This window comes from Bos javanicus, chromosome 3 (genome assembly GCF_032452875.1).
Source record: "Bos javanicus breed banteng chromosome 3, ARS-OSU_banteng_1.0, whole genome shotgun sequence".
Taxonomy (NCBI): domain Eukaryota; kingdom Metazoa; phylum Chordata; class Mammalia; order Artiodactyla; family Bovidae; genus Bos; species Bos javanicus.
The window spans coordinates 23,774,831-23,836,955 of NC_083870.1; the positions used below are offsets into that span (position 1 = coordinate 23,774,831).

The window sequence follows — 62,125 nt, forward strand, 5'->3', positions numbered from 1 at the left end:
AGTGAGGTAGTAATCCTGTCTGCTGATGACTGGGTTTGTATTTTTGTTTTGTTTGCTGTTTAGATGAGGCATCCTGCACAGGGAGCTATTGGTGATTGGGTGATGCCAGGTCTTATATTCCAGGGGTTTCCTTTGTGGAAACCTATCAAAGAACTCTTCCCATCAAAAAGTCCTCACTATTCAATACCTCCTAGTGTTATTTCTCTGGTAGGCTAGGGTCTTGGAGTCAGTGCTTCTACTCCAAAGGTTCAGGGCTTGATCTCTGGTCAGGAAAGAAGATTCCATCGAATTTTGCATGGGTCTAGAGAAGGGAATGGTAAACCACTTCAGTATTCTTGCCTTGAGAACCCCATAAACAGTATGAAAAGGCAAAATGATAGGATACTGAAAGAGAAACTCCCCAGGTCAGTAGATGCCCGATATGCTACTGGAGATCAGTGGAGAAATAACTCCAGACAGAATGAAGGGATGGAGCCAAAGCAAAAAGAATACCCAGCTGTGGATGTGACTGGTGATAGAAGCAAGGTCCGATGCTATAAAGAGCAATATTGCATAGGAACCTGGAATGTCAGGTCCGTGAATCAAGGCAAATTGGAAGTGGTCAAACAAGAGAGAGCAAGAGTGAATGTTGACATTCTAGGAATCAGGGAACTAAAATGGACTGGAATGGGTGAATTTAACTCAGATGACCATTATATATACTACTGCGGACAGGAATGCCTCCGAAGAAATGGAGTGGCCATCATGGTCAACAAAAGAGTCTGAAATGCAGTATTTGGATGCAATCTCAAAAATGACAGAATGGTCTCTGTTCATTTCCAAGGCAAACCATTCATATCACAGTAATCCAAGTCTATGCCCCAACCAGTAACGTTGAAGAAGCTGAGGTTGAATGGTTCTATGGAGACCTACAAGACCTTTTAGAACTAACACCCCAAAAAGATGTCCTTTTCATTATAGGGGACTGGAATGCAAAAGTAGGAAGTCAAGAAACACCTGAAGTAACAGGCAAATTTGGCCTTGGAATACGGAATGAAGCAGGGCAAAGACTAACAGAGTTTTGCCAAGAAAACGCACTGGTCATAGCAAACACCTTCTTCCAACAACACAAGAGAAGACTCTACACATGCACATCACCAGATGGTCAACACCGAAATCAGATGGATTATATTCTTTGCAGGCCAAAGATGGAGAAGCTCTATACAGTCAACAAACACAAGACTGGGAGCTGACTGTGGCTCAGACAATGAACTCCTTATTACCAAATTCAGACTGAAATTGAAGAAAGTAGGGAAAAACACTAGACCATTCAGGTATGACCTAAATCAAATCCCTTATGATTATACAGTGGAAGTGAGAAATAGATTTAAGGGCCTAGATCTGATAGATAGAGTACCTGATGAACTATGGAATGAGGTTCGTGACATTGTACAAGAGACAGGGATCAAGACCATCCCCATGGAAAAGAAATGCAAAAAAGCAAAATGGCTATCTGGGGAGGCCTTACAAATAGCTGTGAAAAGAAGAGAAGGGAAAAGCAAAGGAGAAAAGGAAAGATATAAGCATCTGAATGCAGAGTTCCAAAGAATAGCAAGAAGAGATAAGAAAGCCTTCTTCAGCGATCAATGCAAAGAAATAGAGGAAAAAAACAGAATGGGAAAGACTAGGGATCTCTTCAAGAAAATTAGAGATACCAAGGGAACATTTCATGCAAAGATGGGCTTGATAAAGGACAGAAATGGTATGGACCTAACAGAAGCAGAAGATATTAAGAAGAGGCGGCAAGAATACACAGAAGAACTGTACAAAAAAGATCTTCATGACCCAGATAATTACGATGATGTGATCACTGACCTAGAGCCAGATATCCTGGAATGTGAAGTCAAGTGGGCCTTAGAAAGCATCACTATGAACAAAGCTAGAGGAGGTGATGGCATTCCAGTTGAGCTATTTCAAATCCTGAAAGATGATGCTGTGAAAGTGATGCACTCAATATGCCAGCAAATTTGGAAAACTCAGCAGTGGCCACAGGACTGGAAAAAGTCAGTTTTCATTCCAATCCCAAACAAAGGCAATGCCAAAGAATGCTCAAACTTCCTCACAATTGCACTCATCTCACATGCTAGTAAGGTAATGCTCAAAATTCTCCACGCCAGGCTTCAGCAATACGTGAACTGTGAACTTCCAGATGTTCAAGCTGGTTTCAGAAAAGGCAGAGGAACCAGAGATCAAATTGCCAACATCTGCTGGATCATGGGAAAAGCAAAAGAGTTCCATAAAAAGATCTATTTCTGCTTTATTGACTATGCCAAAGCCTTTGACTGTGTGGATCACAATAAACTGTGGAAAATTCTAAAAGAGATGGGAATACCAGACCATCTGACCTGCCTCTTGACAAACCTGTATGCAGGTCAGGAAGCAACAGTTAGCACTGGACATGGAACAACATACTGGTTCCAAATAGGAAAAGGAGTATGTCAAGGCTGTATATTGTCACCCTGCTTATTTAACTTCTATGCAGAGTACATCATGAGAAACACTGGACTGGAAGAAGCACAAGCTGGAATCAAGATTGCCGGGAGAAATATCAATAACCTCAGATATGCAAATGACACCACCCTTATGGCAGAAAGTGAAGAGGAACTCAAAAGCCTCTTGATGAAAGTCAAAGAGAAGAGTGAAAAAGTTGGCTTAAAGCTCAACATTCAAAAAACGAAGATCATGGTATCTGGTCCCATCACTTCATGGGAAATAGATGGGGAAACAGTGGAAACAGTGTCAGACTTTGTTTTTTTTTGGGGCTCCAAAATCACTACAGATGGTGACTGCAGCCATGAAATTAAAAGACGCTTACTCCTTGGAAGGAAACTTATGACCAACCTGGATAGCATATTCAAAAGCAGAGACATTACTTTGCCAACAAAGGTCCGTCTAGTCAAGGCTATGGTTTTTCCTGTGGTCATGTATGGATGTGAGAGTTGGACTGTGAAGAAGGCTGAGTGTTGAAGAATTGATGCTTTTGAACTGTGGTGTTGGAGAAGACTCTTGAGAGTCCCTTGGACTGCAAGGAGATCCAACCAGTCCATTCTGAAAGAGATCAGCCCTGGGATTTCTTTGGAAGTAATGATGCTAAAGCTGAAACTCCAGTACTTTGGCCACCTCATGTGAAGAGTTGACTCATTGGAAAAAACTTTGATGCTGGGAGGGATTGGGGGCAGGAGGAGAAGGGGACAACAGAGGATGAGATGGCTGGATGGCATCACTGACTCGATGGACCTGAGTCTGAGTGAACTCCGGGAGTTGGTGATGGACAGGGAGGCCTGGCGTGCTGCGATTCATGGGGTCGCAAAGAGTCGGACATGACTGAGTGACTGAACTGAACTGATATATTCTTTTCTTCTGGTCAGGCACTCCTGTCTGCTCTCATCTTTTGTTTTGCAAGCACTTCTGTGTCTGAAGGTGTATTCCTGATGTATCCATGGAGAGAGATATACTCCACTCAAAACCTAAGGGATTCAGCAAAAGCAGTCCTAAGAGGGAAGTTTATAGCAATATAATCCTACCTCAAGAAACATGAAAAACATCAAATAGACAGCTAACTTTACACCTAAAACAACTGGAAAAAGTAGAATAAAAAAAAATCAAAATTAGTAGAAGGCAAGAAATCATAAAGATCCAAGCAGAAATAAATGAAAAAGAAATGAAAGAAACAATAGTAAAGATTAATAAAACTAAAAGCTGGTTCTTTGAGAAGATAATCAAAATTGACAAACCTTTAGCCAGACTCATCAAGAAAAAAAGAGAAGAATCAAATGAACAAAATTAGAAATGAGAAAGGAGAGGTTACAACAGACAATGCAGAAATACAAAGGATTATAAGAGCCCATTATGAACAACTATATGGCAATAAAATGGATAACCTGGAAGAAATGGACAGATTCTTAGAAAAGTTTAATCTTCCAAGACTGAACTAGGAAGAAATAGAAATTATGAACAACCCAATTACAAGCACTGAAATTGAAGCTGTGATCAAAAATCTCCCCAAAAACAAAAGCCCAGGACCAGATGGCTTCACAGGATAATTCTATCAAGCATTTAGAGAAGAGCTACTGTCTATCCTTCTAAAACTCTTTCCAAAAATTACAGAGGAAGGAACACTTCAAAACTCATTCTACAAGGCCACAATCACCGTGATACCAAAACCAGACAAAGGCAACACAAAAAAGGAAAACTACAGGCCAATATCACTGATGAACATAGATGCAAAAATCCTCAACAAAATTTTAGCAAACAGAATTCAGCAACACATCAAAAAGCTCACACACCATGATCAAGTTGGATTTATTCCAGGAATGCAAGGATTCTTCAATCAGTGTGATATACCACATTAATGAATTGAAAGATAAAAGCCATATGATGATCTCAATAGATGCAGAAAAAGCCTTTGATCAAATTCAGCACCTATTTATAATTAAAACTCTTCAAAAAATGGGCATAGAAGGAACCTACCTCAACATTGTAAAAGCCATATATGATAAGCCTGCTAAGTCACTTTAGTCATGTCCGACTCTGTGCGACCCCATAGATGGCAGCCCACCATGCTTCCCTGTCCCTGGGATTCTCCAGGCAAGAACATTGGAGTGGGTTGCCATTTCCTTCTCCAATGCATGAAAGTGAAAAATGAAAGTGAAGTAGCTCAGTTGTGTCTGACTCTTAGTGACCCCATGGACTGCAGCCCACGAGGCTCCTCCATCCATGGGATTTTCCAGGCAAGAGTACTGGAGTGGGTTGCCATTGCCTTCTCCAATGATAAGCCTACAGCAAACATTATTCTCAATGGTGAAAAACTGAAAGCATTCCCCTTAACATCAGGAACAAGACAAGGGTGTCCATTTTCTATCATTATTATTATAATAATATTAAACTATTATTCAACATAGTTTCTAGAAGTCCTAGCTACAGCAATCATAGAATAAAAAGAAATAAAAGGAATCCATATCAGAAAAGAAGAAATAAAGCCCTCACTGTTTGCAGATGACATGATACTGTACATAGAAAACGCTAAAGATAGTATCAGAAAATTACTAGAGCTTATCAGTGAATTTAGCAAAGTTGCAGGATACAAAATTAACACACAGAAATCACTTGCATTTCTATATACTAACAATGAAAAATCAGAAAGAGAAATTAAGGAATCAATCCCATTCACCATTGCAACAAGAAGAATTTAATATCTAGGAATACACTTACCTAAGGAGACAAAAGAACTGTACACAGAAAGTTAAAAGACACTAATGAAAGAAATCAAAGATGACATAAACCAATAGAGAGATATTCCATGTTCCTGGGTAAGAAGAATCAATGTTGTGAAAATGACTATACTACCAAACACAATCTACAGATTCAATGCAATCCTTATCAAATTACCAATGGCATTTTTCACAGAACTAGAACAAAAAATTTCACAATTCATATGGAAACACAAAAGACCCCGAATAGCCAAGCAGTCTTGAAAAAGAAGAATGGAGCTGGAGGAATCAACCTTCTTGACTTCAGATTATACTACAAAGCTACAGTCATCAAGACAGTGTGGTACTGGCACAAAAACAGAAATATAGACCAATGGAACAAGATAGAAAGCTCAGAAATAAACCCATGCACTATGGGTACCTTATTTTTGATAAAGGAGGCAAGAATATACAATGGGGCAAAGACAGCCTCTTCAATAAATGGTGCTGGGAAAACTGAACAGCTACATGTAAAAGAATGAAATTAGAACACTTCCTAACACCATACACAAAGATAAACTCAAAATGGATTAAAGACCTAAATATAAGACCAAGAACTATAAAACTCTTAGAGGAAAATATAGGCAGAACACTCAATGACATAAATCAAAGCAAGATCCTCTATGACCCACCGCCTAGAGTAATGGAAATAAAAACAAAAGTAAACAAGTGGGACCTGATTAAACTTAAAAGCTTTTGCATGGCAAAGGAAACTATAAGCAAGGTGAAAAGGCAACCCTCGGAATGGAAGAAAATAATAGCAAATGAAACAAATGACACAGGATTAATTTCCAAAATATACAAGTGGCTCATATAGCTCAATGCCAGAAAAACAAACCACCCAATCAAAAAGTGGGAAAAAGACCTAAACAGACATTTCTCCAAAGACATACAGATGGCTAACAAACACATGAAAAGATGCTCAACATTGGTCATTATTAGAGAAATGCAAATCAAAACCACAATAAGATATCACCTCACACCAATAAAAATGGCCCTCATCAAAAACTCTACAAACAATAAATGCTGGAGAGGATGTGGAGAAAAGGGAACACTCTTGCACTGTTGGTGGGAATGTAAATTGATACAGCCACTATGGAAGATGGCATGGACATTCCTTAAAAAACTAGGAATAAAACCACCATATGACCCAGCAATCCCATTCCTAGGCATATACCCTGAGGAAACCAGGGTTGAAAAAAAACACATGTATCCCGTTGTTCATTGCAGCACTACGTACAATAGCTAGAACCCGGAAACAACCTAGATATCCATCGACAGATGAATAGATTAAGAAGTTGTGGTATGTATACACAATGGAATATTACAGCCGTAAAACAGAATGCATTTGAGTTAGTTCTGATGAGGTGGATGAACCTAGAACCTATTATACAGAGTGAAGTGAGTCAGAAAGAGAAAGGTAAATATCATATTCTAATGGACACATACAGAATCTGGAAAAATGGTACTGAATAATTTATTTACAGGGAAGCAATGGAGAAACAGATACAGAAAATAGACTTACGGACATGGGGAGAGGGGAGGAGAGGGTGAGATGTATGGAAAGAGTACTATGGAAACTTACATTACCATATGTAAAATAGATAGCCAATGGGAATTTTTTGTATGGCTCAGGAAACTCAAACAGGGGCTCTGTATCAAGGTAGAGGAGTGGGATGGGGAGGGAGATGGGAGGGAGGTTCAAAAGGGAGGGGATATATGTATATCTATGGCTGGTTCATGTTGAGATTTGACAGAAAACAACAAAATTCTATAAAACAATTATTCTTCAATAAAAAGCTAAATTAAAAAAAGAATTATATTAAATCTACACTGCCTCTCCATTATAAATGAAACCTCAAAGCCTGGATGGCAGGTACAACAAGGTTTACTGAACATTTTAAGCACACTGTTGAAAACTATTGCTCAGAGAAAAAGATTCCTTTCAAAATATTACTGCTTATTGACAAAGCATCTGTTCACCCAAGAATATTGATGGCTATGTACAATGAAATAAATGATGTTTTCATGCCTACTAACACAAAATCCATTCTGTAGCCCATTGATCAAGAAGTGATTTTAACATTTAAGTCTTATTACTTAAGAAATACATTTTGTAAGCCTATAGCTGCCATCAATAGTGATTCCTCTGATGGATTTGGGCAGAGTAAATTGAAAGTCTTCTGAAAAGGATTAACAATTCTAGATGCCATTAAGAACATTTGTGATTCATTGGAAGAGGTCAAAATATCAATATTAATGAAAGTTTGAAAGAAGTTGATTCCAATCTTTATGGATGAATTTGAGAGGTTCAAGACTTCAGTGAAGGAAGTAGCTGCATATGTGGTGGAAATAGCAGAAGAACTAGAACTGGAGACTGAAGATGTGACTGAATTGCTGTAATTTCATGATAAAATGGATGAGAAGTTGCTTCTTATGGATGAGCAAAGAAAGTAGTTTCTTGAGATAGAATCTACTCTTCAAGATGATGCTATGAAGCTTGCTGAAATGACAGCAAAGAATTCAGATGCAACATAAACTTAGTTGATAAAACATTGGCAGGGTTCAAGATGATTGATTCTGATTTTGAAAGAAGTTTTACTGTGGGTGAAGTACCATCAAGCACTCTCTGACATACATCACAGCAGGATCCTCTATGACCCACCTCCCAGAATACTGGAAATAAAAGCAAAAATAAATAAATGGGACCTAATTAAACTTAAAAGCCTCTGCACAACAAAGGAAACTATAAGCAAGGTGAAAAGACAGCCTTCAGAATGGGAGAAAATAATAGCAAATGAAGCAACTGACAAACAACTAATCTCAAAAATATACAAGCAACTCCTACAGCTCAATTCCAGAAAAATAAACGACCCAATCAAAAAATGGGCCAAAGAACTAAATAGACATTTCTCCAAAGAAGACATACAGATGGCTAACAAACACATGAAAAGATGCTCAACATCACTCATTATCAGAGAAATGCAAATCAAAACCATTATGAGGTACCATGTCACGCCAGTCAGAATGGCTGCGATCCAAAAGTCTACAAGCAATAAATGCTGGAGAGGGTGTGGACAAAAGGGAACCCTCTTATACACTGTTGGTGGGAATGCAAACTAGTACAGCCACTATGGAGAACAGTGTGGAGATTCCTTAAAAAACTGGAAATAGAACTGCCTTATGATCCAGCAATCCCACTGCTGGGCATACACACTGAGGAAACCAGAATTGAAAGAGACACATGTACCCCAATAGTCATGGCAGCACTGTTTATAATAGCCAGGACATGGAAGCAACCTAGATGTCCATCAGCAGATGAATGGATAAGAAAGCTGTGGTACATATACACAATGGAGTATTACTCAGCCATTAAAAAGAATACATTTGAATCAGTTCTAATGAGGAGGATGAAACTGGAGCCTATTATACAGAGTGAAGTAAGCCAGAAAGAAAAATACCAATACAGTATATTAACGCATATATATGGAATTTAGAAAGATGGCAACAATAACCCTGTATACTACTACTACTAAGTCACTTCAGTCGTGTCCGACTCTGTGCGACCCCATAGACGGCAGCCCACCAGGCTCCCCGTCCCTGGGATTCTCCAGGCAAGAACACTGGAGTGGGGTGCCATTGCCTTCTCCCTGTATATGAGACAGCAAAAGAGACACTGATGTATAGAACAGTCTTTTGGACTCTGTGGGAGAGGGAGAGGGTGGGATGATTTGGGAGAATGGCATTGAAATATGTATAATATCATATATGAAACGAGTTGCCAGTCCAGGTTCGATGCACGATACTGGATGCTTGGGGCTAGTGCACTGAGACGACCCAGAGGGATGGTATGGGGAGGGAGGAGGGAGGAGGGTTCAGGATGGGGAACACATGTATACCTGTGGCAGATTCATTTTGATATATGGCAAAACCAAGGCAACGGCACCCCACTCCAGTACTCTCGCCTGGAAAATCCCATGGATGGAGGAGCCTGGTGGGCTGCAGTCCATGGGGTCGCACAGAGTCGGACATGACCGAGCGACTTCACTTTGACTTTTCCTTTCATGCATTGGAGAAGGAAATGGCAACCCACTCCAGTGTTCTTGCCTGGAGAATCCCAGGGATGGGGGACCCTGGTGGGCTGCCATCTCTGGGGTCGCACAGAGTCGGACACGACTGAATCGACTTAGCAGCAGCAGCAAAACCAATACAATATTGTAAAGTTAAATAAAATAAAATAAAATACTATCAAGCAACACTGCATGCTACAGAGAAATGATTGATGAAAGACAGAGTCAATCAATGTGGCAAACGTCATTCTTTCTTATTTTAGGAAATTACTCCAGAAGCCCCAGTCTTCAGCAACCATTATCCAGATCAGTCTACTGTCCTCAATATTGAGGCAAGACCCTCCACCTGCAAAAAGATTATCACTCTCTGAATGTCCAGATGCTGTTTAGCGTTTTATAGCAATAAAGTATTTTTACCTAGGTTTGTACATTGTTCTCTAGACATAATATTATTGTACACTTAATAGACTGCAGTGTAGTGTAAATACAGCTTTTACATACACTGGAAAACAAAAGAATTCATGTGACTTACTTTACTGTGATATTTGCTTTTATTGTGGTGGACTGGAACCGAACCCACAACATCTCCAAGGTATGCCTATATATGTTTTATGCTTCCACCCTACTAATAAAAATCCTAAGGGTCTTAATTATCGTCCCCATTTTCTTATCAAGGTAATGTCTATTTTTAATATTGTTCATTTGCTCTGGTTACAGGGAGCAGGGGCTACTCTCTAGTGGTGTGCAGGCTTCTCGCTGTGGTGGCTTCCCTTATTGTGGGGCTCAGGCTCTCTAGTGTGCAGGCTTCGGTAGCTGCTGCACATGGGTTCAGCAGTTGTGGTTCCTGGGCTCTAGAGCAGACATTCAATAGTTGCGGCACACAGGCTTCATTGCTCTGCAGCATCCAGGATCTTCCAAGACCAGGGATCGAACCCATGTCTCCTGCGTTGGCAGGCAGATTCATCACCATTGACCACCGGGGAAGCCCCAAGTTTGTATGTTTGAAGACGACTCCCCCTCCTCAAAAATGAATTATCTTTTCACTCAGCCGCAACCAACTCTTTGCGACCCCACGAACTGTAGCCTGCCAGGCTCTTCTGTCCATGGAGTTCTCCAGGCATGAATACTGGGATGGGTTGCCATCTCCTTTCCCAGGGGATCTTCCCAACCCAGGGGTGAAAACCTGGGTCTTCTGCATTGCAGGTGGACTCTATAATGTCTGAGCCACCTCAGGGTGCCTGCTATTATTATAATCTTTTCACATCTCTATGTATGCATACATTATTCAGAAAATATAGAAAGTGGAAATTAATGTATATTGTGTACCTTTTATGTGCCAAGAATCTTGGAGACTTTAATATACTGAGTTTGGTCCAGCAAACACATTTTGAACACCACCCAAGTGCCAGACACACAGATAGAGATCAAGTCACATTCTTGTTCTTGAGAGTGGCATCCGTGCCCACAGATAAATAATTTCCATACAATAAGGGAAATCTTATTACAAAAGAGGGGCTGATTTAGGGTAGGGTTCACAGAGGAAATAAAGCCTGGATTGAGCACACTGAAGGATGAAGAAGAGAGCTAAGGATGTATAGACTTTTCAGTTTACAATTCGGTGGCATAACGTCCATCATGTTTCTTGGGCAAATCAACTGATGCTTTGTAGCTGGCAAAGCTTGTCACAAGTATAGGCAACATTTTGCCCAGGAAATGTGGAGAAGAGGAGACTGCACTATACCACCTGTCCACTACAGCGGGGGCTGAGTGGGTGGCCATAAACTCTATGCCGTCAAGACTAGAGTTTCTCCAGACTGGCTGTAAAAGTTAATGAACATCTCCTTGGTGACTCATTTCCTGTCTCCTACTGATACCATTTGTTTCAACATGATGGGATATTACAGGGCTTTCTTGCAGCAGTACTCAGGGTCAACATCTCTGTCAAATATAATAGGACAAAGTCCAAGGTTGTAAAAATTTGCTCCTTAGGGGGAAAGGAGGAATTCTGATAGTTTCTTAAAATAATGAGTGGTTTATGCTGTTTTCTTAGGAGGTAGGATTGGAAAGCATTTCAAGACTCACCTTCTTATTATGTGTTAGTCCCTTCAGATTTTCCCAAATTCCTCTATCAGACTTGACTTTTCACATTCTCCTAAAGGACCTTAAAAAAAATCATCTCTTTCTCTGATCTCTGATCATTCCATTAGGTGTTCCCCACTCCACTGCCCCTGCCTGACTGAGGTTCTTTTTTCATACCAGTCTACTAGTACTGAAATGTTTAGCTGTCAAAAAGTAATTGACCTTTTCCAAAAAAATCTTCCACCAATAGTAAAGTATGAAACTGCTCATTAGTTAAAATGGGTATTAAGTGAGTTGCTGTCACACTAAAGCTGAAGACAATTTCTGCTTGACCTCAAATGATGAAGAAACGAAAAGCTTTACTATCGAACTCAAAACAGAGTTCACTGGTCATTTGAAGAAGAAGGCAAAGGGATCACTGCCATTCATGTTTCAAACAGGGAAACTGGAGTCAAAAAACATCCTATAGATATGATGAAGAATTCTTACTAAAGTGAAACCTAAGTGTCAGCTTGGCAATCTAATTAAATTTGACTCATTGGAAAAGACCCTGCTGCTGGGAAAGATTGAGGTCAGGAGAAGGGGGCAACAGAGAATGAGATGGTTGGATGGCATCACAACCCAATGCACATGAATTTGAGCAAATTCTGGGAGATAGCGAAGGGCAGGGAAGCCTGGTGTGCTGTAGTCCGTGGGTTTGCAAAGAGCTGGATATGACTTAGTGATTGAATAACACCAATAGCTTTCCTCCAAAATTTCTCACAATTCCTTCACATTCATCAGGACTTACTTCTATGAAGTTGCTCTCTGTTTCTAAGCTTCCTCAAAAATAAGAGCAAATTCTTTTCTGCTTCATATCAACCTCCTTCGATAAGAAATCCACCCCCATCTTCTTGGTCTTTCCTGTCCGGTGTGGTAGCCACTAACCAAATGTTTAAATTTAATTGACAAAAATTAAATAAAATTAAAAATTCAACTCCTCATTCTCACTAGCCTTATTTCAAGTCCTATATGGCTGTATGTGGGTAGTGGCTAAAGCATTGACAGCCCAGATTAGGACATATCCATTATCATAGAAAAATCCTATTGGGTATTTGTACCAGTGTGTCATGACTCGATGAGAATTTACTGGATATTATATTTGTGGCTATATGTCAAGAGGTCATATTTCTACTTTCCATCAGAAAATTTGTTTTGATGTAAGTGTTTTTAACCACCCTCCTGTTTTCGGAAATGTATCATCTATCTGGGACTTCCCGGTGGCTCAGCAGTAAAGAATCTGCTAGCAGTGCTGGAGCCACAGGAGGCTCGAGTTCAGTCTCTGGGTTAGGAAGATCCCCTGGAGGAGGGCATGGCAACCCACTCCAGTATTCTTGCCTGGAGAATCTCCATGGACAGAGAAACCTGGTGAGTTACAGTCCGTAGGGTCCCAAAGTGTCAAACACAACTGAGGCAACTGAGCACACACACACTCACCATCCCTCTGGGCTTTCCAGGTGGCGCTAGTGGTAAAGAACCCACCTGCCAATGTAGGAGACAAAAGAAATGCAATTCCCGTCCAACTGCTTAAAGGGAAAGGGGCTTGTGTTTAACTAGTAATGTAAAAACTAAAATTCATCTGGTAATATCCTACCACATACCATTAGGAAACTGAGGCTCAAAGAGGTTCAGGAGTATGCCTAATGTTACACTGTGAGTAGGAAACAGAATTAGGATTTGAACCAAGATTCTTCAGAAACCAAGCCTTGTGCTCTTCCCCACCAGGGCATCATCAGAGTGGCAGAGGTCCTCTAAGGTACACTTTGTAACCACAGAACCATTAGTTTTTCCTGTCTTACCATGAATTTATACACAGGCTGGAAAAAAAAATCCAATAACAAAGGCTGAGTAGCCTCATATAAAAATACTGAACTGGGAGTAAGAAAGCCTGGTTTCTGATATCAGCTTCAGTCCAGCTAGCTGTGAATTGAGCCAGGCAGAGTACTCCTCTGGGCCTCAGGTTCCTCATCAGTAGAGTAAAAGAGTAAGAGTTGATAAGCACCATTATTCTCTCCAGCCTTAAAGTTATAGTCTGTCGAGGCTGTAGTCTAATTAAGGTTGAATATTCTCTGAAACCTACAGCATAGTTTAATCCTTTGCTATCTATTAGAGGAGAGGAGAGCTTGTGACCCTTTCCAAATAGGCTTTAAAAAAAAAAAAAAAAAAGCCTATGATTCAACAAACAGCTAAACTGGGAGTCAGAAGGCTTAGAATCAATGTTCAACTCTACCACTGACTGTGACTTTGAACCTGGATTCAGGTTCAAAGGAATCTGGAACCAGGCTTCCTAATCTCTCCTTACATCGAGTTTCCGGGGTGTGAAATAGAGTAATGTCCTACATCACTCCCAGAGATTCCGTTAGGATCTCACTTGATGACTTAAGTGAAACACTTTATTGTAAAACATTTTACCACTGCAAGTTATTCTGACATGGCTGCTCTGTGTTAGAACAAAATTTCAGTGACTTGTTCCTCAGGAACAAGGAGGAGCTCCAGGAGGTACTGGGGGAACCAGGGACATGCTGAGGGTGATTTGTACTTTAGAGTAAAGTGCTCCTTAAGCAGAGCACAGGGTACATAACCTATGTCCAGCCCTGTTGACAAATCCTTCTAGCAATGATAGAAACATCATGATTCCCCAGAGTGGAAGCAAGCCATCTTTATAGAAAAAAGGAAAACTAAAAGAAATCAACAATACAGAGACAAAAAGAGAGATAAGAAAAGAAAATAAAGGGAAAGGAAGATGGGCTTATAATAGGTATCAATGGAAATAATTGATAAACAATCTATAATAAGAGGTGAAAGAGTTTTATTTGAGCCACAATGAGGGCTATAGCCCAGGAGACAGATTCAGGAAGCACTTGAACTGTCTTCTGTTAGATCACAAATGGGGGGAGGTTTATAAAGGCAAAAATTGCAAAATTACGTAAGTTGTTTGTCAAGAATTATAATAGGAGCTCGCAAGACGTAAGGGTGTTAAGCCAAGATTGTTTGGGGCACTAAATAGTTGAACGGTTACAAGGGGAGATCTTGAGGTCACGAGGTTGCAGTGGCAGCTGCCAGCAGATATTATTTTGAAAGAAACTGGTGGTGTCCTTGATTCTGCTACAGTTCAGAAAATCCAAGTTCTTAGGGATACAGGAACATGTCTGAAACCACATTCACAATGGCACCCCCAGCTCCATTTTGAATGCCTGAACCACAGTTTTTCCATTTTAATTATTAAATGCATTCTTTCCTTTAATGGTTAAGTCAGATGTACATTTGCAGGTTTAATAGGCCACAAACAGCCTGGGTTTTTTTAAGTTTCAGAAAAAAATGTATTAGAGTATAGTTGATTTACAATGTTATGTTAGCTTCAGTTGTAACAGAAAAGTGAATTAGTTATACACATCCATATACCCGCTCTGGGTTGCAAAGATCCGCCAGAGAAGAGAATGACAACCCACTCCAGTATTCCTGCCTAGAGAACTCCAAGGACAGAGGAGCCTGGCAGGCTACAGTCCACAGGGTCACAAAGAGTCAGATACAACTGAGCCACTAACACTTTCACTTTTTCACTCTTTCTTAGATTCTATTCCCATATAGGTCATGACAGAGTATTGAATAGAGTTCCCTGTGTTATACGGTAAGACCTTATTAGTTTATTTCACATATAATAGTGTGTGTGTGTCGATCCCAGTCTCGCATTAATCCCTCCCCTGCTTATCCCCTGGTAACTGTGTTTGTTTTCTACATCCTTAGCTCTATTTCCACAAATAAGCTATTCTAGTTAGCGTAAATTTCAAGTTAAATTATATATAAGCCAAAATTACTTTCCTATCCTTCAATAGTGTAATTTTCTTTCATCACAAATTACAGGATATTGCTAAAATGGATTGTAGAGAAAAGACTCTATTTGCAATTAGGGAGAGGTTCTCTTAAATAATTAAAATACAACTTAGACATGTTCTCAATTCATATCTCATTCAGTTCACTTTGGCTGTAGATAAGACTTTTATGGATGGCTATTATTTGTAAACATTGCTGCTGTGTGATTAAAGCAAACGTCATATAATTCCTGAGGCAAGAAGATATAAGAACTTCAGAAACTTCCTGGGATCTCTAAGGACACTGAAGAAGGCAGGGGTCTTCAGAGCCTTGAATGCCAACCAGGTAATTAATCCTCCATGCTGTTGAGGGCATAGGGCTTTCTTTGAGTATCTGTTTTTCTTTGCCAGCTTTTAACTGGGCCAGAAAGAACAAGTTATAGTTCAAAACATGTTCATCATGTTCTGTTGCTGTTTTTTTAATTTAAATTACTTATTTCTTTTCTTGTCTTATAAAGAGCATTGGCTTTGGTCTCAAATAGTGTTGAGTTAAATCCTGGCTCAGCAATCTAGAAGCTGTGAAACTGTAGGATAGATACTTGATCTCCATAAACTTTAGGGTCTTCATGTGCAAAATAAGCTAATGATATCTGGAATGCAGCCCAGTTATGGGGATTAAATTGGATGACACGGGAGCATTCAATGAATGTCAATTTGTTAGGATTCAGTTATAGGTTACAGTAGTGCCCCTTCCTTATCCTGGCGGCACTCTCCGAAGTATGCTATCTTCAGTCAGCTGGGGTCAGAAAATATTAAATGGTAAACTCCAAAAAAAAAAAGTCATAAATTATAAATTGTGCCACGCTCTGTTCTGAGCAGCCTGATGAAATCTAGCATGATCCTGCTTATTCCCACCCAGGAGGCAGGTCATCCCTTTGTCCAGCGTACTGCTTCCCTCCACCCCGACCCCCACCACCCCGATTAGCATAGGAAAAACAGCATATATAGGGTTCTGTAATATCTGTGGTTTCAGGGGGTCTTAGAATGTATTCCCTGCAGATAAGTGGGGAGGACTATATTTAAAAAGATGCTGAACCTCCCTTCCCCAGATTGTTGACCTGAGAGCGAAGCTTTTACCATTTGTGTCTTGAAGCAGGTACAGGACAGCCAAAATACCTCTATCACTTTTGGAATGGAGGCTCCTCAGCAGAATTAATTGCAGGTTAATACCATAATTAAAAGAGAGAGAGAGAGGTCATCACAGCCACACACTCTTCACTCTTTTGTTTCCCTCCTTATCAACGCTGTGTCAGAGTGTCCATATGGACCTAATCTTTAGATTTTCTGGGAAAGTTTCCATTTCAAACACTCTTTCACCATTTATTTCCCTTAAGCAATCTATTATTTGATAGTTAGAACATGTATGCTGATTTGCGGATCATAAAGTATGCTCAAATTAAAATGCAATGAATTACTCATCTTAGTAATTTGGGGGAAAAACCTTTTTCCCAACCCCATGCTTACACTAAAGTAGTTGCCTAATGGATAAAAAATAGAATAGAGGTAGATATTTTAATCTTATGTGGATGGCAATGGCCAGTTTTTCAAATATAAATTCCAAAAGTTATAAAGGATATGATAACTATGACAATTTTGAAATTTTCAGTAGGCAAAAAAAGTATATTGTAAACAAGAGAAAATACAAACTGGGAAATATTTTTGGTATGATATAAAAGACAACAAATATACAAAGAAAGCCCTCCAGATTCCTGAGGAAAAAGATAAAAAATCCAACAATAAGCTGTGCAAAGCTGTAAACCAAAAATTCATAAAATAAAATTTAAGAGCTAATCATTATATAAAAAGACATCCCACTTTATCAGTATTTTTAAAATGAAGTTTTTCTTTAATATACCAAAATTAGCAAGAAAAAAAAAATTGACAAATCAGGTGTTCATTAAGGGCTGAGGAAAGCACATTCCTGCCCACTAGTGTTAGAATGAACATACACTACAGCCTGTTCAGAGGGCATTTTAAAAATTCTTTTAAATTTATTTTTTAATTGGATTATAATTGCTTTACAATGTTGTCTTGGTTTCTGCTGTACAACAACCTGAATTAGCTATAAGTATACGTATATCCCCTCCTTCTTGAGCCTCCCTCCTACTCCTCGAGGTTCAGAGGGTATTTTAGCCAAGAATATCAATGTGACAATTTGTGTGTTCTGTGAAATTACAACCCTGTGTATGTGAATTCAGACTTACCAGGTGGTGCTAGCGGGAAAGAACCCACCTGCTAATGCAGGAGATGTAAGAGACAAGAGTTCGATTCCTGGGTCCAGCAGATTCCCCTGGAGGAGGGCATGGTAACCCACTCCGGTTTTCTTGCCTAGAGAATCCCATGGACAGAGGATCCTATGGACAGAGTAGCCTAGCAGGCTACGGTCCATAGGGTTGCAAAGAGTCAGACCCAACCGAAGCAACTTAGCAGGCTCTCACGTACGTGAATTTATACTAAAGACAGAAGCAAAACTTCATAAAAGTTATGAGAGTGGAAGAATGTTTATTACAATCAATCTGTTTCTGAGAGATAAAACCATGTTTCAGAATTATATGACTCTATACAAAATTATGTAAACAACACATGCCTAGAAAAATGTTAATAAGCTCTTCACTCAATTGTTTCTCTGGAAGATTGCTTCGTATTCTCTAGTTTTTCAATGATCTTTTAATAATTTGTGTACTATTTAGTCGCAGGAAAAATAAAATTATTTTTTTAAAAGTGTGATATCTCCTAAGTGTAAAGGGAAGAAAGTTAAAGTTAGGAAATCTTGTAGCTGTGTGACAATGAGAAAATGACTTTATACTTCAGGTTTTCTAAATTGTAAAGTGGAGATATTAGATAACATATTCAGTTTTAATTCTAACATTTAAAAACTCACGGTTGGGATTGACTTGATTGACTTAAACTGCTGCTGCTGCTGCTAAGTCGCTTCAGTCGTGTCCAACTCTGTGCGACCCCAGAGACGGCAGCCCACCAGGCTCCCCCGTCCCTGGGATTCTCCAGGCAAGAACACTGGAGTGGGTTGCCATTTCCTTCTCCAGTGTATGAAAGTGAAAATTGAAAGTGAAGTCGCTCAGTCGTGTCCGACTCCTAGCAACCCCATGGACTGCAGCCTACCAGGCTCCTCCGTCCATGGGATTTTCCAGGCAAGAGTACTGGAGTGGGGTGCTATTGCCTTCTCCGGACTTAAACTATTAAAGCTCAAATACCGCCTCATCTGAGAGAAAGCTTGCTTTGGACGCCCTCTGCTGGTTGTGCTTAGAATAGCAAGGGCGGGCTCTTCAGAGTATACCAAATGCTTTCAGACTTGAAACCTTTCAGCCCAGCAGAGTTAGATCTTTGGCATCGGCTTAGAGGCTGACATAAGATAATTTTTCCTAATCTTTATATTTAGCTTGAGATTCCTATTTATCTATTATTGAAGTATGTTGTTGTTCAGTCGCTCAGTCGTGTCCGACTCTTTGCCACCCCATGGACTGAAGCATACCAGGCTGCCCTGTCCATCTCCTGGAGCTTGCTCAAACTCATGTCAGTTGAGTCTGTGATGCCATCCAACCATCTCGTCCTCTGTCGTCCCCTTCTCCTGTCTTCAGTCTTTCCCAGCAGCAGGGTATAATTAATTTATAGTGCTGTTAGTTTCTGGTGTACAACAAAGTGTTTCGGTTATACATGTATACATATGTTCTTTTTAAAACTCTTTTATTACAGAAAAGTGGAGTTATTATTAGTAGTAAAGTGTAGTTCCCTGTGCTATACAGTAGATGCTTGTTGATTATCTATTTTAAAGATACTCTGTATATATCAATCCCAAACTCTCAATTTACCCTTTCCCCATAACTTTCCCTTTTGGTAACCATAAGTTTGTTTCCCAAGTCTGTGAATCTGTTCCTGTTTTGTAAGTTCCTTTGTTTCGTATTTTAGATTCCATGTAAGTGATATCATATGGTATTTATCTTTCTCTTTCTGACTGACTTCACTTAGTATAATAATCTCTAGGTCCATCACACCTTCATTATCCATTCATCTGTTGATGGACATTTAGGTTGCTTCCATATCTTGTCTGGGGGCTTCCCTGGTGGCTCAACTGGTAAAGCATCCACCTGCAATGCAGGAGACCTGAGTTCGATCCCTGGGTTTGGAAAATCTCCTGGAGAAGGGAAAGGCTACCCACTCCAGTATTCTGGCCTGGAGAATTCCATGAACAGTATAGTTCATGGGGTCACAAGGAGTCACTCAGACATGACTGAGTGACTTTCACTTTCTTCATGTCTTGTCTATTGTAAACAGGGCTGAAATGAACATTGGGGTGCATGTATCTTTTCAAATTCCCTTTGTTGTATAATTTGGGTTTAGCCAGAGAAATATTTTTTCCTTCATTTATGATTTGGGCTTCTTAGGTGGCACAGAGGTAAAGAATCTGTCTGCCAATGCAGGCAATGCAGGAGACACATATTTGATCACTGGATTAGGAACATCCCCTGGAGGAGGATACGGCAGTCCAGTTCATTATTCTTACCTGAAAAATCCCGTTGGCAGTGGAGCCTGGCAGGCTACAGTCCATGGAATCACAAAGAATTGGGAATAGCTGAGCGACTGAGAAGCATGCATTTACTAATACGATTTGGCTTTTATAAATTCCTAGGTCCACTTCACTAGTATAAATGTGTTGAAATTTCAGATCTGGGTGAATCCAGGAATATCAAGGAAAAACTGACAAAGACTCTGAGATCTGTGCTTCCTGAAGCACTTCTGTCCCTGGGGGAAGAGGAAGATGGCTCTGAAAAGCATGTGGATGGTTTTTCTGATGAGCTGTGTAATCAGCACTGAAGTCCTGGATGGTGAGTATCAGTCACTAAGCTGGAATTGAGCCCACAGTCAATGTTCTTTGTATGGTTGTAAGCCGTAGTGAAACCATCATCAATCAAATGTAGATTATAATAATTATTTTGCAAATTTATTATGAAGGGTGGAGGTAATGTATTTAAAGTACCTGTACCTGGCAGTCAAGTAATGATAACTATAATTAGAACTACCCAGTGTTTTGTGCATTACTTTTCCTATTTAAACATATTGGGGGATTCTAGTTTGCAAAGAACATACAGACTAGTTGGAGAGATGGCTCCAACACACATATAGGCCCAGCATCAAGTATAAAGTCACATGTCAGGACTTCCCTTGTGGTCTAGTGGCTAAGACTCTGTGCTCCCAATGCAGGTGGCCGGGTTCAATCCCTGGTCAGGGAACTTAGATCCCACATGCTGCAACTAAGACCGGGCACAGACAAATAAAAAAAAAAAAAAAATTTTATAAATAAAATACCAAAGTAACACATCTGTGAGATTGTAAGCAATACCCTAGAATCTACCAGTGGAGAAAGCAGGGGAAGAAAGCTGCATATATGAGCTAAGAATAAGCATCCTGGCTGCTTTGACAGTCTGCAGAGGCCCTGCTGGTGTTGTATGTGGTACAGGGGGTGAAGAAACTCGCCTGAGCAGCACTTCTATTGAGAAGAGGTCTCTTGAGAGGGCGCAGGGCTGTACATGACCCAGCACTTCTCCCTGCGCGGATACCTAGGCCAGGGGAGAGAGTGACTGGAAGGAGATACAAAGAGAAGCAGGGTTCTTGGGGCCTCATGTTCATGGCTGAAGTCTACGGGTCCAGCTACCAGCTCTCTCAACCATCTACGGCCATTCAGGACCTGGGGAACTCAACCACTTTCTCTGGAACGTGCTAGCATGTGAAAGACTGGGAGAGGCTGCCCTCAAGCTCCCCCAGCGGGCCGCGTTTCACAGCCATTTCTAATCAACAGCCTGGGTAGCTAGGGCCTTGCTGCTCTGGTCCTGGCTTCCCTGGGGGGGCTTGAAGTGAGGGAGTTGGGATGGACATGTACACACTGCTCTACTGAAAATGGATTAGCAACAAGGACCTACTGTACTGCACAGGGAACTCTGAGCAACGTTATGCATCGGCCTGGATGAGAGGGGAGTTTGGGGGAGAATGGATACACATATATACATATATACACACACACACATATATATATGGCTGAATTCCTTTACTGTTCACCTGAAACTCTCACAATATTGTTCATCGGCTATACTCCAATAGAAAACAAAAACAAAACAAAAAACATCCTAACTAGTTACTATTTTCAAACCATATTACATGGGTATAATGATAATGTGATTATTTTGATAGCTACAATTTATTAAGTAGTTACTATTTTTTGACAATTACTAGACACTCAGTGCTAATCATTGTACATGCGTTATCCCACTTAATCCTCCCAACAACCCTATGATTCAGTGTATAAACAAGAAAACCAAAACTAAAAGAGTTTAAATAATGTTCCCAAGGCCACATTTCTAGTAAGTGGTGGAGCAAAAAGACTATTAGTAGTCCAGGTGGGATGTTACGAGCCAAAACCTCCTGCCACTGCATGTGTATGGATGAGGAGTCTAGGACCAGGAGTGGTGGAATCAGGGTTCTAGGGCTTCTGGGCACTGGCTCCTCTCCCAGATCCCTCCTCATTCCCCAAGAGTGTCTTCAGTAGGTTACTTCACCCCCGAAGAGGTTTTCTTATCTGTCCAGGGGGGGATATATACATCCTTATTACTTAGGAAAGCTCTGGTAATTAAACAAGGCAATCTAAATGAATGTACTTGGCTCATAGGGGTTTTTTAACAAAAAAATTGAGCCTAATGACTACAATGCTGCAAACTTGGTGGCTCAGACGGTAAAGAATCTGCCTGCAATACGGGAGACTCAGGTTCAATCCCTGGTTTGGGAAGATCGCCTGGAGAAAGGAATGGCAACCCACTGCAGCATTCTTGCCTGGAGAATTCCACGGACAGAGGAGCCTGGTGGGCTACAGTCCATGGGGTTGCAAAGGGTTGGACACGACTGAGGGACTGACCCTTTCACTTTCAATGACTATAATGACTGAGAGCTTCTGTTTAGAGTCAGACCATCTTGGGTGGTCAAATCCTGTCTCTGCCACTTATTTGCTGTAGGACTCCAGGACCTGACAACTCTCTGCCTTTGTTTTCTCCTCTGGAACTGAGGTTAGTGACAATCTACTTGCCAGGGTTATTGTGAGGGTGACTGGAATGCCTGGAACAGCTCCTGGGACATAGTAAATGCTCCATGAGGTGTGAGGTGGTGGGAGGTAGAGCGGCAGCCCCAGCAGAGCAGCGCAGTCTGCCCCTCCAGGAGCTCACGCATCTCCGTCAGGGTGCCGCGGCCTTGGCTGTAGTATCATGAAGTCCATGGTGAGGTGAGGGGGGAGGAAGGAGAGGAGAGAATGAGGCAGAGAGACAAACAGTCATCGACACACAGAGACTCAGGCACAGAGACCAGCAGAAAGTTAGTGGGAGACAGAGACACCAGGGTGAGTGGGGAGACAGCAAGAGACAAAGAGAGAAATACACGGAAAGGGTCAGAAAGACACAGAGAGGCTCAGAGGGAGCCGAACAGAGCGACATGGACAGAAACTGAGAAGGACGCTCAAAACAGACACAGGGGGCAGGGAGAGAGAGAGCGCACTGGTGGTCCGGCCTTAAGCATGACCCAAGGTGTGCTTTGCCCTGACCCCTCTAGGTCCTCCAGTGTGCCACTGGGAGCTCTGCTCTCACTACCTGGATTCAGGAAAAAAGAAAGTGCCTGGTGGTGGAGAATCTGTGCTTACACATCTGCCCACAGGATGCCGAGCAGAGTCACTTCAGAGTTCGAAAGAGAAATCAGGGAGAACTGAACGAGGAGCACCTGGTGTGAAGCAAGGGGCCTTTATCCTCAGACTGGAGTCAGAGACGTGGACTCTTTCCTTCCACCTCTTTCAGAATCTTTTCACCAGTGTTCAATTGAAAAGCATGCTTCATAATCTCTCTCCAGACTGTTCCTTACTGAAATTCAAGCCTTTTCATTTGGAGTGGTAATCGGTGCTCAGCCTTCTCCTTAAGAAGATCAATTTTTACTCTAAGAGTCAAAGATGTCTTTTACTTTCTTTCCCCCTGATAAAATAACCAAGGCATCCCAACCCTCTAATGATTTTCATTGCCATATTTCCAATTTCTTGTTTTTTTTATAAAAGCCAAAGTTGAGAGGTTTGGTGGCAGGAACACAGATTCGTAAGTTAGAGAACTGAATCTGAAAAGTGGCTTTTCCACCTCCCTGTGTGGTCTTAGACGGGTGGCCACCCGGTCTGTTTCCTCGCCTCCCTAAGATACATATGTAGTACAAATAAACCCCTCAGCATAGTGCCTGGCGGCAAGGAAGCACTCTGCACAGGGAAGCTGGTGATAATGCAACAGGAGTAGCAGCAGTGGCATAAAGGTGTTCTTTTTATTTAACATCAAATGCTGATGCTCGTATTCCTGAAGGTAGGAGAAGGTAAGGTATTTAAGCATATGAGCTTCTATGTTGCTTGCTCCTGATTCGTTTGAGGTACCCCTTTGTTAGCCAGTTTGACTGCTTGTTGCTTAGAAAGGAAAGGTGCTTGACTCAGAAAAGCTGGCAGTCTAGGGAGAAGCTGAACTTGTGTCCAGAGGCCAACTCCAAAGATTCTGCTCAGCCTTGACGATTTTTAAAGGGGAGAAAGACAGAAGAGCCTTAATGAATTATTGATGCAGGAAATTGGATTCTGCATCATTCCCCACTGTGTGCAGACTGGTTGAATTTTCCAATGTCATCTTGCCTGCAGGATCTGCCTGCAGGATTGAGAAGAGGACTATTAAGGATAGAGCCTCTTGATGAGTGTGAAAGAGGAGAGTGAAAAACCTGGCTTAAAACTCAACATTGAAAAAACTAAGATCATGGCATCCAGCCCCCTCGCTTCATGACAAATAGATGGGGAAAAAGTGGAAACAGTGGCAGATTTTATTTTCTTGGGCTCCAAAATCACTGCAGACGGTGACTGTAGCCATGAAATTAAAATATTCTTGCTCCTTGGAAGAAAAGCTAAGAAAACCTAGACAGCATATGAAAAAGCAGGGACATCACTTTGTCGACAAAGGTCTATATGGGCTAAGCTATGGTTTTTTCAGTAGTCACATATGGATGTGAGGGTTGGACCATAAAGAAGGATAAGCACTGAAGAACTGATGCTTTCCAACTGTGGTGCTGGAGAAGACTCTAGAGAGTCTCTTGGACTGCAAGGAGATCAAACCAGTTAATCCTAAAGGAAATCAACCCTGAATATTCATTGAAATGACTGATGCTGAAGCTGAAGCTCCAATACTTTTCATCCTCATTTGAAAAGACTCTGATGCTGGGAAAGACTGAAGGCAAGAGGAGAAGGGGACAACAGAGGATGAGATGGTTGGATGGCATCAGCAATTTGATGGACATAGTATAAGCAAGCTCCAGGAGATGGTAAAGGACAGGGATGCCTGGTGTGCTGCAGTCCATGGGGTCACAAAGAGTCAGACATGAGTTAGTGACTGAACAACAACGACATCTTTTAACTGCTGAATTCTTCATTTTTATTTCTTTTTATCTAGAAAAACAATCAGCAGTTTAGACAAGGTGTAGTATGCGTTCAGGAGAGCATAAGTCAGGAGTCAGGTTAAATTGCCTAGTGATTTAATGCCTATAATTAGGCTTTTTCAAGGTTAAACAGAGGGCTTCCTAGGTGGTGCTAGTGGTAAAGAAGCTGCCTGCCAATGCAGGAAACATAAGAGATGTGAGTTCAATCCCTGGGTCAGGAAGATCCCCTGGAGGAAGGCATGGCAATCCACTCCAGTATTCTTGCCTGGAGAATCCCATGGACAGAGGAGCCTGGTGAGCTGCAGTCCATAGAGTCCCAAAGAGAGTCAGACATGACTAAAGTGACTTAGCACACAAGCAAGGTTAAAGGCAAGCAAAATGGGCAAACAGGAAAGGGCAAAAGAGACACTTTCACACTGAAACTTTTCTTGCTGTGCCTCCACTCGGTTAGTCATTGTCCATCATTCACAGGTACAAAGCAGAGCACAAGCAAAGGATCTACGTCAACCATGAGCGTCATGTTCCAAGCTGCAGCTGGGGCCGCTGCACAGGAAGCTGTGTTTCACTAGGGCCATAAGACCAGGCTATGAACACCCTTGAATGCCCAACTGAGTGGAGAGCTTATCTGAAAGCAACAGGAGATTTGTAGGAGAGGAGATATGTAGGCAAGGAATGAAGTAGAACAGGGCTTCCCTGGTGGCTCAGCAGTAAAGAATCTGCCTGCAATGCAGGATACAGGGGTTTGATCCCTGGATTGGGAAGATCCCCTGGATCAGGGAATAGCAACCCACCCCAGTATTCTTGCCTGGAGAATTCCATGGACAGAGGAGGCTGGCAGACCTCAGTCGATGGGGTCTCAAAGAGTTGGACATGACTGAGGGGCTAACACACATAATGACGTAGAACAGAAGCGTAAAGCAGGCAAGTGACAGCCGCGTCATCTGCCCGAGGAGAGAGGAGAGGCTATTTGACCACAGCAGTGCAGGGATATGCGCTGGGGGTGGAAAGACTCCTGCACGCGTCCACAGCATTACCGAGCAGCCACATTGGCACAAAGTCCAGACTTACTAGCTCAGCATCCCCTTCATTACCTGGGTCCTCTGCATTTCCAGCAGTTTCAGTGCCATGGTCCATTCATCAGTCCACTAGCTGAAAGAGTTTGTGCTTCTCTCTGAATCATGGTTTCCCTGGCTTCTGGGCCCTGACTCTCTCCTTCTGTTTTCTTGACAGATAGTGGTTCCTTGACAGATCCTCTACATGTACGGCAAACCTAAGTGCTTGCTCTTCCTGCTGCCATTTCTCTGCTCACCCACCCCCTTAGCCTAAAATGTTCCCCTCCCCTGCCTACTGACTTACAGCCCCTCATTCTCAAGTTTCTGCCAAGTTGCCATCTAACCGGTCGTGCATTCCCCTAGATTAAAAAAAAGAAAAACCCACTTGCTCCCTATAATGCCTAAAACTACCAATTGATGCCCCTCATCCACTCTTGTGATCTCTTGAATTACATCTGTTTGATCTTGTTACCAGCGTGGGGATTCTACCAGTTGCTGAGGATGTTTATTCCAATTACGTATTCCATTATTGAGGAGATTAGCACAGGGATGGGCTTGGAGGACCACTAGGTCCATGGAAAATAGTCCTGAGCTAAAACATCATTGATTGCTCAACCTCCATAAACCCCTACTCGACTGGAAGACCTCAGTGATGTCTGGGGTCTCCTGAAATCGGTGTCAGTTCAGAGCCAGTGTCCGGTATCCTCAAAGATCTGGTGATCTCCTTTTCCCCAGTGCTGAAGTACTCTGGTAAAAGACCACAGCCCCCTCTGGAGATGCTAGGAGAAAGGTGAACAGTATAAAGATGTGGCAGCTGAGAGAGAGCCTTCCTCCAGGGCGCTCAGCTCTCCTCCTTCAAGGTGACCTGGGTCTTAAACTGGCTAAGGTGTTGAACTGCTTTTTCTTTCCTTTGTAACTTGTATTTGCTTTTGTTTGTGCACAGCCACTATAGTGAGACCTAGCTGTGCTACCGGCTGGTTTTACCATGGGCCATATTGCTATGGATACTTCCGGAAGCTGAGAAACTGGTCCGAGGCTGAGGTAAGAAATCTGGCTCATGCTCAGAGAGGTGTCTCTAGAGCAAGGGAACATTCGAAGCTCCAGGTATCATTCAACTCAGAGCCAAGGGTCCTTCCCTGGTGTTCCGAGAAGTCACCTGGCAGGTGAAGTGGAGAGAAGAGGGTTACCTCTTCAATTCCTCTAATGCTGTAAGCATCGATGGAGCACATCGAGGGGCAAAAGGTGGAAGTAGTGACATATTTCCTTTTTGGGGGCTCTGAAATCACTGCAGTGGTGACTGCAGCCATGAAATCAGAAGACATTTGCTTCTTAAGCAGGAAAACTATGACAAACCTAGACAGTGTGTTGGAAAGCAGAGACATTACTCTGCCAATAAAGGTCCATATAATCAAGGCTATGTTCTTCCCAGTGGTCATGTATGGTCCAAGAGTTGGACCATAAAGAAGATGGAGCACCGAAGAATTGATGCCTTCGCACTGTGATGCTGGAGAAGACTCCTGAGAGTCCCCTGGACAGCAAAGAGATCAAACCAGTCAATCTTAAGGGAAATCAACCCTGAATACTCATTGGAAAGACTGATGCTGAAGCTGAAACTCCAGTATTTTGGTCATTTGATGCAAACAGCTGACTCATTGAAAAAGTCCCTGATGCTGGGAAAGATTGAGGGCAGGAGGAGAAGAGGGCATCAGAGGATGAAATGACTGGATGGCATCACTGATGCAGTGGACATGAACTTGGGCAAACTTTGGGAGATGGTGAGGGACAGGGAGGCCTGGCGTGCTGCAGTCCATGGGGTCGCAAAGAGTTGGACACGACTGGGTGACTGAACAACGACAAATCAATGGAGGGCATGCTACAGGCCCAGACCCTGGGGTTGCTGCAAAGGCATGAGAATGAACCAGAGACAGCCTCCCCTCGGAGAGTCCGTTATCAGGGAAAAAGACAGAAGCACATTAAGCCAAAGAGGATGAGATGAGGAACTTACAGAAAGAACAACTTGAATTGCTGTACAAGATTTACCAGCCTCAGAGCCACCTGACAGAGAGTGAAGCATTCCGAACACATGGAAGGCCTTAGTGACCCCACAGCTCAACAAACGCATTGGTTTTATTTCACTGAGGCTTTCCTAAGAGATACACACCAAGCCAGTCAGAGTAAGTTACCTCGGAATGTGAGGAGTCAGGGCTGCTGTGTCTCTGAATTGTGGTTGTTTTACTGGAGTGACCGACTGGGGAGACCAGTGGGGATATGGGGTACAATCTGGGCCCACAATGGCCTCAGACATTTGTACTGCCTGTCCCCAGAGAGCCCAATGCTAATTCTACCAAAACAAAGAGGAAGATATCCGGGGAGCTTTGGAATAATATGTGTGCTCAGTCACTTAAGTCATGTCTGACTCTTTGCGACCCCATGGACTGTAACTGGCAGGCTCATCTGTCCATGGGATTCTCCAGGCAATAACACTAGAGTGGGTTGCCCTGCCTTCTCCAGGGGATCTTCCCAACCCAAGGATTGACCTGCGTCTGCTGTGTCTCCTAAATTGCAGGCAGATTCTTTACCCACTGAGCCACCTGGGAAGTCCAAGTCTATATTGGAATAATATAGGTGTGCGTTTAAATCACGCTTTGCCAGGCATTAGTTAGAGCTATAACTCGCTTTACCACTTTTCTTCTGTAACATGGGGATATTGCTTTCATTCCATGGGGTTGTTGGGGTTGTTGCAAAAAACCTCTGGCACATGGTAGATGCTCAGTTCAGATTTTCAAGGCAAAAACAATCCATAAGATTGCTACCAAGCCTTAGCAGAGTTAACCACTCCTGAACCAGAGTGCAGAGAAGGTGTCAGGAAGGACTGGAGAAATTGACCCCACAGTGCTGTGCTTCTTGATTCCTAGTTGCTATCTTAGTTCACAAAACTCCTGGAGGCAATGGAGCTGGCATGAAAATGACAGGTAAACCCAATCGCAGAAGCAGAGCCCTGGGTTCTAGCCATGTGAACTTACAGGGAAAATATCACTTAAACCAACTGAGCCTGTTTGCTCTTCTGTCCCAGCAATCTTTGTGATTGGTACACTCCCTAAACGTGGACTGGGAATCCAGCATCTACACCTCACAAATTTGAAAGGCAAATGAAATTATGGATGTAAAAACATTTGGGTTTTGTAAAGTGGCTGGCACTTAGTGTGAGGACTGCTAAGTCACTTCAGTCGTGTCCACCTCTTTGCGACCCTATGGACTGTAGCCCACCAGGCTCCTCTGTCCATGGGATTCTCCAGGCAAGAATACTAGAGTGAGTTGCCATGCCCTCCTCCAGGACTAAATTATCATGAAACAGTAACCACATCTAATACTGAGCAAGTTCAAAGGCAAGCATTAGAGTAGCAACCACAGTCAAACCATGCTTTTATTAAATTAAGTTTTATCATGTAGGCAGATCCCGTAACAAAGCCCAGGAGAGCATAAAGTATGTGTCTCTGTCTGTCTGTAAAGTGTGTGTATATAAAATGATTTTTTCAGTTGGGCAGTAAGTTTCTAGTTAGAGAATGGCACATTTTACAATCCGTGGGCTCAGACTTATTGAAGTGTATTACTATAATACATCATTATGACAGTTCCATCCTCGTAACAACTCCCTTGTGTAGCCATAATCATGTCCTCCATTTTACAGACGAGGAAGAGAGGTACAGAGACTTGTCAAGGTCACATACACAAATGAGAGGCGAGTCCAGGACCCCAGGTACTTCTCCTGGCCCTAAAGCTCGTGACCTGGCCTCGAAGAGACCTCACACCTGTGACATTGTGCTTTCTCCCATGATGACAGGAAGTCTTCTGTCCTGAGAGGCGGCGGGGGCTGTGTGTGCATGTTGCATGGTGAGCTAGGGTTCTGAGGTGAAGGCTGTGCTTTTCTTTCTTTTTTTTTTTTTCTAACTTTTCTTGAAATACAGGTGATTTACAGTATCCCAGTAGTTTCAGGTGTACAGCAAAGTGATTCAGGTATACATACACCTCTATCAATATATTCTTTTTTAGATTCTTTTCCCTTATAGGTCTTTACAAGATGTTGAGTGGAGTTCCCTGTGCTATACAGTAGATCCTTGTTGTTTATCTGTTTCACATATTATAGTATGTATATTTTAATCCCAACCTTCGAATTTATCCCTCGCCCTCTGACTCCTTTGGTAACCAGAAGTTTGTTTTTTATGACTATGAGTCTGTTTCTGTTTTGTAAATAAGTTCATTTGCATCATTTTTTAGATTCCACAAAGAAGCGATATCATTTGTCTTTGTCTGACTTACTTCACTTAGTATGATAGTCTCTAGGTCCTTCCATGTTGCCACAAATGTTATTATTTCATTATTCTTTGTGGCCGAGTAATAGACTCTCGGAGAAGGCAATGGCACCCCACTCCAGTACTCTTGCCTGGAAAATCCCATGGATGGAGGAGCCGGTGGGCTGCAGTCCATGGGGTCGCTAAGAGTCAGACATGACTGAGCGACTTCACTGTCACTTTTCACTTTCATGCATTGGAGAAGGAAATGGCAACCTACTCCAATGTTCTTGCCTGGAGAATCCGGGGGATGGGGGAGCCTGGTGGGCTGCCGACTGTGGGGTTGCACAGAGTCGGACACGACTGAAGTGACTTAGCAGCAATAGACTCTGATGCTGGGAGGGATTGGGGGCGGGAGGAGAAGGGGACGACAGAGGATGAGATGGCTGGATGCATCACTGACTCGATGGATGTGAGTTTGGGTGAACTCCGGGAGTTGGTGATGGACAGGGAGGCCTGGCGTGCTGCGATTCATGGGGTCGAAAAGAGTCGGACACAACTGAGTGACTGAACTGAACTGAACTGAATAGTCCATTATTACTCAGCCCATGATGGACTATTACTCAACCATAAAAAAGATATACCATATCTTCTTCATCCATTTGTCTGTAGATGGACATTTAGGTTGTGGGCTATGTTTTTAAACCTCATATCTCCTCCTTGCCCTCAGCTCGAGTGTCAGTCATATGGAAACGGAGCCCATTTGGCATCTGTCCTGAATTTAAAGGAAGCCAGCACCATAGCAAAGTACATAGGTGCCTATCAAAGAAACAAGCCGGTGTGGATTGGCCTGCATGACCCACAGAAGGTAACCTCAGACCTGGCGCACTCATGGCCCCGTGGGAAAAGCAGATAGACAGCTCCTGTCTGGGAAACGGGCCCGGGCCCACTGGCAAGGGCACACACAGCAGGTCTTCAGTCACCTGCCTCCACCTGATAGAGGCCAAGGCGTCCAGGTTAGGGACAAAGCAATGTCCTCCACTTACAGACCCCCATTTAGAGCCCTCTCAAACCTTTTCAAACACAAAAGTACCAGCTCCCCAGAGCCTTTCAAAAGAGGTTTCTGTAAGTATATAGGGGTATATACATATACAAATAAACACAGACACACACACAGAGTCTCATTGTGAGATCCCGCTTAATTAAATTCCAATTAGATCTTGAGTTAAAGGGGAGAGCTTTCAGTTAAGCTTTTCACCAGATGCGGTCATGTGTCTTATGCCCTCCTTAACTTTCTTCACTGGTCTTTCATTTTGCCTCTCTCAGTACCTCTTTGTAAGAAATGACATGTGAGGTTGCTGAAGTCTCTGTGTGGGACCTGCAATTTATAGATTCTTTGTGGAGCTTCTATGTTAACCAAAAAAAGCACAAAGAATACAAGGAGAAAAATCCTAGACTTTGTGTTTCTTAATAAACTTTGCTATAGATGTTACAAATGATTTATACAATTAATTTTATATTGTTAGTATTTACACTGCTATTAACCAGAGCTCTCTCATTCAAAGATAAGATAAATATTTACATCTATTTCTATCTGATTTTTATTTATTTTTTTAATGGAAGGAATTTCTACCAGATTTTTTTAAATTTAATTTTTTACCTTCATGACTGCGGCTAGTAAACTGCCTAATGAATTGTACAATGAATGTATCAAAGAAATACAAATTAGAATAACAATATAATTTGACTTAGATTACTAGATGTTTGCTTTGTCTTAATGAATAGTATTTTTAAGATAAGGAGAAATTTCCCAGTAAATGAGGGTATAAATTCCTACAACGGAACTGTTTTTGAAAAGCAGTTTGGAAATGCACTTGAATATCCTTGAAATATGCATGCCCCTTGGTCATTAATTCTACTTTTGGGATTCTAGTTTAAAAAAATAATTTTAAATGCATAAACAGCTTTACAAATAAAATTGTTCATAGCGGTATTCTTTGCAGTAATTGTAAATTGGAAACAACATGACCATCAATCAATAGGAGAATCAGCAAGGTAAATTGTGGTACATTCTTACCATTAAAAAATGTTTGGAAAGCAAAATACTACAAAATTGAATATATATGTTTTAAAGGCTACCACATTTTTCAGTACTAAAAATATTGTGATAGATAAAAATGGTTACACCACAAGTAAATATGGTAAAATATTAGTAATGTTGTCTTCCTGAAGGTTAAATGGAGTGCTTTTCTATTTTCCCTTCACACATTTCTGTGCTTTCCCAAGTTTTACAGTGAATGCTGTGTTTAAGTGGGCTGTGGTGACCATCTGGGCCGTGAGCAGGTGGGGAGGCTAACGTGTACGTGTCTCCCATCTCCTGTCGTTTGCAGAAGCATCATTGGCAGTGGGTCGATGGAGCCGTGTATATTTACAGATCCTTGTCTGGCAAGTCCGTGGGTGAGAACAAGTACTGTGCTGTGATGAACGCCAAGACCAGTAAGTTCTACCACATCTCTTCCTGAATCCCAGCTCCTTCTCTTTCCTCTTAAGAGCGAAGCTGGACATTGACTCCTCTCTGCACCATTTCACACCCACAACTCTACAGGACAGAGGCCTTGTCCCAGACATTACTCACTGACCATTTGTGACCATTTCACAATCTTTGCCATATCAGTGTACCAGCCGTTCAGTTATCAATATTTTCTTTTACTCCAATCACTTTTTTCTTTTTTAAAAATTTTTCAATAACTCATTTTAACTGAAGTATAGTTGATTAACAATGTTGTGTTAATTACTGCTATACAGCAAATGATTACATACACTTTTTTTTACATTCTCTTTTTTATGTTTTTTTTATCATAGTAAAAGTCACATAATAGAAAACACACTATTTTAACCACGTTTAACTGTATAGCTCAGTGGCACTAAGGACATTCACACTGTTGTGCAACTCTCACCATCCTCCATCTCCCAAATTTTTCACCTCTTTAAGCTGAAACTCTGTCCCGATTAAACACTAAATCCCCCTTCCCTCTCCCCACATCCCTATCCCCACCCCCATCCCTGGCATCTACCAATGACCTTTCTGACTCTGTGAGTTTGACTATTCTAGGTATCTCGTGTAAGTGGAATCAAATAGTGTTGGTCTGCACCCACTGTATATTGGAATGCATTGTTAAGATTAACTTAATAGATGGCCTGTGAGCAGACTGACCCCTCTTTTTTCCCCGTGTGCCATGCAGTAGCTTCTCATTGTTATCTATTTTAAACACAGTAGTGTGTACATGTCAATCCCAGTCTCCCAATCCATCCCCTCCCCTTTTCCCCTCTAGGTGTCCATCTGTTTGTTCTCTACATCTGTGTCTCTGTTTATCTTAAAATTCTGTGCTATACCATGAGGGGGAAATATGTCATATTTGGAGAAACCCAGACTACAGGGAGCAAATATGTGTGACTGCTTTCGGGCTTCTTTATAGTCAGGGTTCCCCATAAGCCCTGGAAACCTTACTTTGCCTGCATTCTTCGCTCATATTCTCTGAGTTTCATCCCAGAACATAGTGCCCAGAACCTCGGCTGCAGGCTGGACACCGTCACTGCAGCCTCTTCAGTTCTCTTGCCTGCCTTCAAGCTTTGCTTTTTATGCTAATATGTTAGGGTTTTCAGCCTTGCTACAAATGCCGTTTGGGGTGGGTAATGATTTGTTGTGGGAGCTGCCCTGTGCATTGTAGGGTGAACATTCCCTAGTCACTAACCAGCAGATACCAGCAGCATACACACACACACACACACACACACAAATAAACACAGGTTGTAACAACCAAAAATGTCTGCAGACTTTGCTAAATGTCCCTTGAAAGTGTTAGTTGCTCAGTCCTGTCCAACTCTTTGCAACCCCATTAACTGTAGCCTGACAGGCTCCTCTGTCCTTGGAATTTGCCAGGCAAGATTACTGGAGTGGGTAGCTGTTCCCTTCTCCAGGGGATCTTCCTGACCCAGGGATCGAACCCACATCTCCTGCATTGGCAGGCAGATTCTTTACCGTCTGAGCCGCGAGGAAAGCCCTAAATATCCCCTGGAGGGAGAAAATCACTCCTATATGAGAACCATGGCTAATAAGTGACATGGAAAGGAAACAGAATGTCAGAGATGTAAAACATGCTTGATCTGAAAGAGAACATCCCAGTGTGTTTAAAAGGCCTTTGTAGTGTCACCAGGATTCCCCCACTAGCCAGGGGGTGAGCCTGGGAAGGGCCAGGACTGAGGACTCAGGTGCTGGGGCTCAGGTGGAAAGGGATGTGGAACAGGTTTACTATTGTCTGAAGAATAAAGGTTATATGCAAAAACTTTCTGACAGCAAAGTGATGAACATGTGGAGACAAACTCTGAGGTGAGCACTAAGCAAACCTTCGGAGATAAGGGGGTCATATCACAGACCAAGGAGGCGCTTCCCACAGTCTCGAAGGGACTACAGCTGCTGTTTAAAGAATAAGTCATCTCTGATGGAAGGAATACACCAAGACCAATATGTAGAAGCTACCAAAATGTAAATTTCTACTCAAGCCAAGGAAAATATTCTCAACAATCAGCATGGTCCAAAAATATAATGAACTACCCTAGAAAGTAGTGAGAAACCAATCAGTAGAGTTAACCAAGCAAAAGTGGACATTGTGGTTGATATTGGGGCTTCCCTGGTGGTTTAATGGTAAAAAACCTGCCTGCCAATGCAGGAGACATGGGTTCGATCCCTGGGTTGGGAAAATCCCCAAGAGGAGGAAATGGCAACCCACTCCAGTATTCTTGCCTGGGAAATCCCACGGACAGAAGGAGCCAGGCGGGCTAAGTCAGACACGACTTAGCAGCTGAGCATACATGCATGGGGTTGTTATTGCAGCTGCAGCATTAAAGAAGAGAAAGGCAAATATTGTGTATTAATGCATATATGTGAAATCTAGAAAGGTGTACTGATGATCCTATATGCAGGGCGGCGAAGGAGACACAGACACAAAGAATAAGCTTTTGGACTCAGTGGGGGAGGGAGAGGATGTGATGATTTGAGAGAATAGCATTGAACCAACCACATGCTTTACCATATGTAAAATAGATAAGCAGTGCAAGTTTGATGCATGAAGCAAGGCTCTCAAAGTCGGTGCTCTGGGACAACCTAGAGGATAGGGTGGGGAGACAGGTGGAAGAAGCGTTCAGGATGGGGGTGCTGCATGTATGCCTATGGCCGATTCATATTCATATATAGCAAAAACCATCACGATATTGTAATCATCCTTCAATTAAAATAAATAATTAAAATTTTTAAAAAAGCATTAAAAGAGGCTTGCAGCACATGAGAGTCAGCTAAGGAATGTTTTAAAATTTTTTAGAATTTCAGGGATCGCTTCAGACTGACAGCATCAGAATCCCTAGGGCTGGATGCCAGACCAAGCTCCAGGGGAGCAGGGGACCATGGCCTCCCAAGGTCCCTCCCGTGATTCTAAGGTCTCAATCAGATGGAGCTCTGAAACAAAATCCTCACACTGTCAGTCTGTGTCCACATCAGCAAAGTTCCCAACAATGAAGTGTCCTGTGTGGGAACCAGAAGCCAGTCGTCCACCTGAGAACACCAGGCCCCAGGACACTTCTCTTCCCGTTCACTCAGCCCAGCTCTCCACTCTCAGGATACAGGCTCTCGGGGCAGAAAAGCTCAAGGAAGGAAGCAAGGATTAGAAACTGGTGAAGGTAGAATTCAAAAGTGTGTTCCCCTCAGCCCTGTCAATGTAACTTTATATTTATATAACAGATTTAGCTTCACCAACTCAGGGGCTATATAGTTTGTTTAAGACTCACAAGGTATAATATTAGTGTCCCCAATTAGAGCCACACACACTCCATGTGTGTGCTTCTCTGTGTGACTGAACTTGTTCCTTTTTTCTGTTTAAAAAGACCAGGACCCTTTGGAAAATTGTATTTCACAGTGCTTCCTGAGTTACCTACTGGTTCACCATGAGATATTGAGTAATGATAACTAGGGTTCTACAACCAAAAAATAAATTTCATATTTAATATAGTTTAGGTCAAGGGCCTGGGTTCTGCATTCTGAATGCCTGGGGTAGGAGTCTAGTTCCTTCACTTAGCTGTGTGACCTTGACCAGATTCCTTACTTCTCTGTGCCTCAGACGCCACTCTGTATAGAGGGAAAAATAATACTAATCATCGTGGTGGTAGTGGTGGTTTCGTCATTAACTCCGGCTCTTTCGATCCCAAGGACTATATCCCACCAGGCTCCTCTGTCCCTGGGATTCTCCAGGCAAGAATGCTGGAGTGGGTTGCCATTTCCTTCTTCAGGGGATCTTCCCTAGCCAGGGATCAAACCCAGGTCTCCTGCATTGCAGGCGGATTCTTTACCAGCTGAGCCACCAGGGAAGCCCCAGTATATGTCAGATGCTTATCACTGTGCAGACTTGGCTTGTGGCTTTCATGGCCTGGAAGGGAGGCGAGTATGGTCTCCTACACCCCTCCCTGAACCTGCCCCTCTTTCATGGAGGAATGAGGGAGAAGAGACACTTTCCTTAGTGCCCACAGGGGAGCTTGCTGCGTTCCCCATGGTCGTTTGAAGCTCGTGCCATGCTCTCTTTGCCCCACACTTTGGCAATGCCCAGAATGTTTGCGTCTCCATCTCATTTACACCCTGTGGCCCAGCTCTGGGCCCTATGGCTGAGGGAGTGGTCAGGACCTATCTCCTCTTCCTCCTGAGAACCAGGCACCTCACCTTGGTTTGCCTGGCTGTACCTCCATGCCCCCCTCCCAGGCTCTTATCCCATCAACTTGACACACCCTGGTGCCAGTGCCAGAGCCAGATCTACAAGTCAAAGCCAGGCAGACAGCCAACTGGGGAGCAACCCATCGCTCAGTGGTAGACACACCAGATTGGCAAGCCATTCTGTGGAGCTTATTTTTTGGAAGAAAAAAAATTGAACCTCTCCTCAAAAATGCTTCAAAGTCCCGTGGACAGAGAAGCCTGATGAGCTACAGTCCATGGGGTTGCAAAAGAGTCGGCCACGACTTAGCGATAAAACAACAACAAAATGTCAAGCCCTGCCTTCCTCAAAAGCAATGCTGGTATGGAGCATCTGAAATTGTGTATGATGTTTAAATTATTTTTCTTTTAGCTTGTCTTGGAGTTCTCCAGAGAAACAAAAGAAAGAGAAGGTAGAGTGAGACAGACAGACAGAGCATGTAGGATAGAGAAATTTATTTTAAGGAATCAGCTCATGGAGTTGTGAAAGTGAAAGTCATTCAGTCATGTCCGACTCTTTGTGACCCCATGGATTATACAGTCCATGGAATTCTCCAGGCCAGAACACTGGAGTGCATAGCTGTTCCCTTCCAGGGGATCTTCTCAACCCAGGGATTGAACCCAGGTCTCTCACATTGCAGGTGGATTCTTTACCAGCTGAGCCACCAGGGAAGCCCTCATGCAATTGTGGGGGCTGGCAAATCTGAGGTTCACAGCACAGGTCAGCAGGCTGGATGTTCCTGCAAGTTGATGTTGTAGACTTGAGGCTGAGAGTAGTCTGAATTCCTTCCTCTGGGGACCTCAGTCTTTTCTCTTAAGGCCTTCATTGATTAGATGATTACCAAGTTTTGGAGGGTAATCTCTATGCAAAGTCTACTGATTTAAATGCAAATGAAAGTGAAAGTTGCTCAGTTATGTCCAACTCTTGCGACCCCATGGACTGTACAGTCCATGGAATTCTCCAGGCCACAATACTGGAGTGGGTGGCCTTTAAATCACATCTAAATAGAAAAATACCTGCACAGCAAAATGTAGACTGGTGTTTGACCTAACAACTGGGCTCTACATCCTAGTCAGTTCAGTTCAGTTCAGTCTCTCAGTTGTATCTGACTCTTTGCGACCCCATGGACTTCAGCACGCCAGGCCTCCCTGTCCATCACCAACTCCCGGAGTTTACTCAAACTCATGTTCATTAAGTCGGTGATGCCATCCAACCATCTCATCCTCTGTTTTCCCCTTCTCCTCCCACCTTCAATCTTTCCCAGCATCAAGGTCATTTCAAATGAGTCAGCTCTTTGCATCAGGTGGCCAAAGTACTGGAGTTTCAGCTTCAGCATCAGTCCTTCCACTGAATATTCAGGACTGATTTACTTTAGGATGGACTGGTTGGATCTCCTTGCAGTCCGAGGGACTCTCAAGAGTCTTCTCTAACACCACAGTTCAAAAGCATCAACTCTTTGGTGCTCAGCTCTCTTTACAGTCCAACTCTCACATCCATACATGACTACAAGAAAAACCATAGCTTTGACTATTGACATCCTAGTCAAGCTGCCACAAACTTTTGTACCCTATCCATGGGTTCAAGCAAACACCCAGATAATGCTGATAAACTCACACAGCAAGTGGGTGGATTTAAATATCTGTTTATTTTCTTGCAGATTTTTTAACTTGGACCAGCAAAGAATGCGATGAGCGCCAACACTTCCTGTGCAAGTACCGACCCTAGAGCAAGAATCCAGATCCTGCCAACCCTGGCTCAAGGCCCTTTCTTCTTCCTTCTCTGCCATGCTGCCTATCTGATCATTGTCTCGAAGAGTAAACATAGCAACTAAGACTGATGAAGCCCTTATTCCACTGACATTTTAAACTCAGAGGCAGGGATGTCAACATTGGTATGACAGTGTCCTCTAGCTCTAAATATTCACCCCACAATCCCTTTCCATAGTACTCTCTTTTCCTCCTCCCCACCTCCACTGTCTTTAGCAGATGAGGGGTGCCTCTCCCACTGATGAAAGAGCCAGGTCTTTGGCCATCAGGGATAAAGGTTTGATGGCAAGAGAAGAAATTCAGGAAAAAGCCTCTTGCCCGCTTCAGCTTCTGCATTCCTCTACCCTCTCTCTATTGCTCTCACCCACCTCCTTAGCCATCTGCCTATTTTTCCATTTGTCATGGGAACATTTCCATTTGTCAGGAAAGTCTCTGCTAGGCAGATATAGACCATAAAATTTCAGGACCATTTTTAAATGAATGGTTGTATGCAGAGAAGTTTGTTCCGTTCCAGTTCAGTAGCGATGAGAGTGAAAAGGTGAAATAAGACTCAGAAAACACACCCAAGTGTTTCTTCATTTCCTTCCTCCTAGTATTTGCTTTCCACCTCCTTAGCATAATTCCTCCCCAGCTGCAGCCGTGGTTAGATAGAGGAGAGATGGAGGTGGCACACTTGGCCAACCTCTAAGCATGAGTGAGTGGGTGGGAGGTTGTTTCAGTGTAAGCCCTGCAGCTTGTGAGGGGAGCTGACAGTCCAAGCAGGTGCAGGGGACTGACCTGGCTGGCCAGGCTGACCTGGTCTTGGGTGCTCTTGTCTTTCTGGGTGCTGACAACTCATGTCTTGCTCAAATCTCGTTGCCTTGTGAGGTTTGGGGTGGTGGCTCCAATGCCGAGGAGGTAATTTTTTCCCTCCCTAGGTCAGGAATCTACTTGGCAATGTGAAAACGAAACAATACAGACTCAACAGTTACATAAAAAGCGACTTTGGTGTGATCCCATGCCTGTTTCTTAGCAACAAACACGATCAGAGAGGAAACAACATGTGGCTTGGCCATGCAGTTAGGCTGTGTGGCCACTTGTTTCATCCACACTGCACTGCTGAGCAGTGAACACAAAATTTTATATCCCAACCTGAGGATGCTCCCTATCACCTAAATAGGCTAAGTCCATCTGCCAAGCATGGACTGAAAGAAGAGAGAGGAAATGAAACAGAGCATTAGCCCAACCCACCTCTCCCTGCTCTCCTTCCTTTCTTCGCCCTTTCTTCCATTGCAACCTTGTCACTATTTTGGTTGTCAAAAGAAAACATCAGAAATGATGTATTGCTCCCCAGAAGCATTAAATAGCTTGTTCACACAAAGGATAAATCTTTTAATACTGAGAGTTCAGACAAGATGACAGGCAGATGGACAAAGGTCATTCTTACAAAGCATATAGTTAGCTTCAGCAAAAAGAAACCACCAACTCCCAAGAGGGTTCTGGGGCAAGTCACTGTCAGGAAATCAAAGTATCAGATTCCATGATGAAGATGGTAAATAAACAGGGATTACCAGACAGATAGGAGTCATGTAAGAACCTTATTAGATGAAGTACCAGAAGTGAAATAATTTTAAATGAAAAGTGGATAACAATCTTCCCAAAAGATAGAGGTTCTTAGTTTTTTTCTGACTGTGGCACATATGAGAGATAAAAGACACCACGGCTCACCTGTGTGTGTTAGTTGCTCAGTTGTGTCAGACTTTTTGTGACCCTATTGACTGTAGCCCACCAGGCTTCTCTGTCCATGCAGTTCTCCAGGCAAGAATACTGCAGTGGGTTACCGTTCCCTTCTCCAGCGGATCTTCCCGACCCAGAGATTGAACCAGGTCTCCTGCATTACAGGCAGATTCTTTACCATCTGAGTCACCAGGGAAGCCCATGGTTTACCTACCTCCTCTAATTCAGTTACACTCTCCAAAGAAAAATAATACATCATGATAGCAAAGAAGAAGACATGAACAAAATAAAAATCCAAAGAGTAAAAACAAGCAGATACAGCAATGAAAGCCAAGTAAAACCTAACAGTCATTCTATAAATATATGAAAAGTATTTAAAATGTATTTAGAAAGAGTTCCAACTGAAAAGCATCACCAACTTAAAACATCTTGGTGAGATAACAATAACTAAGCCCCCTACCTGAAATTGGGCTTCCCTAGTAGCTTAGACAGTAAAGCTTCCGCCTGCAATGCAAGAGACCCAGGTTCAATGCCTGGGTCAGGAAGATCCCCTGGAGAAGGAAATGGCAACCCACTCCAGTATTCTTGCCTGGAGAATTCCATGGGCAGACGAGCCTGGTGGGCTATAGTCTATGGGGTCACAATTAACGAAATAAGTAAAAAACAAATAAGAAAACAATTAACTAAATAAGTAGATAAAGTAGTATGAGAAGGTGACCAAAGTTGTGATCAAAATATAAAGCCAGGAAGGGCCTTTTTTTTCCCTTTAGGATTCACTGGTTTGATCTTCTTGCAGTCCAAGGGACTCTCAAGAGTCTTCTCCAATACTGAAGTTCAAAAGCATCAGTTCATCAGCACATAGCTTTCTTTATGGTCCAACTCTCACATCCATACATGACTACTGGAAAAACCATAGATTTGACTGGATGGACCTTTGTTGGCAAAGTAATATCTCTGCTTTTTAACACACTGTCTAGGTTGGTCATAGCTTTTCTTCCAAGGAGCAAGTGTCTTTTAACTTCGTGGCTGTAGTCACCATCTGTAGTGATTTTGGAGCCAAAGAAAATAGTCTGTCACTGTTTCCATTGTTTCCCCATCTATTTGCCATAAAGTAATGGGACTGGATGCCATGATCTCAGTTTTTTGAATATCGAGTTGCAAACCAGCTTTTTCACTCTCCTCTTTCAATCTCTGGTTGCTCAGCATTTTCTAAATACAACTTGAATGTCTGGAAGTTCTTGGTTCACATACTGTTGAAGGCTCACTTGGAGAATTTTGAGCATTACCTTGCTAGTGTGTGAGATGAGTGCAATTGTGCAGTAGTTTGAATATTCTTTGGCATTGCCTTTCTTTGGGATCAGAATGAAAACTAACCTTTTTTAGTCCTGTGGCCACTGCTAAGTTTTCCAAATTTGCTGGCATATTGAGTGCAGCACTTTCACAGTATCAGCTTTTAAGATTTGAAATAGCTCAGCTGGAATTCCATCACCTCCACTAGCTTTGTTTGTAGTGATGCTTCCTAAGGCCCACTTGACTTCAGACTCAAGGATATCTGGCTCTAGGTGAGTGATCACACCATTGTGATTATCTAGGTCTTTAAGATCTTTTTTGTATAGTTCTTCTCTGTATCCTTGCCACCTTTTCCTAAAATTTTCTGCTTCTGTTAGGTCCATACCATTTCTGTCCTTTATTGTGCCCATCTTTGCATGAAATGTTCCCTTGGTATCTCTAATTTTCTTGAGGATATCTCTAGTCTTTCCTATTCTATTGTTTTCCTCTATTTCTTTGCACTGATCCCTGAGAAAGGCTTTTTTCTCTCTCCTTGCTGTTATTTGGAAGGGTATATCTTTCCTTTTCTCCTTTGCCTTTAGTTAGCTAAGTTTTATCACGTGTAACTTCTCTAAGGCTCAGGAGTTTGGTTAACTTCACCTAAAGGACAAGGCCACTGCTAGCAAATGTGTTGCTTTTATAGAGAATAAACAAGAATTGTGCGCCTCTGGGGAGACAGAGCCCCATGGACCGCTGGAACGAAGCAGCTAGATTTTAATCCCAACTTGCCGCCTTAGCCATGTACTTTTGTGCAGTGCACTAGCTACACAGCCCTGTTGTATGTGGCCCTGGGGACACATGGGCTGAGAAAGGTAAGCTTGTTCTCTGTGCCTGTGTGTGTGCTCAGTGGCTTCAATTGTGTCTGACTCTTTGCAACCCTATGGACTGTAGCCCAGCAGGTTCCTCTGTCCATGGAGTTCTTCTAGGCAAGACTACTGGAGTGAGTTGCCATGCCCTATACCAGGGGATCTTCCCAACCCAGAGATCAAACCTGCATCCCCTGCATTTCCTGCATTGCAGGTGGCTTCTTTACCACTGAACCACTGGGGAAACCCTGGGGATAAACAGCCATTCTTTGGGAAAGTCTTTTCTAAGATCCCATGGCAGGACTTCAGAATCAGATGCCTAAACTTCAACTGGAGATGCATCTGATGTAAGAAAGAGGAAAATCAGGTTGATGTTGTTTCCCAAAATGTGCTCACCTGTATGTTAATAAGACTCTAATCACAATCTATGGCAGTTATTATAGTGGGAAGAGCAAAGGTTTGGAATTAAGCTGCTCTGGATCTGACTAACAAGCCTGGAGTCTCCGGGCCTTAGTTTAAACTTGTAGGTGGGATTTGAGGGTCGAGCTAGTTAAAAAGTGTAAAGAATTTGAGATGGGGCCTGGGAGAAACCTTAACAGATGTAGTTGTCTTTTGTGAAAGCCACATGAACTGTGGTAATTAGCTGCTTGACTACCATGCCACAAACTTACATCCTCTGCTGAAACACAGGAAAACAGCTGTCTAGGAGAAACCCTGGGTCCCAGAAAAGTCTGTGGATGTGTCTTCCTGGTATAAGCATGACCACTATGGCCTTTGGTATCCATGGATTTGACTAAACATAGGTTTAAAATATTCCAGAAAAATCCAGAAAGTTCCCAAAAGCAGAACTTGAGTTTACCATGCACCAGAAACTATTTATATAACATTTATATTGCATTAGGTGTTATAACCCCACTCCAGTACTCTTGCCTGGAGAATCCCAGGGACAGGGGAGCCTGGTGGGCTGCCATCTGTGGGGTCGCACAGAGTTGGACACGACTGAAGCGACTTAGCAGCAGCAGCAGGTGTTATAATGGAGAAGGAAATGGCAACCCACTCCACTATTCTTTCCTGGAAAATCCCATGGATGGAAGAGCCTGGTAGGCTACAGTCCATGGGATCGCAAAGAGTTGGACACGACTGAGCGACTTCACTTTCACTTTTCACTTTCATGCATGGGAGAAGGAAATGGCAACCCACTACAGTGTTCTTGCCTGGAGAATCCCAGGGACAGGGGAGCCTGGTGGGCTGCCATCTCTGGGGTCGCACAGAGTCGGACATGACTGAAGTGACTTAGCAGCAGCAGGTGTTATAAATAATCTAGAGATGATTTAAAGTATACAGGAGGATGTGTATAGGTTATATGCAAATACTGCACTATTTTACATAAAGGACTTGGCGTATCCACAGATTGGTATCTGGGAGTAGGGGGTGGGAATCCTGGAACCAACCCCCGTAGATACTGAAGGACGACTATACAGACACAGGATGGTGGAGAAGTCACATATCAAATATTAACTTTAAAATGCAATACATTTCTATCAGAGTTATGTGAAGTCCGTAGTCACTACATAAATAAAGGAAGAGGAGACCAATCTGAGAGCATGAAGGTTAAGCCAGAAGCCATTTATTATAAGATTGAATATAGGTGAAAATCTCTATGATCTTGGGTGAGATGTCTTAGGACACAAAAAGCAAAAACTATAAAAGAAAAAAATGATAAATTGTATTTCAAATGTTCAAATTTCTGTGCTTAAAAAGTACTGTTAAAAAGCTAAAAACCATGCCACAGAGTTGAATAAAATATTTGTACAACATATATCTGACAAAAGACTTGCAATTGAATAAGACAGGCAACTCAGTTTTTTTAAATGAGCAAATGATGTGAACAGACAATTCACCAAAGAAGATATACAGATGGCTGAAAGCACATAAATAGATTTTCAACACTATTATTCATTCAGTTCAGTTCAGTTCACTCGCTCAGTCATGTCCGACTCTTTTCGACCCCATGAATCCCAGCATGCCAGGCCTCCCTGTCCATCACCAACTCCCAGAGTTCACTCGGACTCACGTCCATCGAGTCAGTGATGCCATCCAGCCATCTCATCCTCTGTCGTCCCCTTCTCCTCCTGCCCCCAATCCCTCCCAGCATCAGAGTCTTTTCCAATGAGTCAACTCTTCCCATGAGGTGGCCAAAGTATTGGAGTTTCAGCTTTAGCATCATTCCTTCCAAAGAAATCCCAGGGCTGATCTCCTTCAGAATGGACTGGATCTCCTTGCAGTCCAAGGGACTCTCAAGAGTCTTCTCCAACACCACAGTTCAAAAGCATCAATTCTTCGGCACTCAGCCTTCTTCACAGTCCAACTCTCACATCCATACATGACCACAGGAAAAACCATAGCCTTGACTAGACGAACCTTTGTTGGCAAAGTAATGCCTCTGCTTTTCAATATGCTATCTAGGTTGGTCATAACTTTTCTTCCAAGGAGTAAGCGTCTTTTAATTTCATGGCTGCAATCACCATCTGCAGTGACTTTGGAGCCCAAAAAAATAAAGTCTGACACTGTTTCCACTGTCTCCCCACCTATTTCCCATGAAGTGATGGGACTGGATGCCACGATCTTTGTTTTCTGAATGTTGAGCTTTAAGCCAACTTTTTCCCTCTCCTCTTTCACTTTCATCAAGAGGTTTTTGAGTTCCTCTTCACTTTCCACCATAAGGGTAGTGTTATCTGCATATCTGAGGTTATTGATAGTTCTCCTAGCAATCTTGATTCCAGCTTGTGTTTCTTCCAGTCCAGCATTTCTCATGATGTACTCTGCATATAAGTTAAATAAACAGGGTAACAACATACAGCCTTGACGAACTCCTTTTCCTATTTGGAACCAGTCTGTTGTTCCATGTCCAGTTCTAATTGTTGCTTCCTGACCTGCATACAGATTTCTCAAGAGGCAGATCAGGTGGTCTGCTATTCCCATCTCTTTCAGAATTTTCCACAGTTTATTGTGATCCACACAGTCAAAGGCTTTGGCATAGTCAATAAAGCAGAAATAGATGCTTTTCTGGAACTCTCTTGCTTTTTCCAGGATCCAGCGGATGTGGGCAATTTGATCTCTGGTTCCTCTGCCTTTTCTAAAACCAGCTTGAACATCAGGAAGTTCATGGTTCACATATTGCTGAAGCCTGGCTTGGAGAATTTTGAGCATTACTTTACTAGCATGTGAGATGAGTGCAATTGTGTGGTAGTTTGAGCATTCTTTGGCATTGCCTTTCTTTGGGATTGGAATGAAAACTGACCTTTTCCAGTCCTGTGGCCACTGCTGAGTTTTCCAAATGTGCTGGCATATTGAGTGCAGCACTTTCACAGCATCATCTTTCAGGATTTGAAATAGCTCAACTGGAATGCCATCACCTCCACTAGCTTTGTTCGTAGTGATGCTATTATTCATTAGAGCATTGAAAATTAAAACCAAATGTGATTATTCCAGGAAAATAAGTGATTCAACAGAAGAAAATCAATGTAATATGTCACTTTGATAGAATGAAGGAAAAAAAAATGATGATCTCAATTGATAAAGGAAAAACATTTGACAAAATCCATTGCTCTTTAATAATAAAAAGAAATCTCAGGAAATAGGACTAAAAATAAATTTATTCAACATGATAAAAGACATTAAGAAAAAACCCTACAACTAATATCATACTCAATGGTGGAAGACTGAACACTTTCCTCAAAAATTAGGTGTGAGGCAAGAATTCCTACTTTCACCACTACTATTCAACATTGTTTGGAGGTTCAAGCTGGACAGGTTAGACAGGAAAAAGAAGTATAAAGCATGCAAACTGGAAAGGAAGAATTAAAACTATCTCTGTTCATGATTCTATATATAGAAAAATATTAGAAAGTTATTAGACCTAATTAGCAAATTCATAAAAGCTTGAGGGAACAAAATCACCACACAAAAATCAGTTGTGTTTTCATACACAATCTAAACAAACAATGAACAATTGAAAAGGGAGATTAAGAAAGCAATTCCATATTAAATAGCATTTTATAAAAGAAAATACTTGGAAATCAGTTCAGTTCAGTTCAGTTCATTCGCTTAGTCTTGTCTGACTCTTTGTGACCCCAGCCAGGGACTGCAGCATGCCAGGCTTCCCTGTCCATAACCAACTCCTGGAATTTACCCAAACTCATGTCCATTGAGTCAGTGATGCCATCCAACCATCTCACCCTCTGTCATCCCCTTCTCCTCCTGCCTTCAATCTTTAGAAAACCATCAGAGTCTTTTCTAATGAGTCAGCTCTTCGCATCAGGTGGCCAAAGTATTGGAGTTTCAGTTTCAACATCAGTCCTTCCAATGAACACCCAGGACTGATGTCCTTTAGGATGGACTGGTCGGATCTCCTTGCAGTTCAAGGGACTCTCAAGAGTCTTCTTCAACACCACAGTTCAAAAGCATCAGTTCTTTGGCACTCAGCTTTCTTTATAGTCCAACTGTCTCATCCATACATGACCACTGGAAAAACCATAGCTTTGATTAGATGGACCTTTTAGGATCATTGAGTAGATTTAATGAAACTGTCAAGGAAGGTAACATGTGTCCCTATACTTCTGTAGCAAATCTTCTAGCTAAAGAAAGAACATTCTTAGATGGCTTTACTCTCCAAATTTAACTGTATATTGCCTCAAGCAGTCATTGTCCATGGTTAAGAATTCAATAGAAAGTTTTGGCATTCAGTTAAAGTTCCTGAGATTCAAGGTGAGCACAGTTGTCACAGGGAAAGAGCTGGGTCATCTGCACGAGCAGGTCTAGAACAGGGGTGACATACTGTTCTCTGAATAATGAGAGGGTGGCCCAGCTTGTGACCGGCTCTGTAAATGCCTGGAAGCAGCTTTTCCAACGTAGTGGTTGTTCTTTGTGCAACACTGGTTGAGTACAAGAGGGGGACCCAAGACAGTGGTGAGCTTAGAGCCCAAGCACTGACCAACACCTGGACCTGAAATGCTTTTCCTGTGGCAGTGGACAAATACATTAACTGAACATGTCTGACCACTCTCTGTCCACTCTCAGAGCACTCAGACAACCAAGAGCTGAAGCAGCAGACCAGTATCTGAGAGCTATCTGCTCCTGTGAAGGATACACTCATTATACACGGGTGGCCTGGATGCGCACAACCACTGCAGATTTTCTGAACAGCAGTGGACTGTGATGAGACTGAGTTTGAATGGGAGCAAATATAAAGTGGCTTGCAAAAGTTTTCATAAGAGTTGTTCAGTCACTCAGTTGGGTCCAACTCTTTGCAACCCCATGGACTGCAGGACTCCAGGCTTCCCTCTCTTTTGCTATCTCCCGCAGCTTGCTCAAACTCACATCCATTGAGTTGATGATGTCATCCAACCATCTCATCCTCTGTCATCCCCTTTTCCTCCTGCCTTCAATCTTTCCCAGCATCAGGGGCTTTTCCAATAAGTCAGCTCTTCGCATCAGGTGGCCAAAGTATTGGAGCTTCAGCTTCAGCATCAGTCCTTCCAATGAATATTCTGGGTTGATTCCTTAGGATTGATTGGTTTGATCTCCTTGCTGTCCAAGGGACTCTCAAGAGTCTTCTGCAATACCACAGCTCAAAAGCATCAATTCTTTAGCATTCAGCCTTCTTTATGGTCCAACTCTCACATCCATACATGACTACTGAAAAAATCATAGCTTTGACTATATGTATTTTTCATTGAAGAAGAGAGAGTAAATACAGCTTTATTGGAATATTAGAATTTTCTGACTTCCAGTCGATAATAGAGCAGGGCAATACCCTTAAAGTTATTTTTTAAGATTCTGAATTTCTCAAAAGACTCTTCTTAGGACACAAGTGAACACAATAGAGCCTGGGTTACAAAAGCATGCCTACTGTCTATGCTGGGGCCAACCAACAGAGATGAGGGCTTACATATGGAGTGGGAAACTCCATTTGGCTGCATTGAAATGTGAGATGCTACAGACATAGATAACAGACTTCTGTGGGATTAACAAATACTAATTATTATGTATAGAGTGGATAAACAACAAAGTCATCCTGTATAGCATAGGGAACTATATTCAATATCCTATGATAAGCTATAATGGAAAAGAATATGAAAAAGAATATATATAAACATATAATTGAATCACTTTGTTGTACAGAAAAAATTAACACAATATTATAAATCAACTATACTTCACTACACTTGATCTTAGCCAAAAGGCTGAGAAGCGATCAACTGTACTTTAATAAAATAAAGAAATGTCTGACTTCCCAGGTGGCTCAGTAATAAAGAATTCACCTGCCAATGCAGGAGCCGTAGGAGATGTGGGTTCAGTCCCTGGGTCAGGAAGATTCCTGGAGGAGGAAATGGCAACCCATTCCACCACTATTGCCTGAAAAATCCCATGGACAGAGAAGCCTTGCGGGCTACAGCTCATGAGGTTGCTAAGAATTGGACACGACTGAATTGTCTGGGCATGCATGCATGCAAAGAAATGTGAGATGCTACAAGAGTCTTCCCCATAACTCCCACTTGCACCCCATCTCCCGAGAAGAAATATTTAAATGTTGACTGGAAACAGTATTAAATTACTAGATAAATCAAGTATCAGAAAGAGGTATCACAGGTATAAAGCAGGTATCACAAGAGGAAGCCAAGCTGCTTCTGCTCCAGGCTGTATGGAAGGTCTTGGAAGCTGGTAAAACAGTGCTTAAAAATAAAGAGAACTGCCAAATTACATTGTTAACATTTCTTGTAACATCTCAGAGAACAGAAGAGAGAGCCTCAGCCTTACAGCAATTTAGAGGATTACCCTAATTTTAAGTGAAGTTGCTGACATACACAGGAAGAAGAAAAGAACTGTAAGTATCATGTTACAACACAAGACTTTTGAAATGAGTCATGGAACAAAGTCCTGCAAGCCTGGACCTGGTCCTGACCTTGGAAAGATCAGGCTTTTCTGGATCGAGTTCTCCAGAAGGAACTCCTAGAGAGACATTATTGGAGAAACTTACATTAACCAGAGAACTGGTAGGCCATTCAAATAGTCACTTCTAGTGAAAACGACTCAGCGGAAACAAGGAAAGATGACGATATTGGCTGTTCTCACATAACGAATCAAAGAGTAAAGTTGGACCGAGGCACTCGAGGTCGAATTTCTGCCAGCAAGATCTTAAGGAATGGGAGAAACATGTCCCAACCCCAGGTCAAAAGTTTATACCAAGAATGCAGTCGTTTTCTATTAACAATTTATCACAAACTTAATGGCTTAAAACATTGCATTTGTTATCGCAGAATGTCCATGGGTCAAGAACCTCTGTATAGCTTAGCTGGGTCCTTTTGCTTTTCCAGAGGCAAGACCCAGAACTTAAAGGGCATCGCAGCTCTCTGCCATCTGGTTCCCACAGAAGGTTCAAACATGGCGCTCTATGTCTTCAAAACTGACTACAGATGGTCTCTCTTAAAATGTACTATAAGCACAGGAGTTACTACCAGAACACTATCCATTCTATTTGATTGGCTAGAAGTCCCAGATTCCATCTACACTCAAAAGAAAGAAATAACACAAGGGATGTGACCTAGAGGTCACCTCAGAGTGTGTCTGCCGTACACTGCTGCTAAGTCGCTTCAGTTGTATCCGACTCTGTGCAACCCCATAGACGGCAGCCCACCAGGCTCCCCCATCCCCGGGGTTCTCCAGGCAAGAACACTAGAGTGGGTTGCCATTTCCTTTTCCAATGCATAAAAGTGAAAAGTGAAAGTGAAGTCGCTCAGTCATGTCCGACCCTTAGCGACCCCATGGACTGCAGCCCACCAGGCTCCTCCGTCCATGGGATTTTCCAGGCAAGAGTACTGGAGTGGGGTGCCATTGCCTTCTCCCTGCAGTACACTAATACCGTACAATTCATTATTGTGTGTGTGTGTACATGTGCACGTGGACAGATGTGTCAGGTACATCATCACCTTGGTCTGTGTTCCTCTGGGTTCAGATGTTGAAATAAGTGTTCACACGGAATTGGGAGATGATCCTAGGAAATCTGCAGGGGACTGAAGAACTGAAATAGTAAAGAGGGGCAGCTAAATAAGGATGTGTGAAGGAATTATGAACTATTGACAACTTCAGCCTTTATCCCTCTAAAGAATTCTGGAAGCTTGCCTGCTTCACATGCCTCAGAGTTATCATACACTGGGGCAAGGGAGCTGAGATATTTATACACCAACAGCAGGCACTGAAAATGGTGAGGCCTGAGAGGATATGGGCAGAGCTAGGCTGCAACTTCACAATCCCAAATATCACAAAGATGATCACTAGACTCCCACCCTTGGTACTTAGCATCTAGCTACCCTGAGAAAAGGAAAACAGAGGAGAAGATGAATAAATATTCTATATATGAACTGTTAAGTTAGTGAAATACCAGGTCTCACTTCAAATCTATCCCTTGGGGAGAGAATTTGTGAATCCTAAACTGTAAGTATTTGCAAGTATTTCTCTCAGGTGAAAATACAGTGGAATGAGAACATTTATTCACAAGAACTTCCAGAAGAACCCTTGAAGACCAGAAGTCCAGACAGGGCTATTCACTGAGAAGGAAACATATAGAGCAAAAAACCAAAAACTATCCCTTCCAGGGAGCTGTCCTGAACAGGGAAGGGCACTTGATTGGAACAGGAACTGAAAAGATCCCTGAGCATGAGGGTTACAGCAGAGATACAGCGGAGAGAGGAGAGAGACAGGACCCTTGGTTGGCCAGGCAGGCAAGGAGGGCCTTTGAGAAGAATAGGAATGTCTAGTAAGATTTCTTTAATTCCTTGATGAGGTATATAATGTACACAAAAAAGCCAGCATATCAAAAGTACACACCTTAGTGAATTTTCACAAACAGAACACACCCATGGAACCAACACCCAGATTAAGAAACAAAGCATGACCATTATCCTAGATGCCACCCTTGCACTCCATTCTAATCGTGACCTCTTCCCCAAAGGTAACCGCCAGCCTGACCTTAAACAATATGATTAGCTTTGCCTGTTTCATGCTTTAAATGGATCACACAATCTCTACTCATTTTTGTCTGACTTCTTCCACTCAGCATTATGTATGTGAGGCCATTTGTGTTGCTACATAATTGTAGATCACTCATTCTCATGCTATATAGTAGTCCATTCTGCAAATATGCCACATTTCATGTGTCCGTTCTACTGATGATGGGCACTAAGGTAGTTTGTTGAAAGGATTTAGTTTGTACTTTCGTGATGTACAAAACAACCTTCTTCTCTGTCTCAACACAAAATCTTTCATCAATAATGTATGATATGAAGGGATTGTTTAAAGTGAATGCAAGGAACTTCCATGTCCAGAGTGTCAGAGACAGTGTGGGGTAGAGCAGGAGGCACATGAGAACCAGTCACATCAGGTTTATTTATTTATTTATTTTTTGATATCTTGAATTACTCATTTAGGATTCATTCAACAAAAGTGCACTCAAGTCACCTACTCACACTGACTAGAACCAGGCAGATCTAGAGAGAGGTCTCTAGAAATCTGTTTTATTTTTCTTCTTTCTTCCCTTCTTGAGAAATTCCTTACTGTCTGGAACCATTGATTATAAAATTCCACTTAAGTATCAAGGAAATGAACATGTGGCCCAATATAACAATTTAAAGTTTATATCTCTGGAATGTGAATCTTGAGAATTAACCTTTGTTTGGAACTGAGTTACCTACACTCTAATAGAAAGTTTGTGAATTCATACTTCTGCAGTTCTCAAAGGGTCCCTGGTTCCTCCCCTTCTCAACATCACACATAGCCCTTCTTTCCAGTCTGTTCAGGGTTCTTTTGTTTGCCACCAAAGAACCTGAACTGTTAAAGCTTCTCTGACCAAAAATCTCTCCCCTATATGCCTACCTAAAATGTTTCATAATTTTCAAGTTAGTAATTCCTTGAGAGTGAAAACAGGTGCAATACTACAGCTGTTATATGAAAGTATTGGGGAGGGAATCTTCAGTAAGCTAAAATTAATTAGTGGTAAAGAATCCACTTGTCAATGCGGGAGCCACAAAAGACTCACATTCTATCCCTAGGTTGGGAAGATCCCCTGGAGAAGGAAATGTCAACCCACTGCAGTATTCTTGCCTGGAGAATCCCAGGGACAGAAGAGCCGAGCTGGCTACAGTCTGTAGGATCACAAAGAGGCGGACACGACTTGGTGACTAAACAACCACAACAGCAAAAGTTGTCATAGACTTTTCAGACCTCATTTATCATTCCTTCATGAAGGGATAAAATATAGAATAGATAGTTTGGGGGTTAGAATGAGGCTGTTTGGTACACAACACCCTCTCGGGTAAAAATCTCTGGGGAACTGGGAGAAAAGTATGAGGGTGTAGGTAGTTGTCAGCTGCGTAGAAGCAAACAGTGGAGACAGCTACTGATGGTCCTCCACATCCACAAGCTCTACAGACACAAATTCAACCAAATTTGAATCAGAAATATTCCCCCCAAATTCCAGAAAGTTCCAAACATCAAAACTTGAATTTCCCAAGCTCTGGAAAACTTATATGTAGCATTTACGTTGTATTTACAGCTACTGACATAGCATTTACATTTTATTAGGTATTATAAGTAATCCAGAGATGATTTAAAGTATGTAAGAGGATTGCATAAGTTATATATAAACACTATGCCATTTTATGGGTTTCTCTGGTGGCTCAGACAATAAAGAATCTACCTGAATGCGGGAGACCCAGGTTTGATCTCTGGCTTGGGAAGATCCCCTGGAGAAGGAAATTATTCTTGCCTGGAGAATTCCGTGGACAGAGAAGCCTGGCAAGCTACAGTCCATGGGCTCGAAGAGTCGGACATGACTAACACACACACACAAACCATTTTATATAAGGGATCTGCCATTTTGTATATAAGATTTTGGTATTCATGGGGTTCCTGGAAGCAATCTGTATGGATACTGAGGAACCACTGTGTTGTGAACATCACTGGTTAGGCCAGTCTAACTTGTTGTAGGTAGTCAGGAGTGTGCCCTCCTATGTAGAATAAACGGCCCAGAAAGAATGTTTTCTGGTTTTGTTTTTGTTTTCTTCCCCCAGTGATTCTCTGCACACTACCATGTGCAGTGGGTTTGGGAATCATGGAGTTAAATGACTTCTTATAATAACTTTGCATTAGATTTTACCTCAGTATGTGCCTTTTGCTCATTTTTATGTGACATTGTTTTCCTGAACTTTTAAAAGGTAGTGTGGCTCAGTGTAGATTTTCCAACTTTACAGAGCTCTCTCTTCTTTTGTTTTCTGGCCATGTTTAGAAGTACAGCAGCTGGCTCCCTGGGATTTCCTGGCTCTGTTCCACTCCCCAGTATTTACCTCGGCCTCCTCTTTCCTTTGTGGCTGTTGTTCTTCTCCTACTCAGTTTTGATTCCACTCCCAGGAGTTTCTATTCAATGTCCTTTAAATCCTGGTAAAGAGCCCTGGTTCTTCCCAGAGTTCACATCCAGTCCCCACTTTGCAAGAATCACCTGTGCTCATCTCTTCCCAACTTTATACTCACGTTAGTGGCTCGCAGTTGGCCGTGGTGGAAGTATTTATACTGTGTGTGTGTGCTAAGTCATGAGCTGACCCTTTGCAGCCCTGTGGGCTGTAGCCCGCCAGGCTCCACTGTCCATGGGATTTTCCAGGCAAGAATACTGGGGTGGGTTGCCATTTCCTACTTGAGGGGCTCTTCCTGATCCAGGCATTGAACCTGAGTCTCCTGCATTGGCAGGTGGGTTCTTTACCACTGGGCCACCTGGGAAGCCCATTTATACCATGGAAATCAGCAAACACCACAAAGTGTGTTGTTAAACAGTTACCAGCACACTCCTGGCTATGCTGCTCTGGCTCCTGGGATCTTACTGGTGAACTGGGAATTGGAGCTTGCACTCACTGGGCTTGGGGTGGGCAGAACCACTCCCATTTGAGCTAGGACTCCTGAATTGGTCTGCTTGCTCTCTGGCACTTTCTCATTGGCTGTTCCGAGGTTCTCTTGTTCTCAGATTTCTCAGACAGGCATTGCTGACCACTGCTTTCTCCCTCACAGATGGCACCGCAGGTTTTATGACTGTTCGTTTATCCTAATCCACTTGAATTTGGGGTCACAGCAATTTGCTGTCACTTAGCTTTGTTGCAAATATTTATGAGATTTTGGTTTTTCCCTACCTGTTTTATGCAGGGATTCAGAAATTCAAAGACAATGCTACCACTATATTCCCAGAATCTACAAGTTAGATGACGTCCAAGATTCGCTCTAGTTTTTAAGTTGTCTGGGTTCAAATGACTGAAATCTACTTTGTGAAACTGAATTGGACCCAGATCTGTCACTCTCCTTCCATGAAACCCCTAAAGGCCTCCTTGGGGCATGAGCTGGAGGGCTGCTGATCAGTCTCAGCAAAAGCTTTCATAGAAGATCCTTCTCTGCTACTAAACCAAGCTTCCCGCTTTGAGTTTGATGAACTTTTACCTGCTTCTCACAGACTCTGAAGTTCCTCCAGCTTCCTGGACATGTTTAACTCATTAGATGCCAAAGTAATAAAATAAAACAAAGTTTGAAACTTTCATCTTCTCAACTAAGTTTGAAACCTTTAATCTTCTCATGGACAGCTAGTTTTCTGGAACTTTCTCATTCAGTAAAGAAGATTCCAGGACTCATGGTCAGAAAATATCCTCTCAGGTTTAACATCAGTTCCTCACTTGGTAAATAACATAGTTTTCCACAAGATTGAACCAGAGAAAGAAGTACTGTTACCTTGAACATTGTGGAAAGGCATGTGAGCTATAACTTTTAAAATATAATATTACTTACTCTATTAGTCACAGTTCTCCAGAAAATAGAATTGTATATATATATAGTTCTACTCAATATATATATACTCAATATATATATATACATATATATATATATGTATATATATATATTGTTCTACTCAGATTTTCAGTTGATTGAATGAGTCACATCCACATTAGGAAGAGCAATTTGTGTTATTCAGTCTATCAATTTATATGTTAAACTCATTCAAAAATACACTCACTGAAACATTCAGAATAATGTTTAGCCAAATATCTGTGTATGTTGTGGGCCAGCCAAGTTGACACATAAAATTAGCCATCACAATTACTTAAATTTATTGAGTACTTCCCAAGTATTAAATACTTACAAGTTATTTAATCCTCACACCAAGCCATAAAGTACTTAAAATTATTATTCCAATTTCATATATGAGAAAATTAAAAGTTGGGATATTAAATATTTTGACTGAGGTCTCCTAGTGAGTAAATAGTACACGAGGAGCCAAATCCAGGATTTTATACCTTCCTGTCCTTTTTCATTTTCTTCACTCCTTCATTCCTTCTTTCTTTCCTCCCTTCCCTCTTTCTTTGTTTTCTCTCTTCCTTCCATCACAAATTATTTCCTCAAGAAAGTAGCAGATCTTACTTCACATTAGGAAAGAGTTCTTTGTATATTGATTTTTACATAGCAGCATTTGATTTGTAACTGTTAATCCAGTTAACAGTTACATTAAAGGATTAAATTAATCCTTTCATTCCTGATATGGTAATAAGTGAGAGAGTTTAATCATCCTTCCATTCCATATTGTGTCAGCAGCTCCACAGGAGGCCTGAGCAAGATGGTACTGTTTGGGCTTCCCTGGTGGCTCAGTGGTAAGGAATCCACCTGCCAATGCAGGAGACACAGGTTCGATCCCTAGTCCGGGAAGATCCACATGCTGAGGAGCAACTAAGCCCGTGCACTACAACTGTTGAGCCTGTGCTCTAGAGCCTGGGAGCTGTAATCACTGAGCCCACATGCTGCAACCACTGAAGCCTGCCAGCCCTAGAGCCCATGCTCCGCAACAAGAGAAGCCACAGAAACCAGAAGGCTGCTCACTGCAACTAGAGAAAAGCCTGTGAAGCAATGAAGGCCTAGCATAGCCAAAAATAAAAGTAATATACTTCATTAATTAAAACAGTAGATGCTTTCAGAGGTGATGAGGTTGTTAAAAAAAAACTAAAAAAGATGGTACTGTTTGAAGAGCTGTGGAGTCTGAAATCAATCCACTGGGTCTAGGGGGTACCGAGAACTATGGTTCTGCCTAGAGTAGACAATTCTAGAAGTTGAGGAGAGAGGCCACCATTAGCTGTGATGAATGGTGTGGGTGGTATTTGGTGTCAGTCAGTCAGTCTCTGGGAGGATCGGGGACCTTGTGTAGATGAGATGGATGGGAAGGAAAATAGGAGAACATTTCTTTGGGGAGTACATCATAAACAACATAATAGTGTATAAACAGAGTGAAGGGGGAAAGTGACTTTTAAATTAGAATAAAAGAAAACCAGTATGGGAATGGGGGGTGGGGGGGACATTTGAAGTGTATTCACTCACCCATTACCAATTGGAGGTGTTTAGAGTTTTCTCTATTGATGCTATATTTTTTCACCTATAATATATCTGTTCAGAAACCATCCATAAGGATACACATGAAGGCATTAACCACGGTTTTGATGGAATATATTTTGTTTGCTTACTAGTATTTTTCAGAAATGAGTTTTGTCTTCATACTAAGAGAGAATAATCAAAGAAACTTCCTTTGTGGGGAAAAAAAATCACATTTCCTGTCTAGACATTTATAATAAGAATTCCAGATATTTGATAATTTTCAGGCATCAGGGTTTTCACAAGAGTAGGAGTCCTTGGCTCTACCACATGAGCAAAGCTTTTCGTTTTTCTGAGCCATTTACTCTGTTGAATGGCTTAACTACCTGACCTTCATTCTAGATCCTATCTCCTTCATTCTAGATCCTATCTCCTCATGACCAAACATGAACTGATTTCAAAATGAAGGGAGGAAGTTTCCAACGGGCATGAGAGGAAATTCATTCTTCCCTCTTATCCTGGGCTTGCAGGTCAGCTAAAAGCCAGACTAACCCAATCACTATGCAGAGAAAATCCTTTACCTCATCAAGTTATGGTAAAAAATGACCTGCAGGTATAATTATTCTAGTTTGATGTCCATCCTGGACCCAACAATGTTGCAGGTTTCCAAGTTCCTTCTTTAAACTTTTTGCCAAATCCCTTCTAGTCATTCTTCCTGTCACCTCTTGAAAGGTTAACAGCATTCACCCAGCAGAAATTCCCTTGACTTTCCAAGGCCCAGTCAGAATGCACCAAATGGAATGCACGGGTTCTTTGGTAGGAAGAAATGTGGTCGTGGGCAATGAGAGGAAGCCCAGCGATATCTACTGATCCTTTTCAGCCTGTAGATACTGGTTCATTTTCTCACCCTTTCCCCAAGACATAAGGATAATAACAACAATATTCATTTATTAAACAACTACTGTGTTCAGTGCCTTACATGCATTTAACCATCACCACAAACCAATGACACTGGAACTACTATTGTCCACCCCTTACAAGTGAAGAAATTGATAAGAAAATGATGCTAAGAAAGGCTAAATGATATTTCAGGTTGTTCAAGTAGGATGCAGAAAAGTTAAGATTCAAATCCAGATCGGCCTGGTCCCAAAGTCTACGTGAATACCTCTGCACTATAAGATCTGGTAGCCATAGAGATGGGATTTGTGGTTTTACCGTTATTCCACTCTCAGCTGTCTCACCCATCCTGCCTTCACAGCCATTTCTCTTATCTATTTTTATAAAATAGGTATACATAAATGCTACTTTGCTTGACTTTAGCATTGCATTTAAGATGCATCCATCTTGCTATTTGTGGTTTCTAACCATTTCATAACACTCTGGATTTCCACGTGTACATTAACCATTAAATAATCTAGCCTCTCCCAATTTGTTAAATATTAATATTGCTACCTCAGCTTTCTCTTCATTTATATTTGTGTAGTATGTTTTATTCCAACCATTCATTTTCAACTTTTGTGTGCCATTGTGATTAACAGGTATCTTTTGTAAGTGGTGTAATGTCAAATCATTTTTTATTCCCATCAGATACTTTATGGTTTTTAATTAAGTTTAACCCTTGTGAATTTTGTTATATTCTTTGCTCTAAAGACAGATCTCTTGTTCCTTCGGTCTTTTCTACCCCACTCCCCTGTCATGTAGATATAACTAGGCTTTTTTTATTAAGGGTGTTATAGTTTTGCTTTCTCATTTTCTTTACTTTGAGCTTGTCCATAAACAATTATACATTTACCAAATTATTAGATCAATGCCACTTTTTTCTGTAGTTAGTGCTACGTCTTCCTGAATTTATTTCTCTTTTCATTTGCTGCTTCTTCCAACTTTGTTTTCATCATGGGTCTCTGAGTACCTGAGAACAGACTTGTTACGCCCTACATTTGAATGACAACTTGTTGTGTCACTTCTGTAATTATTTAAACATATTGCTTCACTATCTTGAATCCAGTGTTGCTATTAAGAAGTGCAACCACTTCTTAAGAAGTGCAAAACTCAAGTCACTTGAGTTTTGTTCCTTTTCAAGTGATCTTTCTTTCTAGAAGTTTTTAGAATGTCCCCTTTGTCTATATGTACTCTGGATCCATTTTCTCCTTGACTCTTTTGCTTGTTCCTCAATAAGTTTTTTTCAGACTGAGATGTGTCTTCTTTCTTTAAAAGTGGAAAATGTATCTTTACTATTTCTTCTAGTGTTTTTCCTTTGGGTATTCCCATTATTCAAATATTGATAATTTTATATCTAGTCTTCCAATCTCTTAGCTTTTTTAAAAACAATATTTTCTCATTTTGCTCTTTCTTACTGGGCTTTTTTGAGAGTTTCTCAATTGATTATTCCTACTATTTTTAAAAATCTATCCTGTAATATTTCTCAACTATATAGTCTTTATTTCAGCATTATGTGGAGTTAGTTATATATGAACTCTTCACTGTGATTCTTATCAGTGACCTATATAACAAAATCTTCCTTCTCCTTCTTAAGGGCATGTAGGATGATCATTTTAAATTCTTGGTCTGTCTGTTTCGAACATTCTGTTCAGTGCACTAGCTTTCTTTTATAGACCTCAAGGCATCTTTAATTTGGCATATGAGTTCATGCTCCTGGGGTTGATGGGTAGTCTCCAGCACTGTGTGTTGGGGAAACAGTGAAAATCTGGCCTTACTTTGTGTTCCTCAGGGCACATCTCAAGTGAGCCCCAGACTTTGCAGAAACATTGATGACTATCTCATTTGCTGCTACTTCACCAGGAGACTCTTCTGACCAAGCCTGCACAATTAAACTGCCAGGAAACTACAGCACCTGGAGAAAATAGTGCTGGGTCACCAGTTAGCGGTTTGAGAATGAAGGTTTGTTAGAATAGTTGTCAGTGTATGCTTGGTCAGTCTGCAGCTCTTTTCATGAACAAGACACCAGGTAAAGCTTTTTCAGTCTTCCTCCTCCCCTTGCGGCTTTCAGCCATCCTTCCCCTCCAAGCTCCAAACCTTATCCAACTTCATCCCCGCCTCTCTCCCACATCCCTTGATCCAGGGCATCCTTCAGACTCCTCAGGGATTTCTCACAGCTTTCGTTCTAAATTGTTCTTTAAATTTATGCTTTACCCATTTTTTTCTAGTGTTTTCCAAGTGGATTTAGGAAGAGGCATTCAACAGCCTATGACAATTTACCATGTGGCCAAGCAGAAAAAATTGGGGTTTGATAAAATGTTATGCAAATATAAATTATGATAATTAAGACAAATACATGATAATTATCTAACAACAAAATTTTGAGAGCTCAAAAAAAAAAAAGAAAAGGATATTACTCATGCAAATCAGTTATTTTGTGACATATTTGTTACTGACAAAAAATGGTTGTGGAAATGTAGTTTGCTTTTTTTTCAGACTGTTTAAATGTCTGAGATAATGAAGGCTGGACAATAAAGGCCAAAGAAGGGATGACAGATGATGCCAGGGTTTGCTCGCTGAGACTCTACCATCACTACTGTGTGCCTTTCCTGTGCAAATATTGAATCTTTCCCTCTTGAGACTGTATATCATCTTGCTAGGTTTGCTCCTGGAATGGTGTAACTCAGGTAAACAACAAACACCAGTGCTCAATGCTTTTCTTCTGAGAAATATCATCAGGCTCCAAGCCCTTTCCCCTACTTTTCTCCGGACCTCTCACCTAATTCGATAAATAGGAATAGATCTATGACACTTACTAGTCCTCTCTCACAAAACTCTGGGAGCTTTAGAATCAAAGGTCTGAATGTTACCCCAGGTAATCCCAGAAGGCAAGACCTGGCAAAGAGAGGTTAGTTAACCAGTAATAGAATCATAAGCAACACTGATACTCCTTCCCTTTCATTGCAGAATCCACATGAAGATGTGATGAAAGAGTCCTCAATCTGGAGATACAGCAAAAATAGTGCTCCTAGACATTGCCATGAACTAGTCACACACCCATAAGCAAGGTCATTTCATCTCTGGAAGCTTCATGCCTACATCAACTTATTAGAACTGGTGTAAGTACAGATTGCATGTGAGAACATTTCAAAACTGATGAAGTATTAGATATGCTTGGGTTGAAATAGTATTATTATCAAATAAACAAAGTTTATCTCCCTAAACATAAGGTTTGTGCCTAGATCTACCCTTTCTGTAGAAATAACTCCTACATACTTTCAGATGCCTAGAAATCTGAGAACTCCTTTTCTTTTTTCTTTTTTTAAGTCAAACCTTTCTCTCATTTTTTTTTTTTTTGATTTTTTTAACACCAAAAACATTTTGTACTGGGGTACAGCCGATTAGCAATGTTGTGATAGTTTCAGGTTAACAATGAAGGGACTCAGCCATACATATACATGTATTCATCTTCCCCCAAACCCCCTCCCATCTAGGTTGGCATATAACATTGAGCAGAATTCCATGTGCTATACAATAAGTTTTTGCTGGTTATCTGTTTTAAATACAGCAATGTGCACATGACCTTCCCAAAGTCCTCTACCCTGCCCCCTGCCACACCCCCAGCAACCATGAGTTAGTTTTCTAAGTCTGTGGGTCTCTTTCTGTGAAAACTCCTTTCCTTCACATTGAGATATAGAGTAATCTGCGTGACTGAGGGTCCACTTCAACTTATCAGCCATAGGAAACTTGGAATCACAGAAAAACACATTTTCTGTGCATTTGTTGAAATAAGGACCATGAGTTTTTGAGGTAGAAGAGGCAGGTGTAGATAAAGATGGTAAATCTAGATGCCCAGGAATTTTGTTCATAGTTTTTCTCTCCTAAGTCAGCTTTCTTGGCAGAACTGTTTTAAAAACAAACATTGTTTATGCAAGGTTCACCCTAGATGTCTAAACTTTTTAATCCATAATAATCAATGTTTCTGATTCTTAATGTTTATCTAGCACCTGACACATTTTTGGTTAATCAACTCTCTATCTTTCATCAACCATCCAGCTAAAGAGCTGCATTCTGGGAGTTGAAGGATCTCAAAGTCTCAAAGCAAGAATTAAAATGTTCTCATTTAGAAAATATCAAAATGTGAGCTTATGTAAGTGTTTGAGAGGTGACTTC

The 62,125-nt window shown here is 41.8% G+C and overlaps 1 protein-coding gene and 1 pseudogene across 1 annotated transcript; one reads left to right on the forward strand and one right to left on the reverse strand.

The window, feature by feature from the left end:
• The first annotated feature begins 15,524 nt into the window (after positions 1–15,524).
• Positions 15,525–38,793, forward strand: REG4 (regenerating family member 4). Its single transcript, XM_061409074.1, has 6 exons — positions 15,525–15,631; positions 20,027–20,186; positions 26,827–26,924; positions 30,903–31,040; positions 32,563–32,668; positions 38,618–38,793. The coding sequence occupies exons 2-6, from the start codon at positions 20,120–20,122 to the stop codon at positions 38,683–38,685; spliced, it is 477 nt and encodes a 158-aa protein (XP_061265058.1). The 5' UTR covers positions 15,525–15,631; positions 20,027–20,119; the 3' UTR covers positions 38,686–38,793.
• A 9,872-nt stretch (positions 38,794–48,665) lies between these two features.
• LOC133245493 (U2 spliceosomal RNA) lies at positions 48,666–48,834 on the reverse strand (annotated as a pseudogene).
• Positions 48,835–62,125: the final 13,291 nt, after the last annotated feature.

Coding starts and splice junctions, on each gene's coding strand:
- REG4 (XM_061409074.1), top strand. CDS start 20,120: ATGGCTCTGAAAAGCATGTGGATGGTTTTTCTGATGAGCTGTGTAATC. Junction 20,187..26,826: donor CAGCACTGAAGTCCTGGATG/GTGAGTATCAGT, acceptor GTTTGTGCACAG/CCACTATAGTGAGACCTAGC. Junction 31,041..32,562: donor GCCTGCATGACCCACAGAAG/GTAACCTCAGAC, acceptor TGTCGTTTGCAG/AAGCATCATTGGCAGTGGGT.